This window comes from Ctenopharyngodon idella, chromosome 1 (genome assembly GCF_019924925.1).
Source record: "Ctenopharyngodon idella isolate HZGC_01 chromosome 1, HZGC01, whole genome shotgun sequence".
NCBI lineage: Eukaryota > Metazoa > Chordata > Actinopteri > Cypriniformes > Xenocyprididae > Ctenopharyngodon > Ctenopharyngodon idella.
The window spans coordinates 26,482,290-26,547,720 of record NC_067220.1 but is presented as its reverse complement, the minus strand read 5'-3'; the positions used below and the strand labels follow the sequence as shown (position 1 = coordinate 26,547,720).

Here is a 65,431-nt window from a genome sequence, read left to right as displayed (position 1 = left end):
TATAAAAATTACTTGGCACTTAGCGTACAACCTTAAAAATTGAAACGTTGTAATATTTTTAAGGTTTTTAAAACTGAGACACATATCAGAAGGAATAACGCATAGTCCCTGCGTTCCATTCGAAAGGGCTCATCCATACATCAATAATGTACCAAATCTAACTCGTATAAATATTACAGTAGTATAGAAAAATACTTTTTTTTTTTTTTTTTTTTTTTTTAAATGTTATGGTTTTATTGAACAACACTGTTAAAATACATAATATAATAGATATAATAATCATCTTTTGTACATTACGTATTATAACAAATGCCTGCAGAGGGTGCCAACGGCTTGGTGTTTTTTTTTTATTTTTTTTATTATTATTATTTTTTATTGCAATATTAACAAACAGAACAAGTCGGTACATACAAGAAATATAAACAATCTTTTAAACAAAATAAATTATGGTTCAATAGTAAACAAGAAATATGTAAAAAACTTAATTAAATCTATTGAACAATAATCCTAAAAATTAGAGAAGAGAGAAGAGAAAAAAAAGAAAAAAAAGAAGAGGGCACAAAAATAAAGAAACAAACATATTAAGGAAGAATATTAAACGTGGCACACATTCTGGATGTTTTCATTGCTTTCTTGTTAACAGAAGTTGAAATTGTTTTTAAATACATCTTCAATTCTTGTTTGAAAAAGTTAAAGTGGGGTTTACTTTTCATATATTTACATTTATGGATATAAAACTTTCCAATAAATAAAAGAAGGTTTATACAAAAACATTGCATTAAGTAGATTCTTGTCTTTAACATAAAACCCAAAAAGAATGTGTCTATATGATAAAGAAAAGTTACAAAAAATATTTTGGACAATCAGAGCATCAATATTATTCCAGAAAGACCAAGCAAAAGGACATTCCCAAAACAAATGATCAACAGTTTCAGAAGAGGCTTCACAAAAAGAGCAGGATGTATCAATGTCACTTCTATGTTTCTGTAAAAAGCACTTAACTGGATACAATCTTGCTTCCTTTCTAACCTAAAGAAATAGGCAGAATTCTGCTCACCTTCCTCTAGCCAATTCCGTCGAGACCTGATGAAGGCACCTTCAGCCTTCCGTTTATATATCCTCTAAATTATGTTTCTGATCAACAAGCTGTTGTCTGTAAGATCATCTACATTTTTACATAATAATGCTGAAATTCTGGCCATAGTCTGGTTTTCATTATTTTTTCTTAATTTTGCTTAACGAACTACTGTATTTCCGACAATACTTCCCAATTTCATATTTAAGTCCCCAATTATTGCAAAAAATATTCGCTTTATTAGCTTTACGCCAATAAAAGGAAATTAAGTTATCAATTTTAGTGAGAACCTCGTTGTGTTGAAGAATTAAGCTGTAAAGTTTCCAATATGAGGATCTTTTACTCAGTGAGGCAGAGGATACAAATGGAATGCAGATAGAAATGGCTGTATAGTCAGAAAATGGTGAGGGAAGTATATCAGTATTTATATTTGATAACACTGATGAGGTCTACCAAAAATCAAGTCAGGATTGTCTAGAAAGGGAATTGTTCCATGTGAATACTTTTTGCAAGGGATGGGTTTTGCATAAAGGACAATAAATAGTATAGTAGATTCGTATAGTATAGTAGATTGGTATAGTATTAGTATAGTAGATCTATCCAAGGTACAATTCAAAACAACATTAAAATCACCACCGAATATTAAGGAAGAATTTGGAAATTTAGATAACATATGACGTATATGTGCTTCTAATTTATTAAAAAAACCTTATTATCTTTTGGTGAATTATACCCATAGACATTAGCAATAATACAAGTCATATTTGCAAACTGAAAAGCAAGCATAATGTAGTGACCATTGATGTCACAATCAGTAGCCAGAATCTTTCCACTAAAATGATTTTTTTTAAAACACAAACTCCGGCAGAATATTCATTTCCATGAGACATCCACATTTCTAACCCCCATTGTGACCTCCATAAATTGACATCTTGTAGAGTTGAATGAGATTCTTGTAAAAAACAAAGATCTGTGTTGAAACTTTTAAGATACAGAAAGACGGCTTTATGCTTAAGAATGTTTCGTAGCCTTCTACAATTTTTAGAGAAATAACAGACAAGGACATAGAAGAATAAAGAGAGAGAGAGAAAAAAAAGAACAATAATAGAAGAAAGAACTAGTTCTAAGAACAAGTATAAGGATTAAGTCACCGTGACAGAGAACCTAACTGGTCAGAACAAGCTTAATAGTAAGGGATGAGGTCAACAATCCCTTCATATATCTATCTAGAAAATAAAGATGTACAATTGAGGAGCAACAACTATAATTCCCCCCTTGCCTCGACAGGATGTTTACCCCCACATTCTGATGCCCTGGGATGTAAGCCGCTCTCGGAGAGAGAAGCTTCCCTTGGGCCCATAGGAGGATCTGATGGGCCAGCTTGCACAGGTGACGTGACCTCAGACCCCCCTGATGGTTGATGTAAGAGACCACCGACACGTGATGGCCCCTCAGGTCTGGTTCTCTGAGCTGTAAGAAGTACACTCTTCTTGGCGTTGAGTCTCAGCCCTAACTTTTGCATGTGGGACAGAACGACATCTCGATATTGAACTGCCATGAGCTCGGATTGAGCTAAAATCAACCAATCGTCTATATAATTTAATACGCGAATGCCCTGGAGTATCAGAGGAGCCAGAGCTGCATCCACGCATTTTGTAAAGGTGCGAGGTGAAAGTGCTAGGCCGAATGGAAGTACCCGATACTGATATGCTTCGCCCCCGAAAGCAAATCTGAGGAGCTCCCTGTGTTGAGGATGGATGAATACATGAAAGTAGGCGTCTTTCAGATCTATTGTCACAAACCAGTCCTTGGATCTGATCTGTGGGATGATCTATTTGAGTGTAAGCATTTTGAACTTGAGCATCTGAACTATGCGATTTAGTATACGTAAATCTAGAATTGGACGCAACCCTCCATCCTTTTTTGGAACAATGAAGTAACGGCTGTAATAACATGACAGCTTACTGGGAGGAGGAACCCGTTCTATAGCTCCTTTTCGCAAGACAGTAAAAAACCTCCTGTTCCAATACCAGAGACTGCTCGGGGTCCACCACCGTAGGGAGGACCCTGTTGAACTTGGGTGGGCGAGACCCGAACTGAATTCTGTAACCCTTTTCTATTATATGCAGTCCCCATTGACAAATATTTGGTAGAAGTTTCCATTCTGCCATAAAATTTACTAAGGGAACCAGTCTCTCGAGACTGGGCTCTGGTGTTATTTGAGCATTCAATTCGGCGCCCTGAAGCGGCGAACCGGCAGGGAACAACCGAATCAAATGTTCCCTGACCCTCCTCGGAGGATCGGTGGAGACCGCTGCGCCCCGAAGCACACGAAGTGGTGGGGTTGGCAGAACGGCCCCCTGAGGGTACCGAAGAGGAGCGGATACCATGTAGTGTGATATAGGGCAGTGTGATATCATGTAGTGTGATATCCTCTTCGGAGGGGGCTGCCCTCAGGGGTCTGGCGCTTCTGGCGTCAGGACCTCTTCGAAGCCTTCTTGGCGATAATAACAGTCCTCAGATCTGTCTTATCTCTTGAAGGCTTCGGTTGTGCCGACCGACCCTGTCCCTAAGCTTTCTGTGGGGGAGCATGGCTGTCTCCTGAAACCTCTATGACCGAGGTAACTGAATCGCCGAACAGGCCCTGAGGAGACAGCGGCGCGTCCAGAAGGATGTTCTTATCTCTATCCTTTATATCTGAAAGGTTTAACCAGAGATGTCCCTCCGTGGCCACCAGGGCTGCCATAGACCGGCCGATTGTTTGTCCGTCTCCTTGGTGGCCCGGAGAGATTAATCTGTAGCTCGACGTAGTTCTTGAATTACATCAAAGCTAGCTTCCCCACTCTCATCAGTTTCCCCCAGCAGGTCGGCCTGATATGCTTGAAGGATCGACATTGTGTGAAGGCATGCCGCAGCCTATGGGTAACACACATAGGTAACGCAGCGCTGTTTATCATATTAGATACATTTGACTGTGTTGAAAATGATGTTATGACGTTACTGCGTTTACTCTGCGGCTGATGTGAGACACTTGTTGCACACTGCAGTTAGCTAGATCGATTTAAGAATATCATAATAATAAATGCTGTGTGGCTTGTGTTGATAAATGACATGCAATAGAGAATGAGGAGTTACGTCACAATGTTTTCACTCCGCATTGCATTTCGGGAAGGCATCGCCATGTTAGAAGGATACGCTATCTGTTACCATGGTTACTCCGACAGTGAGACTGAGAGAAATAGCGAAACAGCTTGATATTTGTTTGCATTTTTGCGATACAGCGCAGTTTCTTGGAAAGAAATGGAGAAATGGAGCCAAGCAGCGTTATTTAGAGAAACTGCTTGACATCAACAACATCGAACCGTACGACCTGCCAGCAGCAGAAAGGATGAAAGACCTAGAAGCACTACCACCTGTCACATACCCTGACATTGTCAATTACCTGGTTTATATGGTATTGGTGCCTACACAATGCAAGAGTTCAGACGCTTTAAGTCATTAGAAGCTTATGAACAATTCTGCTGTGGCTGGGTGCAAGACTTACACCGTGTCTACACCAGATGCGACGGTTGCATCGTGTCGCATCGCGCCACAACAGCTAAAAGCTCTCTTCACTGAATGACAAACCAACTATTGCAAAGCACTTGGACTACGTTAGAAATAGAATGGGGAATCTGTTGTGTGGCGTCGCACTGCATCCAGTGTAGACAATAATATATCACTGATTATAATTTACAAACAAATATCACGCTATTTTTCTCGGTCTTACTGTCGAAGTAATCATGGCAACGGATAGTGTATCCTTCTAATATGGCGACGCCTTCCCAAAATGCAACGCAAGTGAAAACACTGTGATGTCACCTTCTCATTCTCTATTAATTTTAAAATGTATTGTATGATGGAGAAAATGCTGTATTAGCTACTTGACAAAATAGTGTTTTTCTCTGAGGCATGGTGAAAGCATGGTACTCTTGGAAATTCAAGAGAACTAGATTTAAATAGTATGACTAAACGTTTTGAGCTGTATAACAATAATTCGATTTCTGTCTATAAATGTAACCAAACAGTTGTTCCCTTGTCTAATAACATGTAATATATTAAAGCATCTTTAGTGTTTCCGTGGTTTCTACAAAATAAAACTGGAAACCGAGGGTAATGCGGATATGACGCCATTGACAGGCGACTCCCATACACGTCCCGTATCCTTGGTTAAAATCGCGATTTTCTTACGATTTGCAAATAGTTGGAAACATTTGGGATATTGTAAGTGCTCAAATGAACAAAATATATAACACTGGCCTAGTGATTTTGGGATATTTTACTGCAAAAAATCATACGTATTGTAGCTTTAATGGAATATCATTTGGATGTTCCAATACTCTCTGTTTGGAAGCATTATGCCATAAATGGGAGGCTCTGTAAACATGTTGTCACGTTTTGTGGTTCACACAGGAAGTAGATTTAAGGGGGTGCTACTGCATGTAGGGGTCTGAAACCAGTTCTAGGTTAAGATCTAAATATAAAAATAACCACAAAACCTCAATATTTGCATCTGTTCTCATCTCATGAATAATATAAGAGGAAACTTGATTAATCTTTCTTTCCATTAAGGAAAGAGCACAACGAACACAGATCATCGTCAGCATCGTGGGTTGGTTTCAGTATTCTGTGAGTTGCCATAGAGATCACAAAGTGCACTGCCTCTGACGTGCACTCAGTTTTAGATTAAAAACAGGAAACATGAAGACTTACTAAATCAGCTTTTTTTTAAGGCATTTTCCCCCACATGTGTATGAATGTGTCACCCTGAGAGTCAAGACAGTCAGAAAATGCTTTGAATGCACTTTAAAAAAATGCATGTAGGCCTTTTCTGATCAAGGGTGTGTATGTTTCTGTCATTTTAACTTTGAAGAGCCCTCTTAGGAGCTGACTTTCTTTTTCTACCTCCCTCTCTCTCTCTCTTTCATTTTCTGCATCTGTTACTCTCAAGTACAAACCCATTTTAACCCTAAATAACCCCCCCTGACAACTACTCAAATAGACAGTTTACTAGAAAACACCCACAGGGGTCTCCTTTACTACCTCCCCTCACTGAGGAAACACCAGCTATGTATGATGCCACGAGAATCTCTACCAAACGCACTATATGAAACCTTAACATGCAAATAACATCAACCACAAAGGGTGCAAGGAGAAAATGGAAACTTCCTGTTTGGCTTGCGATCTGTTCTTCTGTTACAGAATTTCTGTCACGCGCCATACTTACAGAATAGTGCTAAAACGAAAGGCAGTAGATCTGCCGTTTTTAACAGCACTTCCATTGTGTGAAGACTTAGAATACAACAGATGGAGATTTTCAGGACATCTGTGACCCTTTTAAGTATCTGTGTCTTCCATAGCACCCTATCTGAAACACAGAGCATATGCAAAGGTAAGATTCTGATTCTTGTGATAACTTTAAAAATGTGGGTAACATAGACACATATACAAGTTATATGCCATTGTTTTCTTAAGTCTTGTATCTAAAATGAACCTTAAAATGACTTTTGTTTGTGTAGCCTAATGTATTAAGGCTGATTCAGTCATATTAAATCAGTTTTACTTGAATAAAAGCAGTTACTGTAAGATTAGCTGTTACCACATTAAGTACTTTTTAGATTGTTTGACAAAACCCTTGTTTAGGATGGGACGGAATGTGGCCAGGACCAATGAGACCAGTGTCCTGGGGTTTTTTAACTGCCAGCAGCTTTGAGCCGAAAGGCCTGCAATGGCCTGACACCATAAAACAAGGCACTGCAAATGTAAAAGTGAAACAGAATTTAAAATTGAGTGGGAATCAAAATACCTTCAGTTTGTCTGTTTTATCAGCCATTTGACAAATCACATTTGCGAAATATGAGGTTGGAAATTACAACAAACTAAAATATTAAAAAACTAAAGTCTTCATTATGATATGAAGTCTCAGTTAAGAGAAAAGCTCAAAATGTGCATATTTTAAGTAGAAATGATGGAATGTAAAGTCACAATTACAAGATAACATAAAATCTTTTGTGTAAACCCTGACAAAAATGTTTGTAGGGTGACAAGAATGCCCCTATGGTAGTCAAATATAAATAAATAATCATATTTAAGAAGATATATATATATATATATAATAAAAACTCATAGGACATAAATGCATAATATTTATAATGTGTAAATGCACACAAGACAATTTTTATTAGCGGCAAAAGAATTCAAGACATTTTAAATCTTGGTGTTTCCGCTGTTGCTCCATATCTTCTTCCTCAGCAATTTTTCCATATCCCTATAATATCCTTTTGAGTGGATGATGAATATACACAGAGTTTAACAATTATGTTCTACTCTACCTGCTACATTGTCGCTACAATCTGCTGCTGAAGTGATTTTCTACAATATATACAGAAAAGAAATTCAATGAAGTCTTATTTATATAATAAATGAAAACTGGAAAAGCAAATAAAGTTAGTTATGTATGTGTACATTTAATTTTCAGTTTTTAATTTGTTTTTTAATTTTAAATCTCTTTACATGTCAGCCACACTGAAATTTAAGCAACATCATACATTTGCGCCAGTGCTAAATCTCTTAAATATCAAAATGCAATCTAACTGATTGAGTTAGGCTTAGATAAATGAAATATTGTGCAGTCACAGTATATTTACCACAAACATTTAATCTATGAGGCAACATAGTACAATAGATTACATAGAGCTAGAACCCATTTTGCAGATCACACTTTATATTAGGTGAAAATAAAAGTACAATGTACGTATTGTGTTCATGATGTATCACAAAACATTTTGCTGCTATTGAGGTGGGATACGGTTAAGGTTAGGCACAGGTTTGGTGGTATGGGTAGGTTTAAGGGTGGGTTAAGGGGTAGGAAAAGGGTCAACAGTATAATTTTAGATGTAATCAGAAATTAATTATAACTGTAATTACATGCAGGTATTTTTTCAAAATATAAATACAATAAGTGCATAGTATGATTGATTTAAATGTTAGTACATAAGACACTTAATATAAAGTGGGACCTTGCAGCAATATTCTATACATTTTGCAACAAGCTGACATGTTTGCCATTGCCACTGACATTCTGAGAGTAGAAAATGCAATGCTGAGAGAGTTAATCACTCTGCGTGAGGATGATTCAGTCTTTCCTTTTTTGTTTCCAAAGTGAGGTTCAAAGCAGATTGTTCACACAGAAACTGTATCTCTATGACAACATTTCTCCACTCTTACAGGCAAAAGTTCTGATGAAAGAAATTAAATGTGAAATGAAAAAAACAGTCAAAACAGTTCTTCGGTTTTCTTATTCTGGCATATATTCTGTAAGTGCCTGTGCACATTAATCATACATAAAGTTATTCAGGAACCACCAGGAACTGAAAACACAAAAAAATAATTAACTGTTCTTATATCTGTAGTTATATATATATATAAAAAAAACTGCTGCAACATGAGTGACTGTGGTGATTTGTGGGTTCCATAACCACTTCTGCAAAATCAGACATCATCTTCAAGTATAAAATAAATAATGTATTATAAGTATAATAAATTAACAGTTTACCAAACCATTCAGAAATTTCAGGATTTGAAAAATTAACACTTGAATTCTATGTATTAAGCAGATGTGAAATGTTAATGATGGAGCTATGTGACTTTTGTCTCCTCTACACTGCAGGCAATCTCCCATCGGTTAAGCATGTGGCAGTGGACAGCAATGTTACTGTGCCCTGCCCTGTACTCATTGCAACAGAAATGGACTTCAAATTATTTAAAGGCTCAGACCAGGTCACCTCCATTTATATCAAGAAAAATGATACATCCACCAACAAAAATAACAACAGCCCAAATTTCCCTGCCGATCTCGATGTTAATCATATGGATAACAGTACCAGTTTCATCCTGTTCGGTGTGACTACGAATTTTACAGGCCTGTACACCTGTGAGGCCGATATAATCTATCCTCCTCCATTTAAGAAAGTGCCACACACACCACAAACTATTGTGTTTGTTGAAGGTATGTTTACTATGGTTGTTACTGTACAACACAAAGTCAAGCATTATCTAGAGAAAACAACTGCCAATATGACTGAAAATTAGTTTGTAATTTGTAAGTCACATTTTGTGTTGCTCCTTTTGTGTGTGTTTGTCAACAGATAGACCAGTTAAAATGCCTGATCTTTGTCAACATGGAAGTTACACGGTTTTGTGGTTTGTGTTTGGAGCCATGGCCATATATGGGGTGGTAATGACTTGCATCGTTTTCATTTTGCGGGTAAATACTTATATTTACATTTTCAAAAATGCTTATTCAACAGTATATTTAAATACATGAAATCAGTGTATTACAGAGTATTAGAGTAGTTGTCAATTTGCTTGACATCTCATGAAAAAAAATCTCATGTAATCATTATATTATATTATATATAATGGCATACATTTATTATAATGACTTTTTACAGTATAATTTGCTAACAAATATTTATTTATTTATCGATTGATTAAGACTTTGGCAACAGCTCTTTGAAATGTTGGCTAATTTATAATAGCTATTGCTGATATTGCACTTGGTCGATAATTGTATTTTTGTTTTTTGTTTTTCCCATGCCTGCAAATCAGGTCAAGTGCAGTCAAATTAATACTCCCTTCAAGGACAGAGAATGCAGACGGAAATGGCAAGGGGTTCAACATCCAAGGCAGGGTTTTCGCAAAGACACTGTAGTATGAGACTGTCCGACAACATTCTACGAAACCTGCCCAAAACAACATCAGTCAGCTATGTTTTAAAAAGGGCACACAGCATTGGTGACATCCTGAGAAAAATCCAACTACCTTTAATTTTTTTCTCTGTTTTATACTTTCATTTAACCAATATGTAGCCAAAATATTATTAGCCTTGCTGGCATGTGTGTGTGTGTGTGTGTGTGTGTGTGTGTGTGTGTGTGTGTGTGTGTGTGTGTGTGTGTTTTTTAAACATTTATTTCGAAAATAAACATAGTACAACAATCTCTTTCCTTTTCTTCCTGTGTGCACGCACACATGTTTGTCTGTCTAAAAGGAGATGTACTAGAGACGGACTTGTTTTTGTTAAAATTACTAACCCAAAGCTGTACCAGCTACGGCATTAAAACCACTGACGGGTGAAGTGAATAACATTGATTACATTGTTACAATGGCACCTGTCAAGGTTTAGGATATATGTATTAGACAAGTGAACAGTGAATTCTTGAAACAAGGAAATAAGGGCTAGACCATGGGTCAGAGCATCTCCAAAATGGCTTGTCTTGTGGGATGTTCCTGGTATGCAGTGGTTATGGTAAGAGATGGCAGCAGGATGCACTATGGGAAGAAGTTAGGCCTGCGGAAGCTGTGCTATGCTCTGGCAATGTTCTGCTGGAAAACCTTTGGTCCTGGCATTCATGTGGATGTTACTTTGATGGCAGTGGCCCCTTTCAGCAGGATGCACTGCAAAAATTGTTCAGGAATGGTTTAAGGAACATGATGAAGAGTTAAAGGTGTTGCATTGGCCTCCAAATTCCCCAGATCTCAATCTGATTAAGCATCTATGGGATGTGCTGGACCAACAAATCTGATGGAGGCCCCACCCCGCAACTTGCAGGACTTAAAGGGTTAGTTCACCCAAAAATGAAATTTCTGTCATTAAATACTCACCCTCATGTCATCCCAAACACGTAAGACCTTTGTTTGTCTTCAGAGCACAAATTAAATCCTGCTTCAGCATCACACACATGCGTCGGTCAATACTGAGCTGGCGCTCGGACGTAAACAATGAAGCTCTGCAACGAAAACAGCGTAGCAGTATCACGGGACAGATGAATTTGTTGAATAAAGTTGTTATTTTTGTTTTGTTTTTGTGCACAAATGTATTCTCGTTGCTTCATAATACTAAGGTTGAACCACTGTGATCACGTCACCGGTTTTAACGATGTGTTTAGTACTTTTCTGGACCTCAAAAGGTGCAATGTTGTTGCTGCCTATGTGTGGATCAGATACCCTCGGATTTCATCAAAAAATATCGTAATCTGTTTTCTAAAGACAAACAAAATTCTTGCGGGTTTGGGATGACATGAGGGTGAGTACTTAAAGGGTTAGTTCACCCAAAAATTAAAAAAATAATGTCATTTATTACTCACCCTCATGACGTTCCACACCCGTAAGACCTTCGTTCATCTTCGGAACACAAATTAAGATATTTTTGTTGAAATCCGATGGCTCAGTGAGGCCTGCATAGCCAGCAATGACATTTTCTCTCTCAAGATCCATTAATGTACTAAAAACATATTTAAATCAGTTCATGTGAGTACAGTGGTTCAATATTAATATTATAAAGCGACGAGAATATTTTTGAAAAAAATAAATGAAATAACGACTTATATAGTGATGGCCGATTTCAAAACACTGCTTCATTAAGCTTCGGAGCGTTATGAATCTTTTGTGTCAAATCATGATTCGGATCATGTGTCAAACCGCCAAACTGCTGAAATCACGTGACTTTGGCGCGCCGAACCGCTGATTCGAACGCTCCGAAGCTTCATGAAGCAGTGTTTTGAAATCGTTATTTAGTTTTTTTGGCGCACCAAAATATTCTCGTCGCTTTATAATATTAATATTGAACCACTGTACTCACATGAACTGATTTAAATATGTTTTTAGTACATTAATGGATCTTGAGAGAGGAAATGTCATTGCTGGCTATGCAGGCCTCACTGAGCCATCGGATTTCAACAAAAATATCTTAATTTGCGTTCCGAAGATTAACGACGGTCTTACGGCTGTGGAACGACATGAGAGTGAGTAATAAATGACATTATACTCATTTTTGGGTGAACTAACCCTTTAATGACAGAAATTTCATTTTTGGATGAACTAACCCTTTAAAGAGTCTGCTGCTTATGTCTTGGTGCCAGATACCACAGGACAAGTTGTAAACCTCTTTTCTTTTTGAGAAAATCCCCAAAAGGAAGTTTTGAAGCTCTTACTGGTATGCCTGAAGCAGCTTTTGCAATTTTCTCTACCTTCTCATTCCTTTTGATAATCAACAAGCAATAACACAGGACTTCCACTGGAGGGCGACGTAGGATTTACTTTCCATTAGCCAAGATCCTCTAGTCTGAGGCGCACTGTTAACTGTTGACTGAAATTGAGTCTGTTACTCTTGTAATTCTCCCTCCCTTTCTATAATCACCCCACCCTCTGTGCTAACACTCTTAAAGAACAGTCTACCCACGCGGCTCGCTCATCAGAGCTACAGCGCGCTTTCCAGTGACTACAGTTTCACGCGCACAGGGCATTCTCTCACAGAGGCGCGCGCAGATGCGGGCAATGGGTGCGCAGAATATTTCAGCGCGTAGTAATATATAAGCTTTAAGAGCCTTTTAACAATTCATGGCACAATGTATACGTCTTTTTTTAAAACATACATTGAATGCAATATTGTTAATAAATATAGTTTTACAGTGATTTAGAAAGCTATACTCCTACCAGTTCTCGCGGGCCGTTTTGACCACGGATTTACAGAGAATGAATGAAACTCAGATCCCGTTTTGGGAATGCTCAAGAACTCCTGACAATTCCAGCGTGAACAGCTCTGCGTTAAGCGTGGAAGTTAACGCCACCTGTAGCAATGCGTCAATAATTCAGAAATTCAAGCCCACACGACCAAAAGGTGAGGACAAACCAATGCATGTCAACGTTTGTATGTTATTTTCTTGCCTTGTTTTTTTTTTTCTTTCCTTTTCTTTTCTTTTTTTTTTTTTTTTCCCTGTTGCATATATGTTTTATTATTATTATTATCATTACATTTCTGAGTTAAATTACCAGTCGTTTTGACGGTAAAAAAGAGCCAGTTTATGTGAGATAAACAACATGAAACGCCTTTTCCTCAAAAACAAATCATTTATTATTTATAAAGCTATAACAGCATGGCTGAAAATTATGAAATCATACATTTCCAAAGCTACTACGCCCCAGCAACCAGTACTGCACACTGAAGACGCATTGAAGAAAAAAAAAACTTCAGCAGCTTGTTTTTCAGTATGTTTGTGCGTTTATTTTTTTAAATGCTCAATAAAATGTGTTTATTTTCTTTGAATAGTACAGCAGTAGCCTATATTTCATATAATCACTGTATTTTAAATAATAACATAGTCAATATTTTCCTTTACTTATTATAATATTTTATGAACTTGTAATTAAACCCCAAGGATGCTCTTTGCAGTTTTCAGCTCACATTAGCATCATAATACTTTTTGAACATACAAATGTGGTGTTTACTTCATTAGGACATGGACCAATAATAATGGGTAAATATGGTCACTAGGTATTCAAAACCATGACCCCAAGAAGGAGAATGAGAATGATAATCCTATTTATAAATAATGTTTTTTTTGTTTTATTTTGTTTTTTTGTTTTTTGTTTTTTTTAAATGTACCATTTTGTGCAAGGTTATGAATCATAGTGACACAAGTCAGGGGTAGTTAGTTTGGCAGCATTAAACTGTCTGTAAGGACCTTCAGGCTACAAAAAAAAAAAAAAAGTCTGTTAATTTCAAACATCTGTAATTTGATATATCCAACTTGACATTGATGAACCTAATAAACTCCCCCAGCTGGGAATAAATTAATTCCATTCGATTTCATTTTTTATGCATGAACACCCATAGCAGTTTCTTTCCTCTGATTACGAAACTGCAACAGCATTTCACTCACCTTTTTCTATATTATGGATCCGCACGTTAGTGACTCACTCGATCAGGTGGTTCTGCTCTTTGAAAAGGTGGTGAGATCTAGTTTTAGCTTCTCATTTTAGAGAGTTCTGACACGTTAACTTACAGTGTAAATGATGAAAGGTGGTGGCAGTTGGCAAGACAGTGATTCATGCATGAGCATAAATTTGGAGTAGTTTTAGTCGAAAAACATACAGTAGGGTTTCAACAAATTCATAGATTGCTAGCTCCTAAAGCATTAAGTAATCACATTTTATCTAGCATAGGGGCATTTTGATTCACAGATATAAAAAATGAATTGAATTATTTGGAATCTGCAACACATAGAAACATATATTAGACTATCTATATTTAAGTAGTGTCATCTGAACACACATTAGAATGTTCCAGTTCTATAATTGCCATGTCTGATTACTATATATAGCTATGTATATATAGTAATCAGAAATAGTAATTTCAGGATTGTAACTAATTATATATACAGATTCTCTGACTGGAGAAATCCCACTCTGGGTTGTACCCAAGGGTTCAAGGTGTTGCTGCTTAGTATGGCCATGTTTGGTAGATGACGTAACTAAACCATCTGGCGGCAAAGAGCTTCTTTCTCCACTGACAGCGATTCAGAAATATCAGTGTATTCTGACATTTTTTTTTTTGTAAGCAACATTCTTATTGAAGAGTCTTAAAAGTGTAAAAATCAACTTTTTTTTTTAACACAGTATAGCCACTAGCAGATGTAAAAACGATAAACTTGCTCTTTCAATCAATCAATCAATCAATCAATCAATCAATCAATCAATCAGTCACCCCTTTTTAAAATTATAAAATAATACTAAAAATGCTTCCCATACAGTACAACTGGCCATCTATATCAATTAATACGGCTCTCTCTTTCTCGTGTAATGAGATCTCGTGTAATACTTATGGAAAAGAAAACAGCATTCAATTTGGAGAAGGGAGGAGCTGAGAAAGTTAGAAACATCTTAGGAAATAAGACAAATATGGCAATTAATAATGACATCATGTAGCATGTGGGTCGAACAGTAGGTGGGGATATTTGACAACTGCTATTAACGGCCACTTGCAAGCCCAAATACATGACTGTGTTCAGGAAATAAGCCACCCCCCTCCCCCCCAAAAACCCATGACTCCCAAATTTATTAGCAACTTTATGAAAAAACAAGCTGCTTATATAATAAGAGGATATTGTAGTTGCTAGTAAAGGACTTGGGGCTGCATGTGTGCGTTCTTGTGCTGCAATTATCATTGCTATGACGCCATGTCTTTTTCCTGCGGCTCTAGAGTCGTTGGCTCACGTGATTGGCTAAAAACTGATGGGCAGCAAAACCGAACGCATATGAGCCAACATGAGCAAAGTTGATAGATTTCAGATTCTATATTTACAGAGGGTTCTGTGCCAGCAAGGTGCACTGAGATGAATGAGAATGCTAATGGATAGCTTGTTTAGTTAAATGTGATCATTTAAGTTATTTTAATATCACAAATGCCTGTGTTACCTATTTCTATACGGTTGCGATGACGATGCATTAATATGGAGATATGATTTTGTTTTAATTTTTGAACTATTTTGAACTATTTTTTAACTATTTGACTATTCTAGAAGAGGAGGGAGATGTATTACCTCACTTTATATTTTTTCCATATGTAAAAGGAGCGCTTTTCTCTTTTCATGTATTTTTAAATTCCACAGTGAAAGATTTATGGTAAAATTTTTCTGATAATATTTCACAAATCTCTCTTATGCTCCACTGACTAGCTGTCTTCCCCATCTTACTCACTCATCTCCTGTTTCTTTTTCCATTTCTGGTATCCTTGTAGTGACTTCGCCATCTCTTGCTAACTACCTGATAGAGTGTGAATTGCGTATTTTGAGACAAACCTCTCAGTGTCTTAAGGGGGAGCAGTCATTTTAGTGTACTTGCGCAAACTGGCAATTTAAATCACAAAATCATTCGGGAGTTGTTGGTTCTGCTGGGCCCCCTGTCTGTTCAGGGCTTTTAGAATCACCCCAACCATCCTCACCTTTTATGTCGCCCCCTGGCTAATTGGTCCCATCATGCATTGCAGCATGAATAAATTATGTGGTATATATCTATTTAAATGTAAATAGTTGTTGCTTTTTGTCATTAATGTTAGTTATTTGTTGTGGGGTGATGTTAAGAGCTCACCTTTTTTTACTTATCTATGTCAATTGTTGGGGTCCATGTGCATGTATATATGTTCTTCAGAACTATCTGTAGTTGCCTTGATAAGAATGAATTGGCTGAACAGGATATTGTGCATTTAGTGAACAAACAAATCATTCAAAAAGGTTAAATAAAGAATTGTTACTGTGGACAGTTATTTAGTTTTATTGGGTTGACTGGTGTAGAGAAAAAATAGCTCATTCTTTACTAAGTAAGAGACACTTAGCTAACTGCATTGATGTCATGGTTGGATGCTTAAGCTGTTTTTCTGTCTTTGGCACTGAAATTGAACAGAGACTCTTAACATTAGACTTTGGCCCTGTGCCTGAATAAAATGGCTTTAATTTTTAATTGGCTTCAAATTACAGCAAATCCTTTTACCCAGTCTCATTATGTGACATTCTAAAAAGCATAGACTTACAGACTCATTTACTAATTTTAATTTATTTATCAAATTTAGAAGGACAGTTTTCATAAATCTGGTACAGACAATGCCTGTAGATAACTTCTAGAATAACAGAATAAGTAGAATTCATTAAGAAAGCACCTGAACTGGCCAATGAATAAAACAAAAAGATGAATTATTGAAATACATCGGTGTTTGCAAGGTCGAGCATGCCAAAAAAAAAAAATATATATATATATATATCAACAAAAATGACAAGTCAAGAGCACATGGTGTGGGAACAAACACCTAGTAGAACATGACAAGAGCACAAGGCTAAACAACAAGATCAAAAGCTCATCCTCAAACAAAAACAAAACACATACAGTAAGCACATGAACTGTGAAACAGAAGACAAAACATGGATCTGGATGCCGACGAGACAATACACCACATGACTGTCCTGTCAAACGAAGAATCAATGTGACAGGACAATGACATCATAACATGGATACATTTAGTAACTTTGTAGTTCCCATTTAATTTGATCTAATTTATTGATTTAATTTAAGTAATTTATTCTGACATTCAGTGCAGGAGGAGCCTCAGTTGGTTATGGGTACTGTTTACTGTGAGAGCAGGTACTACTCCCAGCAGAGCAAGTGAACAGAGGAACTGTCAGTGTAGGACAGGGGAACATGAAAAGCGAGGAGCTGTCACAACAGTAAAATACACTCAAGCTGACACTGAAAACTAGAATGAGCAATACACTGTGTCATTGGGATGACACCGTATTAACTGTAGTGGTGCCGACACCACTGACTGTGACTGACTGCACTGTAACTGGAGATGCCCACAACTCAAATGTACTCTTCAAATGTAGTAGTAGAAATGTTATTCTTCACAATTGTATGCTCTCCTGAGGTTTCCATTGTACTCCAAATTCCATCTGTTTATGCCCAGGGACAAAAGAGCAATATTTATGAATTCTGTTCTGAAACAGCACCAAAAGAGGGAGTAAACAGCAGAATGACACAATACTGTAAACCAGTCCTTGCTAAACTGTTCTTGATTCTGTGCAACAGAATGTATTTATTAGCTGCCGTTAAATGAGATAAATAATTTAGTTTGAGGTTTTTTTTTTTTTTTTTTGGAAGATATTTCGGTAACACTTTCTATGAAGACCATGCTTATAATGAATTATAGCACCATTTATACTTATTTATAAGTAAGTATTAGTATTTTATAAACATATTTATAAAGACTTATTAAGACCTATAATACATTATGAGAACAGTTATAGATATATTTTTATTATATTTATAATTACTTATAAGTCATGCATTTGCTTTTTCAATGCACATGCTCTTAATCCATTATACACTGATTTATAAGTATTAGTTAGTCGTATGGTTCCATGAATGTATTTAGAAATACGCTGCCTGCATTGCTGTAATGTTATGTTATAGTTACAATGACTTTTTAGTAATTCCGATTTATTTCTGTCAAGTAATTGAATATATTGTTAATAGCCGTTTTGTGTCCTTATAAATACTTATTGTGAGTAATAATATAGTTACTAATCTCTATAAGTGCATCATTGATGGCTTTAAGTAAAGTGAAAACACAGGATGCAATTTTCTTAAAGAAAATGTTAAGAAGTTATGAAGATGTGCTCATTAGACATTTTAAGTTGTTTACTTGTAAGTGTAACTAATGATGAACCATAATTTCTGTAATAAAATAATTGGGGAAAAAACAGAAATCAGTACAAATCTTTTTTTTTAATGTTACATACTATCAAAACACTGCAACAATATATTTTTAAAAGTATAATTCCAAACTGCTATAAATACCATATGGCTGAGGAGATATAGATTTTAACAAAAATTTATCAAAATTTCCATTCATGACCTCTAATGCAAACATTAACTGTTAAAGACATAATTAATAACTAATTGGTACAGCAAACAAGTGTCTCTGGAACTGTTTTATATTTGATCATTTATAAATCAGTGTATAATGGATTATGAGCATGCACATTGAAAAAGCAAATTCATGGCTTATAAGTAATTATAAAAATATTAGTTTAGGTCTTAATGAGTCTTTATAAATATATTTATAGAATAGTAATACTTATAAATAAGTATAAATGGGGCTATAATTCATTATAAGCATGGTCTTCATAGAAAGTGTTAACGATATTTCTAATATAGTTTTAAGGATCTTAAATATTTTAAGAAATACTGAAGAATCCAAGAAAACAGCATTTAGACATAATAGACTAACAGACTAAACCAGATTCCATATTGACAGCTTTGAAATATTATTTCTGCTTCAATGTAAAAACAACAACAACATGTAATTGTGAGATGAAGTTTAAAATAAGAAATATAAAGTCACAATTATGAAAGATAAAAAGTTGCAAACTTCCAAAAATTTAGTAGCAATTACTAAAAATAAAGTTACCGTTATTAAGCTGAAGTTATGAAATTAAAGCTGCAATTATGAGATATACAGTCTGTCACAAGTTGTCTGTAATGAATTGCACAACAATGAGGAAAACAACAAAAACTTTAATTAAATCTTTAATTTTAAATCCAACTCTGAATATATATTATATTATAATATAAGCAAAACAAAGAACAAAGAACTGTGAGAACTGAAGGCTTATACATAGGGAGTAATCAACAGAAACTGAAACAGGTGTGTAATATAATTAGTAACCAAGGAAACTAACAAAGGAAACAGGTGGGCAGGCAGACAGAGAAAACTAAAAATAAAACGCAAACAAACTGAACATACATCTGACAGTCACATTACAAGATATAAAGTCAAAATTATGACAAAAGAACTCAATTGTAGAGCTAGAATCAACCCCTGAAACAGGGAGAATGATTATCAATAACGTCTACACGCTAGGTGGTCAAAAATGCATAGAGAATACTTTGAAGTGTGTGATTGATGGTGAATTGATTGATTCAAACCTGAGGCGAGGAATTCACAGTCAGCCACCTGCCTGGGAGTGTGATTACTTTACGGATTCCTCATCTGAAATCAAAAATATCATTTTCTTTCTCAGTACTGTCTGCATCATTACCGTTCTGATGAGGAGATGATGCCATGTAAACAGACTCCCCTCAATTCGTTTCTCATAACCCATAATCACACAACACATAAACTTCAGCTCATCAGCTTGTGCAATAAAATATATGAAAATATATGTTGCAAAGGATGTATTAAACATTTCCCTTTGAAAAGTTAGCTCGCTTCTTTATTAAAGTTGGCATGAAATGGAAGTTGTGATAGTCTTTTGTGACGTGTATCTGAGTAAAACAGCTTCTTGAACAAGAAAAAAATGTAGGGTGGGACTTGATTTTGTCCATCAATAATTGATTGGATTGTTGGATAGTTGACATTTGCTATTACTGCGATCTCATGTGAGTGACAGGTTGTAAACATGTCATCAGAGAAGAGATGTCACTGCAAGTGGGAGGGGAAGTTATTTTGATTAAAGATTATGAGGGAACATGAATTTAAAAGAAATAAAGATGTTCACGGATAGATCATTTATAATAATTACTGCAATATTCCATAAAAAAGCAAGAAGAAGAATTGATTTTGATTTCATGGTGACATTAAAGGTGTCATGAGAAAATATATTTGTTATTTCTTTTGACCAAAATGGCTTTTCCTCTCTCCTCAGAAATGGACTCGGTGAGGATTATCCTTTACTCACTTGTCTTTCTCCTGAGTGTGTTTGGGAACTTGCTGATCATTGTGGTCCTGATAGTAAACAAGAGAATGCGGACCGTCACCAACTCCTTCCTGCTCTCGCTGGCCATTAGTGATCTCATGATGGCCATCTTCTGCATGCCCTTCAATCTCATCCCCAGCCTGCTGGAGGACTTCATTTTTGGAGCCGCAATGTGCAAGACCGTCGCCTATTTCATGGGTGAGGAGCGTTCAATTAAGCTTTCTCAAGTGGAAGATTCGTGTTCGATTCTTCTTTTTTCTGCCAAAGCATTGTTCAATAATGTATTAAACACTAAAGTGAACGTTCATTACAAAGCCAAACATAATAATCTAAAAAGTCTATAATAGTTACATTTTTAGATTATTAGGGTTGGAACTAAACTCTGCAGGACAGTGGCACTTGAGGGCCAAAGTTGCCTCCTCCTGATCTGTTTTTAGGGTGAACATCTCATTATAATATTTTTGTAATAATTTGTAAACATAATCTGGTGTGCTAATGCCAAGCATGCATTTTAATTACTTTTGGCATTTTGTAATTTATTTAATTATTCCGGAATTTTTTTGGCATAATTACAGGCATATTTCACAAATAAATCTCTATTGTGATTTAGCTGTCATTATATGTGCCCACTTTGCATACCACTGCAAAACAAATTCATTTTTCCTCGCTTATGCAAAACGTTTTGTATAAGGACTAGGTGTTTAGAAATTGTTCAAGTGTTTTTTGTCGCCATGTAATGCTTTAGGAGAAAATAACATCCAAGGAGATCTTATTTAGGTTTGTGAAGTCAAGTCAAGTCAAGTCAAGTTAAGCTCTCAGGGAGCCCCTAAAAGCTCAGCCCATCTATTCTTCCCTGTCATTGCTTCTCAATTATAGCTTCAGTCTAACTTGACTATGTAGACGTTGCACTTCACAACTAATTAGTCATTGACTGTGCTATTTCTCCTGTGATGTCTCTTCCACCTTGAGCAACACCTTTTCTTGTCCCACATCATACTAACTCCAGTCTATATGAGAAATACATTCTTCTGAAACCTGTGGGGCATCAGATTGAAAAGGAATGATTCAAAGAAACTGACATGACATATGATCATTAAGAAGTCTTCTCAAAGAATGCTATGCCTGTAGCAAGAAACTTGATTTTTCAGAGCATTCCATCTCATTCTTATTCTGTTTTTCTTTGCTAGGAATTGATTGTGTTTCATAAAATTTCTTCATGACAGCAGTATTTTTCTTGAAACTGTGGTTACCACATTATATATATTTATTACACAGCTCTCTGGAATACTTGATTCTGATTGGTCGAACGCAGGACTCTGCAGTCAAACTGTTGAGCTGTATACTGTTGTCCCTGGCAACCAATCTCATACACTCTGCTAGTTTCTGTCACATCACTCCGCAGTCCTTTTCTTCTCACATAATGCTAAAATTTCTTCTCAATTCTATATTTTAAGTCCATTTATTTACTAATTTTTTCAAGTAGCAATGTAATAAGTGGAAAAATACACAATCAGGTCATTATTGCAAAATGAACCCCTTTAGGATGATTGTCAAGACCCAAATAAATGAACTGACTGACACATTGTTCATCATCCCTTACATTGTGTTATACATATTTATAAGTGTTCCATAATATAGCTGTAGAAGCTATAAGTCTTCAGGATCTGTGTAACACAGCCATGGTATTAAATCAGCATTTCGTCTCTGAATTTACTTGGCACTGAACTGGACAGCAATAAGTCATTCTCACGCTGCAATGTGTTGGCCTTGAGTCAGAGGAAGAGCTTGCTGCCGCCCCACCCCCACCTGTGAGAACATTCCATCACATTCTACAGCTTCACTGGCATTCTGTGGCATTCTCTTGTATTACCTTGCTCACTTTATTGCATTAATCTGAGAGTGCTTTGGGCTCCTAGTTTTAGTCAGCCAGTGGCAATCAATGCACGGAACCATTATGAGCCATTGATTTCCTACCCTCAATGGTCATATCTGCTAATGTCTACCCACAAGGAAGGAAATTACCTCAGAGCACAAATCACTGTCTGTGCGATTGGTAAATGCAGTTACAATGGCTGCAACATTTGTGTACACCTCCGTTTTAATTGAGTTTTAAATTAGGCATCATTTTCAGCCAGTGTGAATTCTTTTGAGATGAAAATTAGATCTGGAATACTTCTGGGAGCATAAAAAGCAGACAATGTATCTTGATAATGTGAAAAATATCGCTGTTTTGGTTTCCTTTAACCAAAGGAAAAAAAAAAAATCCCAGTAAAACAGCAGTTTTATGTGGAACGTAATAGTTCAGACTGAATAGTCCAACTGTTGACTGTATAACCATCAAAGAGATTCTTTGCAGAAAAGTTCTTAAACATGTCACACTGCACTGAACATTTCCCTGAAGGTCTAATTTGAAAAGCTCAGTGTGTACGGCCTTGGCAAACACAGGCAGAGAGGATTTATCAACCACTGTATATATGAAACAAAGTGGAGCGGATCTAAAACCCAGGGGTAGGCCAATACTTTGCAATAATAAGAACTTGTTGGAAACACTATACACTTAAAAAAAATAAAAACTTTATTTGCTATCTCACCAAGTAAACTGAATTCTCTTTGGTAGTCTTGCATTTCATTTCATATATATATATATATATTTTTTTTACCAAGTTTAAGAAATTCACTTGGGTAATATTACTCGGGTAATTTTACTCAGTTAGAAATCCATCTGCCCAAGTGTTTCCTACTCATTGGATAATAAGAGGTTCTGCAGTAGCAGCCCTGGTTTCTCATTAGCATTAAACCGTGCAACATAATGAAATAAGCACAGCAAAACATTGGCATAGAAAAACATACTTGTTCAGTGAAAAGTAATTCATCACAGGAAGTTTACAATCATTTTTGGGGTGAATCTGATATGTTTTTATGTATGTGTGTTTTTTTTTTTTTTTTTAAATGGGGGGCATACATTAAAATGATTTGTAAAGTATGCCAGAGCAGAATGTAGCAAACACTGCATAAAATACATATTCATGTATGCAAACCCCATTAGCTGCAGCTCTCAATCCAAGAGCTTCCACAGGCCTTAGTGTTTGAATCTGATGAAATTAGGAGGGGTAGGTGCCCTAAGCTGGAATGCTTGGAAGAAAAACTCTAATGCATAGCAACATAATCATAAAATACACAACCCTAAGAAATTAATAGTAAATACATGGAATATGGACTGGTAGGTGGAGAACTGATGAAGGTTAATACCATGCCTACCATTTTATCCAGCAATGACTTTTCTGTAAATAAACAGTATGCAAAGTGAATCTTTTTTTAGCTTTAAGATCATTATATAGATTATGTTATATATTATAATATACACAAATATTTTAGTTTATGAGCATTGCATTATACATGATTACATATTAATTTATATCCTTCTCTTGTCTACACAGGTATATCTGTCAGCATCTCCACCTTCAGTCTAGTGGCCATTGCTATTGAAAGATACAGTGCTATTTGCAACCCGCTGAAGTCAAGGGCATGGCAGACCCGTTCTCATGCCTACAAGGTCATCGCAGCCACATGGGTACTATCTGTGGGTATCATGGTGCCCTATCCTGTGTTCAGTATGTTGGTGCCATTCAACAAGCCGAACAACATCACGGCTCACATGTGCAGGCTTGACTGGCCCAACAGTCAAGTGGAACAGACTTGGTTAGTCTTTTGACTCCATTACTTTTATCTTAACATTGGTGCAATAACATGAATGCTTTAAGTGTCATGCTGTGGTTCAGATGAAGATGATGAAAAAAGGTTCAAACAGGTTTCCACAAACAAAAGGTTCTTTAATGAAACAAACTTAGATAACCATTGCAGGAAGGCAGCGTAACCACGTTCTCAACACACATACACAAAAAATACCAGACAACAACTGAATGAAAAGGAGGAACTTAATCGAACTCAAATGATAAACAGGTGATGATTTCTTAATCAGACACCATAGTAACAAACGAGGAGCAGGAACTGGAACAAAGGAAAACAGGTAACTGATAGAAACAAATAGAAAGTCCATGAAAATGACACTAAAACAGGCAGTTTGTGACATATCGCCTCCAGGATTGGAAACAGGCAGACATGTCAGTCGGAGAGACCCCGGTGGAGTGGATGGTGGAGGCATCCATGGGGGAATGGATGGTGGAAGCGCCCATGGAGGAGTGGATGGTGGTGGAATCCATGGCTGAGTAGATGACTGCCAAGAACCTAGAGAACAGTGGGAGGCAGCTAAGATGAGGGTGACCCACGGCGGAACTGATGGAGGGATGAGCCAAGGTACAAACTTGGCCAACTGAGGTGACGTAGGGAAATGGTGAGTCCCAGGCAAAGTCTGATGGACCGAGAGACCCGGCAACATTGATAAACACGGAGAACAAGGCGGACTCCCGGTGACAAGCGGCCGAGGTGGAGCCTGAGGGCTGGTGGACTGAGGTGACGCAGGCGTGAGCGAGTACTCTGGTAAAGCCTGAAGGATGGAGGAGTCTGACAGAGCAATTGGGGTGGAGGGCTGGAGCGCAGCAGACAGCCCGGAAGTCCGTGGCGATTGTGTGGCAATGACTGACCCAGGTGGAGCCGGTGGGACAAGGGAGCCCAGTGAAGCCCGGTGGAGCTAAAGGGATGATGGTCTCGGGTGGAGCAGAGAGGGCGAAGAGCCAGCGTGGAGCCAATTGGTTGACGGTCTGAGGTGGAGCGGAGGGCTTGGAGGGACAAGGTGGAGCCAGGGAATCCAAATGCCATGGTGGAGCTGGTGACTCAAAGTCCCAAGGTGGATCCATGTTTTAAGGGGAGCCACTGGATAAACCGAAGGGCTGAGGGGAGCCAGCGGAGGCAGGGTCAAAGGAATGGCTGGCTCCGGTGGAATAAAAGGGAGAGGAAGGTTGGGTGCAGAGACAGACTTGGAAAGAGACAGGAATGGTAGCGGCAAAGACAATACTGGATGGGAATTCCAGTAATGAAAATGATGATTCATTTATGGGTAGAATTTTAAACGGCACCAGAGGTTCATAGGTGGGAAACAGGGTGGGAAGCGTTACCTCTGCACTTCAGTCTATAAGCCAATCATTCTCCTCCAGCACTACTAACATTCCCACTGGCACTGATGTGATGGCCAGCTCACACACCCGGTCAGCCGAGTCCTCAGGCTTCTGAGGCGAGTCCTCTTCTCAAACGGACGAAGCTCCTGGCTCAGGCTCCGCAGCGGGCATTGGCTGGGTCTCTCGGCCTGCAATGGGCTCTGGCTTGTAAATAAAAAATTCATTTCAACAGATTTACCATCAACACAGATGCGACCTTGCTGACTCAATGAGCGTTTTGCTGTCCGTTGGTCATACCTTAAATTTCTAGCATTGCATTAGTATTGCATCCTTCTCATGAGCATTTAATAATTTTTGACTTTTCAGTCTGAGTTAAAGGGGTGATCTATTATGATTTCACTTTTTTAACTTTAGTTAGTGTGTAATGTTGCTGTTTGAGCATAAACAACATCTGCAAAGTTACGACGCTCAAAGTTCAGTGCAAAGGGAGATATTTTCTTTTAAAGAAATCTCTGTTAAAGGACTACAACAAATGGATGGTAGGGACTACAACGAGCTTCTTCCTATTTACATAAACCCTGCCCCCGAGAACATGCAACAAGGCGGTGAGACCATGTTATTGCAATACAGTACGTAACAAATGCAATAGCATGTCATAAAAGCAAGATGACAACATAAGTTATAACCGTAATTAAACTAAACTATACCTGTTCTATCTTCATGCAGCATATATTCTCTGGCTCTGTAGGCATCTTACAACAGTTCCCACATGAACGATTTATAGATTATCATCACAGAATATGCTAATTAATGACTTTAAGATAGTTAACTCCATATCAGCTACATAAATTCATCAACTAACCATTCAGAAACGTCCTGTTGCGTTCTACATGTTGTCACTTCTTGAGTCTCTCCATCAGTGTCCGACTCCGGTTTGAACATAAAAGGCTGAACAGTTTCTGAACATTTTCAGTGAGTCTGCATGAGGTAGTCGGCGCTGCTAACATGAGCTCTTGAAACGCTGCCCTATTCTTAGGAGTAGCAGCTCATTTGCATTTAAAGGGACACACACAAAAACAGAGCGTTTTTCCTCACCCTTAAAAAAGTGACAAATTTAACATGCTATAAAAAATGATCTGTGGGGTATTTTGAGCTAAAACTTCACATACATACTTGGGGGACATCAGAGACTTATTTTACGTCTTGTAAAAGTGGCATTATATGACCCCTTTAAATCTCTTTTTTTTTGGCTCATTTTGCCTGTAAAAGAAAACCTGCCTATATAAGGAGTTTTTCATTTCCAGCCTTTATGAATAATTATATATCACTTATAAATGATTAAATACAAAATAGTAATAGTAGTTAATAAAATTGATGTGGTTTGGATTTGGTAAAATGTGCTTGGAAAAAAAAAATATGATCAGAAAATCAACTTGCCTAATAATTCTGCACAGACAGAATATATTGAGGACAAACAGCAGGACCAAAATAGCATTAACCAGCATAAACCAGATGCCCTAGGTAATTTCAAAATGATAACTTATGAGTATTTAGCATATATATATATATATATATATATAAATATATGTGTGTGTGTGTGTGTGTGTCAGAGTTCTGTCACTTCAGTCTGTTTATTCTTTGGTTGGTGACAGAGCTCTTGTCTTTGTGTGAGTGCGCAGGTTTGAGCGTTCTCGAGCCGTGTGCTCTTCTGTCCATGTGGGTATAATCAACAATAAGGCATCTAACAAAAAACAAAACAGGTGCAAAAAAGGAGGAACGTATAACTGCACCAAAGATCACATAACATTTGAATAACATGAATAATGAAATATAGGTGTGCATAGCACATCTTAATCAGGCCATAACATAGTCTTTGTAATGTTAGGACGGCTGACTCTTCCAGATTGAATCACTACTGAATGATTGCCATCTGTGTCAGTGTAACAATCCACTTTAGGGGACTGTGGTTGCTGCATGGTCCTTCAGTACTGGATGGTGTTGTGAGTGCCCCAGCATGAGTCACTACTGGGAAATCCTCCTTAAAATGTGCTGGAGGGGGTTCTGAGACATGGAGGAGATGCCGTCTGTTCCTCATGTACTTGCATTATGTACTTGTGATGTAACAGCGTTGCTATTTGGTTGCTGAGGAGGAGAATTTACAACTGCTATTCTGTCAAAACCTCAAGTTAATGAGCATTTTTATTATAAAAGTCTTTTTCACCTTTGTGCAGACAACACTCTGAAGCATTGCCTTGGTCACTGGGAGGAAAGTCCTCATTTTCCTGGAAAAAAAGCCTTTGTGCAGGGTATGGTAACCCACCTCGGGGTAGATTACGAACATTGAGAATAGCAGCACGGATGTAGGTATGGCTGCGAGAATATTTTTCTAGAAGATGCTTGGCAGATCTGACCACACATTCAGCCAGTCCATTGGATTGGGGAAGGAGAGGGCTGCTGCGAATATGCTTAAAGTTCCATATGTGCAAAATCTGCAAATTTCTTGCACACAGACTGAGTAGCATTATCAGTCATAAGAGTGTACGGGATGCCATGTACTGCAAAGTGTCATTTCAGCTTTGCAATGACTGTGATGCTTTTCATTTCAGGAAGGTAATCCAGCTCAAACCAGCCAGATAATGAATCCACAAGGACTAAATGTGTTTTTCCTTGCGAATCAAACAGGTCAGCAACTGTGATAGACCAGGGAAGATCCAGGATTTCATGCAGGTGCAGTGGTTCTTTCGTTTGATGAGATTTGATTGCATTGCAGGGTGCGCAACGAGAAACATCAGTGTCGATATCAGTGTGCATTAATGGCCAGTATATAATTTCCTTAGCGCTCCGCTTAGTTGCTGTGATGCCAGGATGGCCCTGATGTAGCTGTCCAACATAAAACTTTTGCAGTGTGGGTGGGATAATAAAGCTTTGCCCACGAAGCAGCAAGTCATCCTGAATGGTCAGCTCATCTCTCATTGAAAAGAAGGGATGCAAGGAATATGGAAGTTCTTTCAAGGTAGCTGGCCATTGGCCAACCATTCCAAATAATATCAGAAAGCTGTTGGCATGTGATATCTTTTTGCATGGGAGTCCTGAGTTGATCATACAACGGGAAAAGAGTACTTGTATTATCATGAACCCCAGCAGGTCATAGTGAGTTGTGGCTCAGACGTGGAAAGGTGGGCCCGGGACAATGCATCAGCCACAAACAGCTCCTTACTATGTTTGAAGATCACATCTAAGTGGTAATGATGCAGTTTCATAATCATACCCTGTAAGTGGGATGAGGCCGTATGGAGTGGCTTCTTTAACATGGTTATTAAGGGCTGATGATCAGTTTCTACAGTGACCGGGCAGCCGTAGATACAACCCGAATTCCGGGACATTTTAAAAATTTGAATAAAAAGAAAATTAAAAGATTTTCAAATCACATGAGCCAATATTTTATTTACAATAGAACATAGATAACATAAATGTTTAAATGGGGAAATTTTTACAATTTTATGTACAAAATTAGCTCATTTCAAATTTGATGCCTGCTACAGGTCTCAAAATAGTTGGGACGGGGACATCTTTACCATGGTGTAACATCTCCTCTTCTTTTAAAAATAGTTTGAAGATGTCTGGGCATCAAGGTTATGAGTTTCTGGAGTTTTGGTGTTGGAATTTGGTCCCATTCTTGCCTGATATAGGTTCCAGCTGCTGAAGAGTTTGTGGTCGTCTTTGACGTATTTTTCATTTAATGATGCACCAAATTTTCTCTATAGGTGAAAGATCTGGACTGCAGGCAGGCCAATTCATTCTACGACGAAGCCATGCTTTTGTAATAGCTGCAGTATGTGGTTCCCTTTCATGGGAACTGTCGACGCAACGTCATATGACGTTATGGGAACCCTCTGCGTATTGCGTCGTGAAGCACTCTTGTATCTAACCAATGATGAGACGAGCTGTCAGAGGCGGGTGACGTCACGGACCAGGAAACTATAAAGCATACCGAGAACAAAGAACGCTAGCTTCTGTTGTCTATAGCAAGCGCTCTCTGTATCTTGTGTGTCTTATTTGGTGTTGTTTGTCCTGTTATATCACAGTGATCTCTTCATCTGAGGACAAGAGTTTCAAACACATATATATATATATATATATAAAAGACACGATATATAATGGCGGAAAAAGATCAAAATAAGCAGCAATTCACTAAGTGTGTGCCTCGTTGCACTTGATTTATCTCGGGTGGGGACACACGCGAGATGTGTGTTGTTTGCATGGGAGTTGAGCATGCACAGGCAGCTCTTGAGGGGGCTGTCTGTGTACATTGCGAACGGCTCACTCTCAGAGTGTTAAGATCACGCCGGGCACTCTTTAACAACGAGGGTGCCGCGGCCAGTGTTCCCCGCGGATCAGGTCCCGCTGCTGCCGAGGCACAGCGGAGGCTGCATTCATGGGGATCACAAATGGATCTGACAGAGGGGGGAGAGACGGGCCCAGCCTTATCTCTCTCCTTACCTGCCAGACCCAGTGTCTCTCCTCTGGTGGTGGAAGCACGCGCTGCGGTTTCTTCCCCCCGGAGAGAGACACCGGCGCTCAACATATCTTCCTCCAAGGAGGTTGACGTGGTGAGCGTCGAGACTGGAGATGCCATCCTCGTCTCCAGCCTATGAGGAGCTGCTGGAGGTAGTGACTAGGGCAGTCGACAAGCTAAAAATAGACTGGCCCGCGGAGAGAAGCGAGACGAAGCCAAAAAGCAAACTTGATGAGCGCTTCCTCTCCGCACGGTCACTACCCCAGCGTCGGGGTCTGCCGATATTGTACTGGTAACAGACCAGTACAATATCGTGTGTTCAGCCCCCAAACATTGACATACAGCAACATCATGGGGCTGAAACACTACGGCTATGGGGCGATGCCTCGGGTCGAAGAGACGCTTGCGAGCTATCTCTCGCCCGAGTCTGCATCGTCCCTTAAGACCCCGACACTGCCCACCAAACCTTTAAAGACAACATCGGGCTTGGTGGGCAAGGCTTATTCGGCAGCAGGTCAGGCTGCAGCTTGCCTCCATACAATGTCTATACTGCAAGCTTACTAGGCTGACCTGCTGGGGGAAATAGATGAGAGCGGGGAAGCGACATTTGAGTCCATACAAGAGCTGAGAAAAGCGACAGACCTAGCTCTCCGGGCCACCAAGGAGACAGCCAAGTCAGTTGGCCGCTCTATGGCAGCATTGGTGGCCACGGAGAGGCATTTATGGCTCAATTTGTCAGACATTAAAGAAAAAGACAAGAATGTCCTCATGGATGCGCCGCTGTCTCCTGTGGGCCTATTCGGCGACGCAGTGTCATCTGTCGTCGATAGGTTCCAGGAGACACGTAAACAATCAGCGGCCTTCCAGAGGTTCCTTCCCCGCCGCATTCATCCCCCTGAGGCTGCTGAGCGGGAGCAGCCTCAGCCGACAGCCAGCTCCTTGGCGCACAGAGCGCAGCAGAAAGCCAGTGTGGCCACCCGTGCTCCCCCGCAGAGAGCTTGGGGACTGGGGCGGCCAACACAGGCGAAGCCTTCCAGGGGTAAGGCGGATCTGAGGACCGTCATTATCTCTCGGAAGGCTTCAAAAAAGAAGTCCTGACGCCAGCCGTCCAGGACCCATGAGGGCATTCGTTCCCCTTCGGCGCCCTCAGGGGGCCGTTCTGCCAACCCTACCACCCAGTGTGCGTCATTGCGCAGCGGTCTCCACCGATCCTCCGAGGAGGGTCGGTCGTCACTTGATTCGTTTGTCTGCCGGTGCGCCGTGTCAGACCAACGAGCCAAGTGCTCAAAAAACACCAGAGGCCAGTCTCGAGAGACTGGTTCCCTTAGTAGATTTATGGCAGAATGGAAACTTCTCCCGAACATTTCGAAGTGGGTGCTGCTCATCATAGAACTGGGTTACAGAATACAGTTCGGCTCTCGGGCCGCCCAGGTTCAACGGGGTTCTTCCCACAGTGGTGACCCCAGAGCAGTCTCTGGTTATGGAACAAGAGGTTATGACGCTCTTGCAAAAAGGAGCTATAGAAAGGGTTTCTCCTCCCAGCAAGCTCTCAGGCTTTTACAGCCGCTACTTCATTGTTCCAAAGAAGGATGGAGGGCTGCGTCCCATCATAGATTTACGTGTGTTAAATCGATCTGTACAAAAGCTAAAGTTCAAGATGCTTACACTCAAACAGATTATCCCACAGATCAGGTCTGAGAACTGGTTTGTGGCGATAGACCTGAAAGACGCATACTTTCATGTATCCATCCATCCTCATCACAGGAATTTCCTGAGGTTTGCTTTCGGGGGCGAAGCTTACCAATACAGGGTTCTTCCCTTCGGCCTATCTCTATCATCCCGCACGTTCACGAAGTGCGTGGATGCAGCTCTGGCTCCGCTGAGACTCCAGGGCATCCGCGTACTGAACTATATCGATGACTGGTTGATACTAGCTCAAACAGAACAATTGGCAGTTCAACATCGAGATGTTGTTCTGTTGCACATGAAGAAGCTTGGGCTGAGGCTCAATGCCAAGAAAAGTGTGCTGGTTCCGAGTCAAATTACCAACTACTTAGGGGCAGTTTGGGACTCCACCACGATGCAGGCATATCTATCCCCTGCTCGTGTGAGTTCCACTCGTTTCAGAGACTGTTGGGTCTTATGGCAGCTGCGTCCAACGTGATACTTTTTGGCCTTCTGCACATGAGACGCTTGCAGTGGTGGCTCAGGACCAAGGGGTTTTCTCCGAGGGGAAATCCTTTTCGCATGATCAAAGTCACACGGCGATGCCTTCGTGCTCTGGTCATGTGGAAAATGTCTTGGTTACTGTCCCAGGGACCCGTGTTTGGGACTTCTCGTCGTCGCGTAATGCTTACGACGGATGCTTCTCTCATGGGCTGGGGGGCGATCATGAGTGGTCGCTCAGCTCAGGGTTTATGGGAGGACCATAAGTTCTCCTGGCACATAAATCGGCTGGAGATGATGGCGGTATTTCTTGCACTGAAATATTTCCTCCCAGACCTGAGGGACCATCACGTGTTGGTCCGCACGGACAACACGACGGTGGTCTCATACATCAACCATCAGGGGGGTCTGCGGTCTCGCGGACTTTGCAACTTGGCCCGTCGGATCCTCCTGTGGGCCCAGGGAAAGCTCCTCTCACTGAGAGCAGCTTATATTCCAGGGCATCAAAATGTGGGAGCAGACGCCCTGTCGAGGCAGTGTCCACTGTGGTACTCCCTAACGCACCCAGCACCTCTGGGGCTGGATGCTATGCTACAGACGTGGCCAAGTTCTGGAAAAAGTACGCCAGGAAGGGGTCAGCCCAATACTGGTGGCCCCGTACTGGCCGACCAGGATATGGTTTGCGGACCTAATGTCTCTATTAGACGGCTCTCCAATGGAGCTTCCTCTCAGGCAGGACCTCCTGTCTCAAGCGGGCGGCACGATACTCCATCCCTGCCCAGAGCTATGGAAACTGTGGGCCTGGCCTCTGAGGGGGCAAGGCTCATAGATTCCGGTCTCCCAACCGAGGTTGTGGAGACCATTCTTCATTCCAGAGCTCTCTCCACAAGGAAGCTATATGGCTACATATATAAGCTACAAATGGAAGTTGTTTTCTACTTGGTGTAGTCAACGCAATATGGACCCTGTCCAGTCATCTATTAGCCTTGTGCTTCAGTTCCTCCAAGAAAAGTTCTCGGAAGGGTTATCTCCTTCGACATTGAAGGTTTATGTAGCAGCTATCTCGGCTTATCATGCTCCTTTGGGGGGTTCTTCGGTGGGTCGAGACCCCCTTGTCATACGCTTCCTTCGTGGCACACTGAGGCTGAGGCCTGCAGTGCGTACAAGAACTCCAGCCTGGGACTTGGATATAGTGCTAGAGGGGCTAGCCAAGGCTCCCTTCGAACCACTAGAGGAAGTGTCAGAAAAGTTCCTCACTCTGAAGACGATATTTCTTCTTGCAATCTCATCTCTTAAAAGAATAGGAGATTTACAAGCACTGTCGGTTGCTCCTTCGTGTCTGGAATTTGCGCCTGGCATGGTTAAGGCTTTCCTACACACTAGACCTGGCTACGTGCCAAAGGTCCCCACCAATGTCCCGGGTCCTATCGTACTCCAGGCTTTCTGTCCTCCTCCTTTTGCAAGCTCGGATCAGGAGAAACTCAATTTGCTTTGCCCTGTTAGGGCTTTAGATACATACGCCCACAGAGCTGCCCTGTGGCGAAAAACAGACCAGCTGTTTGTGTGTTACGGGTCCCCTAAGAAGGGGGGCCCAGCATCTAAGCAGAGGATGAGCAAGTGGGTGGTCGAGGCCATCTCACTTGCTTACGAAGCAACTGGACAGCCATGTCCTCTAGCTGTCCGTGCTCATTCCACCAGGGGTATGGCGGCTTCGAAGGCATTAATGTCAGGAGTGTCATTGAATGATATATGTGATGCAGCTGGATGGTCATCCCAGCACACATTTATTAGGTTTTATAACCTGGACGTAAGCTCCACTCCGGGTTCCTCAGTTCTGTCCACTAGATAACAGACAGGTACTTGGTTCTACGGCGTAGTTGGGACAGCATTCCTATAACGTCATATGACGTAGCGTCGACAGTTCCCATGAAAGGGAACGTCTCGGGTTACTTGTGTAACCCTGGTTCCCTGAATAAGGGAACGAGACGCTACGTCGCGTTGCCGTACCCCCGGCATACCTGTGAGCGTCTTGCTTCAGCCATAATCCAGAAGCTAGCGTTCTTTGTTCTGGGTATGCTTTATAGTTTCCTGGTCCGTGACGTCACCCGCCTCTGACGTCTCGTCTCATCATTGGTTAGATACAAGAGTGCTTCACGACGCAATACGCAGAGGGTTCCCATAACGTCATATGACGTAGCGTCTCGTTCCCTTATTCAGGGAACCAGGGTTACACAAGTAACCCGAGACGTTTTGCATAGTCCTGCTGAAATACACAAGGCCTTCCCTGAAATAGACATCATCTGGAAACCTTTATATAGCATTCATAGTGCCTTCCAAAACATGCAAGCTGCCCGTACTGTATACACTGTGTACTTATGCACCCCCATACCATCAGAGATGCTGGCTTTTGAACTGAACGCTGATAAAACGCTGGAAGGTCTCACTCCTCTTTAGCCTGGAGGACATGGCGTCCGTGATGAACAAGAATGTCAAATTTGGACTCGTCTGACCATAGAACAATTTTTTCCACTTTGAAACAGTCCATTTTAAATGAGCATTGGCCCACAGGACACGACGGCGCTTCTGGACCATGTTCACGTATGGCTTCCTTTTTGCATGATAGAGCTTTAGTTGGCATCTGCAGATGGCACGGTGGATTGTGTTTACCGACAGTGGTTTCTGGAAGTATTCCTGGGCCCATTTAATAATGTCATTGACACAATCATGCCGATGAGTGATGTGGTGTCGTCTAAGGGCCCGAAGACCATGGCCATCCAATAAAGGTCTTTGGCCTTCTCCCCTCTTTTCTCCAGTTTCTCTGATTCTTTTGATGATGTTATGCACTGTAGATGATGTGATTTGCAAAGCCTTTGCAATTTGACATTGAGGAACATTGTTTTCCACAATCTTTTTACGCACTCTTTCACAGATTAGAGAGCCTATGCTTCTACTTCTAACGATTCTGCCTCTCTAAGACATCCCTTTTATAGCTAATCATGTTACAGACCTGATATCAATTAACTTAATTAGTTGCTAGATGTTCTCCCAGCTGAATCTTTTCAAAATTTCTTGCTTTTTCAGCCATTTGTTGCCCCCGTGCCAACTTTTTTGAGACCTGTAGCAGGCATCAAATTTGAAATGAGCTCATTTAGTGGATAAAAGTGTAAAATTTCTCCGTTTAAACATTTGTTATGTTATCTATGTTGTAACAAATTACAATGAATGAATTAATTAGCTCAAATTATGGGTGAAATATATATATAATTAAATCATAACACGTTATGATCAATTATAATATAAATCGACCAAAAAGGGAATAATGCACATATATTGTGAATTAATTACAACGGATTATAATTAATTACATATATGGTTCAGGATTAGTTCTAGTTTAATAGTTAATTCAGAAAGACTAGTCTAGTTTGTCCTGCAAACTATCAGTTTTCTTTATCGACTATTATACAAGGAGATTTATTCCTCTGGCCACGAGGAATAATTTCCTATTCTAGCATTAAAGCATAAAGCAGTTTGTAAAATCGAAACGTAGAAGTGACTTGATTTTATGAATGAGCAACAGAAACAATCAAGCATGAATATAATGTATTTAATAGATACGAACTACGAATATATGACTAAAAATACAACAAACGAACATACATAGAATAAAACGAAAGTAAAGTCAAGAAAACAGAGGTGATCAAAGAAATGGCAAAATTACAAACAGTTAAAACCTTTGAGAGCCAGCAAGGAAACTCAACTTACACGTGGAGGTTAAAACGCTTCGAAAATAATGGTTCTATACTTGCATAGGTTTAGGTGCTTAGGCTGCGGTTTCTTCGTCTTTCAACAGGAGTTTCATTGTGTGCAATCTGGAGCGATTGGTCCTTTTCCGAGGAAGGTTTCTTCGGCAGGATTTTCAAACAAGGTTTTAAACTTAAGAGTAAGATAACCGGAAAATAAAGAAGAAAGAGTCTGTCTCCTAGGTGATGAAGAGTGAAGGCGACGGATGAAGAAGACTCAACCGATGAAGGACGTGTGTCGTTGTCTTTTAAAGACAAACAAACCAACACGCCTCCTTGGATGCGCCAGCCAATGGCGAGGGTGAAAGTTTGGCGGGCAAACTTTTTCTTTGTCTCCATTTACGACCTAATTTGCATAGTTTATGAAGTGTCAGATCTGGATACATTTTCTTCGCAATACTATTAAAAATAAAAAAATGCATTTTACAGTAACATACATTGTTAATTAGAACATTCAGAGAGACAACTAACACAACTACAGTCGCAACTAAGCTTATATCGTATGGATACATTTATGCACACTTGAATACAATAACGGGTACACTTTGGCATAGTCATATTTTGAGGATACATGTAAATACAGTCTCCATGTCAGGGAATGAACACAGACAGAGGATCCAAGTGCAAGAATAACAATATTTATTGACAGGAAAATGCTGTACAATAACTTCACTCCAAGGGTCAGTCGAGGCAGAGGCTGTGGCGTGCAGAGTGGCGAGGCACTGGGTGGCGCAGGGCTACAGCGGGTATCAGAGAACAAGGATAATCCAACCCAGAAAACAGGGTACACGACGAAAGTCCAGAATCCAAAAACCAGGAAGAAACACACAGAGAACACGACACCGGGAACAGCCTGCAACGAACTGACAAAGACACATAAAGACATGCACAATATATAACAACCACTAACAAGACACGGCTGGCAACAGATCGCAATCAGACCATAATGGGTGACGCCCACACAATCATTCACTCACACCCAACACACACACACACACACACACACACACACACACACACACACACACACAACAACACACGAGGGTGAGTAAGTGAATCCATGAACCGTGACAGTACCCCCTCTCCTATGAGCGCCTCCTGGCGCTCCCAGGAGAGCCTACCTGTTGATAGTAATCATCAATAAGAGAGTGATCCAGGATGTCCCTGGCAGGAACCCAACTCCTCTCCTCCGGACCGTAACCCTCCCAGTCCACCAAGTACTGGAATCCGCGTCCCCTTCGCCTAGCGTCCAAAATACGACGAACCGAATAAACGGGTTCCCCATCTACGAGACGCGGCGGGGGGGGAACCGGAACCGGCGGATTAATGTTAGCATGAAAAACAGGTTTGATTTTAGATACGTGGAATACGGGGTGAATTCTACGGTACGCTGGGGGGAATTTGAGGCGGACTGTCACCGGACTAAGAATCTTGGTGACAGTAAACGGGCCAATGAATTTAGGTGCCAACTTATTACATACGGAGCGGAGCGGAATGTTCCTGGAAGAAAGCCACACTTTTTGTCCGACGACGTATACGGGAGGCTTCAGCCGGTGGCGATCGGCCTGGGCCTTGGTGCGCGCTCCCACCTGAATAAGAGTCTCTCGGGCTCTTCTCCACGTGTGACGACACCTCTGGACGAAGGCGTGAGCGGAGGGGACCGCGACTTCGGATTCCAGACTAGGAAAGATAGGTGGCTGGTAACCTAGACTACACTGGAAAGGCGACAGGCCCGTAGCCGACACTGGTAACGAGTTGTGCGCGTACTCCACCCAAGGAAGCTGCTGACTCCAGGATGAAGGATTCTGAGCTACCCGACATCGCAACGTTCTCCCCAAATCCTGGTTGGCTCTCTCAGCTTGCCCGTTACTCTGGGGATGGAACCCAGATGACAAACTAACAGTCGCTCCCAGTAATCTGCAAAACTCCTTCCAGAATCTGGAGGTAAACTGGGATCCCCTGTCAGAAACCACGTCTACCGGGAGGCCATGAATACGAAAGACGTGATTAATGACAGTAACCGCTGTCTCCTTGGCAGAGGGTAATTTGGGCAAGGGGATGAAATGTGCCGCCTTCGAGAACCGGTCCACTACGGTCAAAATCACCGTATTGCCCTGTGAAGGAGGGAGGCCTGTTACGAAATCTAGCGCTATGTGGGACCAGGGTCTTGAAGGGACAGACAGCGGTTGAAGAAGCCCATCTGGGGAACGATTAGAAATCTTACCACGAGCGCAGACAGAGCAAGCCAAAACAAAATTGCGAACATCGCGAGCCATGCAGGGCCACCAGAATCGTTGCTTAACCAAAAACATGGTACGACTAACCCCTGGATGACAAGCCAGATTGGAATCATGGCCCCATCGGATAACGTCTGGACGTAACCTCTTAGGTACAAATAATCGACTCGGTGGGCACCCGGGCGGAGGCGTTACCCCTTCTAAGGCCGTGTGGACCTTCGACTCGACCTCCCATGTGAGTGAAGAGACAATGAGTCTCTCAGGTAAAATACACTCGGGAGTGGACGGGCGCTCGGAACGATCAAAAATACGAGATAAAGCATCGGGCTTGATGTTCTTAGACCCGGGACGATATGATAGAGAAAAATCGAAACGACCGAAAAACAGAGCCCACCGAGCCTGCCTAGAGTTTAGTCTTTTAGCGGATCTGATGTATTCTAAATTCTTATGATCGGTCCAGACGATGAAAGGTACCCCCGACCCCTCCAACCAGTGACGCCATTCTTCCAAAGCTAATTTGACCGCCAGCAGCTCCCTGTTACCAATGTCGTAATTCCGTTCGGCGGCGGATAAGCGATGAGAAAAAAACGCGCAAGGATGCATCTTATCGTCCGTGGCGGCGCGCTGGGAAAGAACTGCCCCTACCCCCACCTCTGAAGCATCAACCTCCACCACAAACTGACGTGAAGGATCAGGGGCGACAAGAATGGGAGCCGAAACAAAGCGGCTCTTCAGATTGGAAAATGCAGCCTCAGCTGTATTAGACCACCTGAACGCCGTTGCGGTGGAGGTTAAGGCGGTCAGAGGAGCGGCTAGTTGGCTGAAGTTGCGAATAAAACGCCGGTAAAAATTGGCGAATCCCAAAAACCTCTGCAGGGCCTTACGGGAATCTGGGATTGGCCAATCCACCACAGCCTTAACCTTGTCAGGATCCATGCGCACCCCCTCAGACGACACGATATACCCTAAAAATGGAACTGACTGTGCATGAAAAACGCACTTCTCCGCCTTGACAAAAAGCCCATTCTCTAGCAGCCTCTGGAGCACTCGTCTGACGTGTTGCACATGTTCCTGGAGAGAAGAAGAAAATATCAATATGTCGTCCAGGTAGACATAAATGAACTGATCGATCATGTCTCTCAACACGTCATTAACGAGTGCTTGAAACACGGCGGGCGAGTTGGAAAGGCCGAAAGGCATAACCAAGTATTCAAAGTGCCCTCTAGGGGTGTTAAATGCCGTCTTCCACTCATCCCCCTCCCTAATGCGAACCAAATGATAAGCGTTGCGCAGGTCCAATTTCGTGAAAAGAGACGCGCCCTGCAGCCGTTCAAAGGCAGAAGACATCAACGGCAAAGGATAAGTATTCTTTACCGTGATGTTGTTCAGTCCTCTGTAATCAATGCACGGCCGCAGCGACCCGTCCTTCTTACCCACGAAAAAAAAACCCGCCCCCGCGGGAGACGAGGAAGGGCGGATGATCCCAGCTGCCAGAGAATCAGAAATGTATTTCTCCATGACCTCCCTTTCCGGATTAGAAAGTGAATATAACTTGCCTTTAGGCGGAGAAGACCCTGGTACTAAGTCTATGGCACAGTCGTAGGGACGATGCGGAGGAAGAGAAGCAGCCCGGGACTTACTGAACACTTCCTTCAGGTCAAGGTACTCCTCTGGCACGTTTGACAGATTCACCGACGACTCCTGTAACACAGAACGAGACACAGAAGAACAGGCAGACAACAAACAAGACGCATGACACTGGTTGCTCCATTCTGCCACGGACCCCTGACCCCACTCGATCCTGGGCTTGTGTTTGAGCAACCACGGATGACCCAAGACGACCGGATGAGTAGTAGATCTAGAAATAAAAAATGGCAACTGTTCAGTGTGATTACCGGAAGTGATGACGGTTAAGGGCTCCGTGGCGTGTGTGATGGTGGGTAGCTTCTGTCCATTAAGGGCGATGACAGTTATGGCATGTTCCAAAGGGTGAATGGGTATGTGCAAACGCGTGACCAGATCATAGTCCATGATGCTGCCCTCCGCCCCCGAGTCGACCAGAGCCTGGCAGGTGTGATGCCCCGATACCCACTGTAGTCTCACCGGGAGGAGTGTCGCAGATGAGGATTTATCCAAGGAAAGACCACCCGACAATAACCTCGGTACTACTGTCGGGCTCTGCCTTTTACGGGACACTCCCTAAGAAAATGCCCCGCCCCTCCACAGTACAAACACAGTCCCATCTCTCTCCGGTGTAATCTCTCCTCCCGGGAGAGCCGAGCTCTACCCACCTGCATGGGTTCAGGATCGAACGGGGGACCGACCGTGTTAACTCCGCTGGCACCGCTCTCCTCCATTTCCTCGAAGCGCGCTACGGGCCTCTTACGCGCCGCGCGTTCTTGCAAGCGAGCGTCCACCCGCAGCGCGAGCTCAATGAGACCGTCGAGACTGGTGGGTAGATCCAGCTGGTAAATCTCCTGCTGAACACGGTCGGCCAACCCATGCAGGAACATATCCCACTGCGCCTCCTCGTTCCACTTGCATTCCGCTGCCAGGGTGCGGAATTTGATGGCGTAATCAGACACTGGTTGGATTCCCTGCCGCAGATCCGCGAGTTTGCGCGCGGCCTCCCGTCCTGCCACCGAACGGTCGAAGACCCGTCTCATCTCCTGCGACAGGGTGTGGAATGAGGAGCAGCACTGATGTTTGTTCTCCCACACCGCTGTTCCCCACAACGCTGCGCGTCCCGTCAGAAGCGTCATGACCAACGCGACTTTAGATTCCTCAGAAGAAAACGTGTTAGGTTGCAAAGAGAAATAAATAGAGCACTTCGTTAGAAAGGCTCTACAAACATCTGGTTCTCCAGCATACCTCTCTGGTGCAGGAATACGCGGCTCTTGTTGACTGCTGACGTTGGCGGATGGGTGGGGAACAGACGGTGGAGCTGGCGCAGTGGGAGATGAAAGATGTTGAACCTGGGTAGATAACTCAGCCACCTGCGCCACCAACGCCTGAACGGCACGAGCAGTGGCCACCACTTGCTCGTCCTGATGATCCATCCGTTGAGCACTCCTGCTCAAATACTCCTGAAGATCCGACGACCTTGCTGGATCCATAAGTGGTCAGTTCGTTCTGTCAGGGAATGAACACAGACAGAGGATCCAAGTGCAAGAATAACAATATTTATTGACAGGAAAATGCTGTACAATAACTTCACTCCAAGGGTCAGTCGAGGCAGAGGCTGTGGCGTGCAGAGTGGCGAGGCACTGGGTGGCGCAGGGCTACAGCGGGTATCAGAGAACAAGGATAATCCAACCCAGAAAACAGGGTACACGACGAAAGTCCAGAATCCAAAAACCAGGAAGAAACACACAGAGAACACGACACCGGGAACAGCCTGCAACGAACTGACAAAGACACATAAAGACATGCACAATATATAACAACCACTAACAAGACACGGCTGGCAACAGATCGCAATCAGACCATAATGGGTGACGCCCACACAATCATTCACTCACACCCAACACACACACACACACACACACACACACACACACACACACACACACACACACAACAACACACGAGGGTGAGTAAGTGAATCCATGAACCGTGACACTCCATGCGTGTTTGTGGGTGCCTGCATGTGTGTGTGTGTGATATGTATTGGGGTTTTAGCTGGTGTCTGACCACATGGCCCTTAGCCCCACCAGGGTGACTCTTTGAAGTCCCTGGAGCTGGTGAGGATGTCTTCTGTTTTGCTTCACTGAGGTAACAAGGGTGCCAATGGGTCAATTTGATCTAGACTTGCCGGACCCTATCCATTTTTTACATGCAGAGTTCAAAAAGCATTCTGACAATTCTAGAGTTGGTTGGCTTATCTGATTATGTGCAGACACTACAATGTTCAATTGTGAATAAAATATTGGCTCATATGATTTGAAAGTCTTTAAGTTTTCATTTTATTCAAATTTAAAAAATGTCCCACCTTTTCCAGAATTTGGGTTGTAAAGTCATGGAATTATTTTATTGCAAACAGGAGTGCCAGCATTTCTTTTTCATGCCTAAGAACTGCTGCAGTGCTTGTCTGTCCTATGTTGGCATGTCACATACAGTACCACTTTAATTTTTTTTTGTTTGACACCATCAGCAGTTAGCAAGTGACCAACGTGCTGGAACAAATTGACTCTAAACCTGCATTTGTCAGGGTTGAGTTTCATGTCCATGGTACAAATTTTGTTCAGTACCTGTCGCAAATGATCATGTTCTTTATGCGTCCGGCCCAAGATAAAAATGTTATCAACTACAATTTCACAAGGCTGTCCATTGATCTCTGAAAGACCTCATAGCCTGTTGAGATTCCATATGGCATCCTCAAGAACCTGTAATGGCCAACTGGGGACATAATGTGGTTAATTTGGATGAAGCTTCATCAAGGGGGGTTTGTCAGAAACCACATTTAGCATCCAGAATGGTAAACATTTCAGCACAAGGCATATCTGCAATGATCTGTTCAGTTGTTTTTAGGGGATGTTGTGGCCTGAGGAGGGCTTTGTTAAGATGAACTGGATCTATGCAAACCCATCTTTTTGGCTGATACCCACTCTGTTGCCTTGGTTACAGGTGTTATCACACCCAATTTTCTTTCATGGCTATTTATATTTTCCGGGGTGCACAGACTGCAGGGGTCACTGTGTTATCCAGTCTCATGATGTACAACTAGCAAGCTGCCAATGACATAACAATAAAAAAGATCTCTGTATTCATGTACCTCTGGTGCATCACATTGCAGCATGTGTACACCAGGTCCCAGTTGGATAAGTCCCGTAGCGATGCTAACCTGTAGACTGAGAAGAGGGTTTACATCCTGATCAACTACGTGGAATTTAAATTGCCCAAGGATGCACTGCATTCCCTCAGTGTCAATTGCCTCTCCTCTAATAAGCCACAAGATTGACTTTCTCTGCGTGTTGATAGGGATGTTGTGATCGAAACTATTCAGCATTCGCTTGGATATCACATTACATTTGGCTCCCATATCAACTTTTACTTTCAGTGGGCCATTTCCATTTTTCAATTTTAGAGTTGTGATTGGTGAGCTCAACAGGGTCACAAAAAAAGTGTCCCTCACATTGTCATCAGTTTTTGCATCTAGCTCATGTATTTTATCCCTTTGCTGGTTCTTTGGCTATTAGGATGGTTTAGCACCAGCTGGCTGTGCTGGTATTGACCCCATCATCTCGTGAAGTGGTTTAATTTACCACAATTGTTGCAGCATTTTTTGAATGCATAGCACCGATTTTTTTTTAGCAGTGATGGAAAAATCTGAAGGTTGTCTGTCATTTTGACAGATTACACTGAGGCTGATGTAACTTGTAACTGTAATTCCCACCCCTGTCCAGCTGGTGGTGAGTGGGCTCCAGTGTGGCAGCAGAGTGCGAGTTCAGTCTCCAGAATAAAATGAAAACGATGTATTTGATTACACACAGGCGAGCACCCAATTTAATTCCATTTAATAATAATAAAATTACTATGACTAATAATAAAATACTTATACTTGCATAATTAAGTTTCTAATCCAGTTCATTTTGTTTTAAATTGTGGCTGTCATAAAAACTTGATGGATTCATTCAAACATACTTAAAGAACAGTACAAAAAAAAAAAAAAAGAAAGAAAGATTATAATACAGTGCATATATTTAGCAAAATGCTCCTCTCTTGAGTTATTTTTCTTGCTGACTATCATGTTTATGGTCAACAAATGGCTTTTCTGAGGTATAATGTTACGTGACGGATGTGATACAGATTTTGGTAATCTACTGTATCTTTCAACATATTTTCTGATGTTCACTCATGTTTATTTCGTTCTGTAAAGTAGTAAAGAGGAAGGAAGGATCGCATTCACTTATGATCTGCGACAACTGTTCAAGATGAAAACTTAAAAGTGACGCACAGTCTTTGTTCAGCTTTCTTTTCATAACATAAATAAATGCATAGCCTAGGCCTATTTGCTTATCCTGTAAGTTTGTGAATAAAAATGAAAATGTGAGTGAAAATGGAAGCTATTAAATGTTTTATTATCATTAAAATTTTTACGATCCTGTCCGTCAAAATGACAGTACGAAAGTCTAGGGTGTATGGTGACCGGGAGGGGACATGTTCGGTTCACTTAGTTCTGTCGTGGCCACGACATATAAACTCGTGGGAACGTAATAATATGTCATGGCCACAAGATATTAATTTGTGGGAACGTGATAAGTCGTGGCCACAAGATCATTTTGTCGAGGTAACGACATCCTTATGTCGTGGCCACGTGATGTAAAGTTGTGGCCTCGAGATCATATGGTGAGGGAACGATATATTTTTCTCGTGGCCACGACTTCATTATGTTGAGGGAACAACATCTATTTCTCATGGCCACGACAAAACCACTGGAAGGCAAGCCTGCAACCTTTAACCAAAAAAGCGTAACTGCTAATGCTAATGCTCCGCCTCTGGTGGTACACAGGGAAGGAGACCAGAGGCTGTTTTTTGAATGGATGTCAATGGATGAGAGGCTTCACTATGCTGATTAAACAGCTTTTGTAGGGAAATAGCGAATCATTTAATTAATCGACAGCCTGTTTGCTAATCTTCAGCATGTTTTACACTAAACAATACTTTCGTTGGGAACTATACGTAGATTTTAGCTTGATAAAAATGTATTTTATTAAGAGAAGTCATACTAGGGAATGTTGCAACTGATGTCACTGCCATTACACGATAGGCTGAGAGGTGCCGCACGTGATTAAGTTAGCCGTTACGCTTTCTCCAATGGTAAGAGATACAGACCCTCTCATCTCCCTATAATATACAATCTCTGGCCATGAGTTAAATGTGTAAACAACCTGCGCGACCATAGCAACCTGGAATTATCAGAAATGGATAAGACTATAATAACATTTATTTTAGAAAAAGAATGGAATTAAGAAATTATTATATTAACATAGTGCATATTATATTGCGCGCGATGTTGCTTAGACAGCATTCGAATGAAGTTTATCAATAAATGTTTAAATGTTGTACATTTTAATCCCATCCAACATTCTTTTAAATCCATTCACTGATCGTTTATTTTTTATTTAATATTTTTATATTATTATTTGTTACATTTGTAAATTTATTTGCTTTATTTTCGCCTTCATTTCCCATATATCTTTATCTAATTAACATTCTGTACTTTGTTACTTAAAGTTTGTATTCTGTAGATACTGTAAATGCCCGATCATGCCAATAAAGTTTTGACATTATGACTGTATTTCTGTAGCCTATTTCTGACTACAGTAGCTTAAATGAGCATCTGTTTTCACTTGTAGCCCCTCGTGCCTGTCACAGCATTCCAATTAAGTTAAAAAAATGTGTTACTATTAATAGGCTATAGCCTATGTTAAAAGAATATTTTGTTTATTATTTGTATATAACTATTGAAAGCTTTATTTATGTTATTATTTTATTTCTGTAGGCGCACGGGAATTTTACAGGAAGTTCATTTACGGGAATTTAACATATATATATATATATTTCCCTCACCATATGATCTTGAGGCCATGACATAAGGATGTCGTTACCTCGACAAAACGATCTCGTGGCCACGACTTATTATCACATTCCCACAAATTAATATTTCATGGCCACGACATATTATCACGTTCCCACGAGTTTATATGTTGTGGCCATGACAAAACTAAATGAACCGAACATGTCCCCAAAGCACGTTGGCCATTACAGTTTGAGCAACGTGTTTTTTGTAAAGTATATACCTCTGTGTCTTTTGTGTCTGTGTCTGTATACCTCTGACTGTTCATGCAGCTAACTTATGTTAACAGCCAAGTTCAGGGTGAGAATTTTTCCCTGAGTAACTGTTTGTGAACAGTGCCATTTTCTATGCCACAAACTATGTGGTCTCTATTGAGTTTGTCTTGCAGCGATCCGAACTTTGCCAGGATTTTCAAAGTGGAGACTGCCAAAATATCAGGATGTGTGTTGCAGGCAGACAGATAAACGAAGACTCAGAAGGATAAAATCCAATATGAAGTTAACAGTTAACTAGCAATAATCCTAAACAGGGCAGAGAAACACACTTAACGTGAACATGACCGAACAGGCAAAGGGATGGTGATTGGCGGCAGCGAAGCACTAGGGACAGGCGGACGACGACGGGATCCCGGTGGCAAAGATGTAAATAGTCCACTGACACAGACCAAGAGCCAAACAGTGCCTGACAGCCCACGGCAGAGTCAAGGGAAGGAGGAGCCAAAATGTTGCTGGCGTGGCTGCCGACATCTGGGGGATGACCGACAGAGACGGAGCTGTAGAATCCACAGGCGCAAACCGAGGATCGATGGAACTAAGTGACATCGCTGGTGCTGGAGACCCAGATAATGTCGCAGCAATGAGCGTCGTAGGTGGAGCCAGAGTACCCAAGGACTGGGGCAATGCCGGTGTGACTGAGGACAGAGGTGAAGCCGAAGGGAAGTAGGAACCCGCTGCAGCTAAAGGGGTAGAGAGTCGGAACGCAGCGGACGGCCTGTAAGTCTGTGGTGGAAGTGGTGTGACGACTGACCAAGGGGGAGCCGGTGGGATGAGGGAACCCGAGCCACTAGGCCGAGGGTTTCTGGTGGAGCCGAAGGTGGGAGCCAAGACGGAGCAGACAGGTTGACGGGCCGAGATGGACTGAAGGGATCAGAGACTGGAGGCAGAGCCGCAGGATTCTCTTGCACAGGCGCTGTTGGTGGTTGCACCACCTGTGGCTCGACTTCATAGCAGGGCTTCCCCAGAGACGGTGCAGGGCTGCAAACATCCGGCAGCAGTGGGGCTGGAGGACTGGCAGAGCTCTGTGGAGATGGTAACACAAGACTCACCAAGGCCACAGTCAGAATGACACAGACAATGCAGGTTAATTAAATGAATAATTCCCAGTCAACAGCGGTAATTCTGAAGAAACTGACAGATCATAGTCCAAACAATTCTCATTGTGCAATAAAGATTCAGATACCGGGTGGGATAGGGTGGGAGTCGACAAGTCGTTCAGCCAGTCCTCAGTCTTCGTTCCCTTGGCTGCTCTGGCTTACTCCTCTGGTCAGACACACACTGGGGCTCCACTTCCAGGGTGATGGCAAGCTCTGTCCTCTTGTCCACAGGCTCTGGCTCATTTGTTGAGGTGGGTGGTGCTGCTCGATCTGCAGGGGGCTCACGTGACTTCTCTGCGGTCGTACAGGATGAAACGGGCTCTGGTTCTGGATGTGCTCCGAATCGGGACACGACACTCTCCAGACACCTAATGACGGTTTCCCTCCAGTCCAGTCCTGTGGTGTCTGGGAGGTCGATAGGGTGGTTGAAGGTTGCCCCGATCCAGAACAAGGTCTTCAGGGTCTCATCATCGAGGGAGCTTGTGACGGCCAGGCAACAACAGTCCTTCACAAATTAAAAAAAATAAAAAATAAATCTTGGCTCTTCTGAGCCAGGATGACTAATTTTGCCCTATCGTCCATTTTGGGCAGTTCGGTCATCTGTCACAATATCAGGATGTGCATTGCAGGCAGACAGACAAACGAAGACTCGGAAGGATAAAATCCATTTCGAAGTTTAATCCAAACAGGCAATAATCCAAAACAGGGCAGAGAAACACACTTAACATGAACGTGACCAAACAGGGAATGAATGTGAGGGTACAACTTAAATAGGAACACAAACGAGACAAACGAGACAAACGAGGGGCGGTCGTGATGGATAGAGAGTCGGACTTGTAACCCAAAGGTCATGGGTTCGAGTCTCAGGTCCGGCAGGGATTGTCGGTGAGGGGAGTGATTATCCAGCGCTCTCTCCATCCTCAATACCATGACTGAGGTGAGACCCTTGAGCAAGGCACCGTACCCCCAACTGCTCCCCGGGCGCCGCAGCAATGGCTGCCCACTGCTCCGGGTGTGTGTTCACAGTGTGTGTGTGTTCACTGCTGTGTGTGTACACTTGGATGGGTTAAATGCAGAGCACAAATTCCTAGTATGGGTCACCATACTTGGCCACGTGTCACTTCACTTCACTAATCAAACACGGTTGAAAACAATGAAAACAAATGAGAAGCGGGAAAACTGAACAAAGCAAACAGGACACTAATGAAAACATACTAAAAGTCTGTGAACGAATAAACTAACAAAACATAACTGTGACAGAGACGAAGGCTTGCACAGACTCACCAGGTTTTTGAACAGCGGTATCAAATTTGTGTCTATCCATGATGACGTTTTTTTGTGGGTAAGCACAATTACGATTAGGTTTAACAACATGTAGGCTTGTACTTTATTTGATTTATATTTGAAATATTTTATATTTGAAAGACCCGCATGCCCTCACTTTCCCGGTGACTCACTCTTCTTTATTGTCACCCGCAGTACCTTAGTGTGACTTGAAGAAAAATACCACATAATCCTATACTCTCTGTCTCACTACTGAAGAGATGCTTGTTTTGCTCTGTTTAAATGAGAAACATCACACAGGTATTATTAGACACATTATACATTTGTTTTGCATAAAAAGGTGCTTCCCAATATCACACCCTCATCTCTTACATCTACTTCCTGGTCAGATTAGTATTGCTTTTATTGCCTTTGTGCTGGAGCTCGTAATGAATTTGAAAGCCACACAGGAAACAAGAGGAGAGAAAAGTGTCTTTGATATCATATAAGTGCAGCATGGAAAGGAGCTGCAAGCACAAAGCTGTCTGATAGATGAAAAAGATCAGAGGAACGGGATAGCATAGATGCTTTCAGGGAACACTCCCACGCTGTCATTTGAATATTATAAAATGATGTCGTATTACTGGATACAGCTTTTTAATTTCAATTTTAAAAATTTTGTGACTGAATCTGTTAGATTTGTTGTTCTTTGCAAGTAATTCAAATTGACTGCAAAAGTTAGTTAAACAATATTATAGTACTGTTGTACTGAATATCACCACATCCACAGGTAATCAAAGCTATTCATTACATTCAGAATTCAGTACAACAGCACTTAAGTTTGTGTGACACTTCTGAAATACTCAATTCTGAGTGGCCACTTGTGGTATTCAGTGATCAGATGTTTACTAATATTCTGTAAATGTCTGTAAGAACTATATATCATATTGCTCATCTGGGTAACTGAAACCATCTTGCATCTCAGTTATCATCTGTGTGGACAATAACATCAGAGGACTTCAGTATTAATATTATTGTATCACTTGTTGCTTCAATAGGTTGATTGTTTTGTAATGTTTTTTTTTTCTTCTTAGATTAGGTTTTAAGATAATATTCAGGTAAGATGATAATGAAAATGGATCCAAAAGAAGCCAAAGAATCAAGCTTTTCTTGTCACCAAGAAACACACAGACTGAAAGAGAATTGTGAGTGAAAAGACAGCAATTTCTCTTCCTTGCTCATAGAATTCTGTTTCCTCTCTCTTCCTGCTCTTCCACTCTGTGGAACCTACATTCTCTGAGTTGTTTTTTGATTATAGGACTCTTAATATAAGAGAACTTCAACTGAACCTCAGATCTTCTGGTTTTTACAATCCACTTAAGCTTACAATGCATTTGGAAAATGCAGCACAGTATGGTTTCACCACTCATTCTCAGGTTCTCATACTCACTGTCTTAACTGTATTGATTCACTGCCTTTTCATTTACAGATATTTTGCTCTCTTTCTCTCTGTTAGGTACATCTTGTTGCTCTTCATTCTGTTCTTCGTCCCAGGTGTTGTGATGATAATTGCCTACGGTCTCATATCCAGAGAACTTTACAGAGGGATTCAGTTTGAAATGGAGCAGAAGAAAGACTCTAGTGGTATGAATCTTTTTTTTTTTCTTTTCGTAAAAGCCCTCACACCACAATTTCATTAAGCTCTTGAAGCCCCGAGTAGTCTGTTCACCTTAATAAACCACATGTAAAACTTCTAAAAGATTGCACTTATTTAGCCACCAGGCATTTTCCATTTATGTTTTTCTGCTAGCCCTTGAATCCAATTTGAACTTGTCATTTGGATGATATGTGTGACTTGCATTTCCAGCAGTGAGCCAGTGAAGCCAAAATAGAAATATCTCTAATTTTGTATTGTGGAAGGCCTATGGTTTTCGATTCAATGCTTCCAATGCTTCCTGTGTGCCAAACAGCCAGTCAAAAGTTTTGTCATGCCATCATTTGAGACCTTTCTTTTTAGAAACCTTTTGGAAACTTTTTTTTGCATGATGCAACTGCTGTAAGGTGGCTTGCTTCCTTTGGCATTCTCAAAGGCTCAACAAACTATTGCCTTCTCTCCCCATTTTGTGAGAGAGGCTGCTTGACCCAAATCTCCCATGGAGAGGACTGAATGCACTAAGGTCATGCTGAGTACCTCCCTGGGCGTTAAGGTTATTTGTGCCCTGGTGTGCTGGATGTAAGTTCTTTCAGGGAGAAGCTTTAGACAACTTCAATGAGGTGGAAAGGGGTACTTCTGAGGGCATTGCAGACCTCCACAGGTACCTTTTATTAGAAGTGTGCTGCAAAATGTAATATTTGTACCATTGCTGGGATCAAATAAATGAGGCTGGAGAAAAAAAAAGTGAATGTGAAGAGTGAATAGTGAAGTTAATGTTTTGGAGAACTCAGAGTAGGGACAAGCAGAACATATATACTATACATATTTAAACAGACTACTGGTCATACAGGTTTTTATTTGCACTACTTTGTAAATCCCTTGTGTCAGGTCCACGCTGAGTGTTACAAGATGCTTCCTATATAAATAAGGCTTCTCATCCTCTTAATGTTGTTGTTCCCTGCAAAACCCACATTATGCCATCTACATTAAACAGAGGAATGTGAAATTTCTTATGCACTTCCAGTCTCTATACTGACTTCCATTCATATGAATGGAAATCAATGGAGTGCAAATTCTAGTGTAACTGCAACTAAACAGAAATAACATCAATAACTTTTGTAAAAACAGAATCGATTGACTGTACACCTTCTTTATCTTCACTTCTTCTTTTACAGGCGTAAAGAATGGGTTGAATGGTGCACTGTCTCCTAGCCACGATGAGAGTGATGGATGTTACATCCAGGTCCCAAAGAAGCCCCCTGCTATGGAACTTTCTGCTCTGACCACCTCAGGCACCGTCAAGACAGACCGTCCACGGAGCAACACCTCAGAGGCCAAGCTCATTGCTAAGAAACGAGTGATACGAATGCTGATCATTATAGTTGCCATGTTCTTCATATGCTGGATGCCTCTGTACTCTGCCAACACCTGGAAGGCTTTCGATCAAGAGTCAGCCCAGAATACTCTTTCCGGAGCTCCCATCTCCTTTATTCAGCTGCTGTCCTATACCTCAGCCTGTGTCAACCCCATCATCTACTGCTTCATGAACACCCGCTTCCGCAAGGCTCTCTTGGCCACCTTTGGGTGTTGCAGGCGGCCGTGCCACAACCGGAGGAAGAGGAGGGAAGGTGATGATGAGATCACTGGGTTCACTGGGGCATCCATAACAAAGTTCAGTTATACCACCGTTAGCACGGTAGGACAGTGTTAGCATTAGCATTGCAGGTGTCTCCAGTTTGATCCATAAGCTGTGTGCTTGTGACATGTACTGCTTGTTTAAGAGTTCAGATCACCTGATGTGTTCTTCTTTTTCATGTTGTTAACATGCTTTATTCAGTGTGTCAGTGTTCATTTTTATTTGAAAAAAAAAAAAGAATACCTCATTTGTCTGTTCTTTCTGCCTGAAGTCAACGTGTCTTTCTATGGTTGTGTTTTCAACTTTTAGCATTGTGATACAATCAAAAGGTGCGGTATATGGGATGTGCAAATATGTAGCTTTATTTTGATTGTGTAAAATCTTTAGAGGACTTTTCAGAAGATGATCTTATCATGCATGGGATTTGTTAATAGAGAAATACCATAGAAATATTCTTGTATCTTTGATGTTATGGAACCAAATACTGCATGTTGCATGATCAAACAATAGAGTACTCTGGTAGATAGCTGCTTTCTGGCTACAAAATGGTACAGCTTTTATTGTCTATTTTGAGTGTTGTGATGTCTGTATTTTGTTCTCTGTTTTGTTAGAGTTGCATAATAGAATCGTTGTCTTAATGAGCTTTGCTTAAATGACACCACAGAGAGTACTTCTTTTGCATATTCTGATAGTTACAGCATCAGATGGTCTTGTAGGAGACAATGTTTAATCTGTGCTCCTTCTTTTTTGACGCACATCTCCTACAAGTTATCCTACATGAAGATGTATCAGGTGGGCAAGGCAATTCAGTCATCAACGGACTCAACGGTCTCTTGGAAATCTTCACCCCAGCTGATGTGATGCAGTGGTCAACATGCCGCATTACAGTTTGGATTTTTTGAAAGACTCCACCTAGATGCTCTGGGAAATAATGAAATAAAAGGAAAATAATAAACTGTAGAGGGAAAAAAAAAAAAAAAAAAAATTTATCTTTATCAGTCTTTATCAAATTGGAGTTGCTCTAATTGATTTCTTCCTTATTGCTGAAGCTGATGAGACACCTGGGATATTCCTGGCCCAAACGAAGCCTCTTTGAATATATGAAAGGCGAGCTAAGCTCTTGTTTGTGCTGAAATTAATTTATTCAGCGGTTCATGCTAAACATGAAAGCTGGTGCTGCACAGCAAAACCAAGTGCTTTAAAATTCAAACTCAAAAGGACTGAACGCACATGAGATGTAAATGTGCTTATACTTGGTTTATCTTGTTATCCACTGGATTGTTGAACTGCTTGTATAGCCATATTTTATACGTATAAATTGGAAGTTGTCCCAGGTTAAATTTTGTTTGCTACCAAATCTGTGCTGGAAAAAATATTCAGTTTATAACTCAGTCTATACAGATAAGAGATTTATGATAAAGTTTAGAAATGAATAGAAACAAGTAATTTGTTAAGCCATTAAAAAATAGGGGTAAAACTTCAGAATACTGTTCCTTCATTAATGAATAACTACACAGGAACAAATGAATAATGTATTATTAACACTCTAACTACTATTAACTGACAAGAAACTCTGATTAATTAGTAAGTAATAGTGCTTAGTCAAATGTGGTAGTATAATAATTAACATGAATAATGCACAATGTATAATTAATTCTAAATCGAAGGTCATGGTAACCTACTAGTAATGACTTAAGTATTACCAAATCCTTTAAAAGGAATTACTAATTATTTTGATCAGTATTCTAAAGTGAAAAGCATAATAACTCCTTAGTAATTACTGAAGTCATTGTAACACTTGAGTAATTATTAGTGGGTTACCATGATCTTCACTTTAAAACACTGATCCAAATAATTATTAATTCCTTTAAAAGGATGTAGTAACAGTTGGGTCATTACTATCCAAAACCTTACAAAAACCTCAAAAGCTTACAATGACTTCAGTCAATATTAGTGAGTTATTATGCTTTTCACTTTAGAATACTGATCTAAATAATTAGTAATTCCTTCTGAAGGACAATTAATGGTAACACTTTATTTTACAGTGTCCTTGTTACACGTTACATGTAGTTACTGTAGTAATTACTATAAATTGTGCATAATTATATGTAACTAACCCTAAACCACAACCTAACCCTAACATAACCCTATAGTAAGTACATGTAGTTAATTCTTATTACTCAGTACTTAAATATATAATTACACTGTAACACAGACACCTTAAAATAAAGTGTAACCAAATTAATTATACATTATGCATTATTCACATGAACTTGTATAGTTCTTAGTAGTTCTCTGGGAGGTATGAAAAAAATAGTAGTTATTGATTAGCTAAAAGTGAACTACCACATTCAACTGAGCACTATCACTTACTAATATGTTAATCAGAGTTTCTTGTTAGTTAATTGTAGTTACTAGAATGTTAATAGTGTGTTACTCATTTCCTCATTTCCTGTGTAGTTATTCATTTATGAAAGAGCAGTATTCTAAAGTGTTATCTAAAATAGGCTATTAGAAATGGATTGTGTCTATACAAAGTATTATTTCTGAGAAACAATAGATCAACTCTAGAAAAAAGTATAACACTTTACAAATACAAATTGAACTTTATTTCTATCAATAGATCAGTGAGAATAGATAAAATAAAAATATGACAAAATGCAGCCTGTATAGGCGTATGCTCAGGTGACAAATGAGAGATCCAAAACACAAGCTTTCTCGCAGGCCTATAGAAAATGGTTGTCGTTTTCTGTGCACATATAAATTGTACACAAATATTAGTGAAAGAAGCCATCTCTCTCTCTCATCTTTCTTCCCTCCTCCTCATATAAACAAGGATAACTTTGGGGGTCCAAACCAGAATTTATAGCTTCATAATTTGTTTATGTGCCCCAAGGATATACAGTGAGCAAATACTTCATTGCGTACACACCCTCCTTTCTTACCTCTTCCATTTCCGTCTGCTTCTCTCTCATTATTATCACTCCCTACTTGCAATTTTTTCTTTTCATCGATCAGTTTTCCCTCTCTCTCCATTCCTTCTGAAGGACCACCTGGGTATGTGGCAGACCTATATCAAACAAAGGTCTTGGGGATAAACAGAAAGTGTTATTTCTCACTTTTTCTTTCTTTCTTTTTTTTTTTTTTTTGATACACAGCGTGTCTGCTAAGCAGCTGCTGTTATTTCTCTTGGTGTCAGTGACAAAATCTACAAAGAAAGTTGAACTGGTTCATCTTGCAGGTTTTTGTTTGGGTAGATGACTGATAACGTAAGTCTGGCCATTTATTTCAAACCACTCCAACAGAGGATATGGATCCTGTTTCCAAGACAACCATTCATATATTCAAGAATGGCTTGATTAGGACCGAACGCTACATAAAGTAACAAATAGAAACTGATTGAAATGAAAGCTACCTGAATAAATAAATAACAGCAAAACAAACAATTACATGGGAATAGATTTAGATAAGCAGACAACAAATAACAAAGAACTACATTCAGAAATTCATCTGTTATCCCAGTCAAGCTTGACACAGATATTCGGCAGTTCTAATGAAAGTGCCACTTTTGATGTAGGCTGGTAGGTTCAACAGGAACAGGTTAACCAGTAACACACCTTCTGACCTTGTTCAGATGAAGATTGCTTCTATTTTCTAACATGCTTATGCTGTCTTTTGCTGTTTCTGTGGCAGATGTAAACGAGTACAAACAGATTGATAATTATGCAGTGTGTCAAAGTTTGTCTGTTCTAGATTGTTCTCTTTGAGGAATTATCCTTTGCTAGTTCCCTTATGAAACATAGATTCAGAAATGTGTTGTATTCCTTGTGAGTGCTTTGTGATCTGTATAATTTAACCAAAACATTATGAGATGCTAAATAATATGTACTGTCCTTAGGGTTTATATTTGACATGTAAATACAACAATTCACCTCTATTCTGTACTATTTTTATGATAAATCTCTAAATGTACATTTCTATAAATATCACATGATTTATAAAGCACACTATAAGGTTGTGAAAAAACTGAATGATTTATGGAAAAGTCATTTTTTGTAATTGACATATTATGTTGCCAAATTAACCACGCAGACAAAGATACCAAAAACAAATAAACAAACAAAGAAAATTCAAATCCAATATAAAAAGCAAAATGTACTGGTCCTCTGAGATAGAGAGAATTGTGAGAGTTTGGTTTAGTTCAGTATTCAACACAATTAAGTGATAAGGAAAAGGTTGTTAATATACAGTGTATTGGCTAAAACAACACAATACACCTTGGCCACCATAGCCTTAAATGAGGGAGAAAAAAGTGTATGAGACTCTTTTTGTGTGTGTGTGTGTGTGTGTGTGTGTGTGTGTGTGTGTGTGTGTGTGTTTGTTCTTGTATGGTTTATGAGGACACAGATGTCTATAATGACATTGGTATTAAAACGTAAACATGGTTTATGAGGACACTTTGTGTGTCCTTGTAAACCAAAAGGCTTAAAAAACATACTAAACAGTGTTTTTTGAAATTCAAAAAATGCAGACAGTTTTTTGTGATGGGTAGGTTTAGGGGTAGGGGTAGTGTAGTGGGATAGAATATACAATTTGTACAGTATAAAAAACCATTACGTCTATGGAGAGTCCCCGTAAACCATATATACAAGTGTGTGTGTGTTTGTATAAGCACTTGTGTAACCAGAGATTATATTATTAGGCCATTTTTTGTAGCAAATTGCCCTTTTCTTTAACATTCATCAGTACTCAGTTTGCAATTTTGTACTTTGTAAAAGTTATGTGACAGTCATGCTCTTTTCCATGTCTGAAATTATCCATGTTTTAGGCTGATTTATGTTACTGTGTTTCTACTGTATTTCTTACGTCTTCAAGAAAATACAGACAGCGTCGACAGATTAATCATTTTTTTTTAATTTGTTATTGGGTATTTGTCTGAAGCAAACTATGATTTATAGGGTTGTTTCTAAAAGATTAATAAAGTAATATTTTCTCCCAGTGTTTCCCTCTTCCATCTCCATCTAGTTGCTGCTGTGATGGATGGGTTTCAAAGGGCAAGCTTCTGGGCAGAGTTTTAAGTGGGCGTACACGCTTTGTGCACTGAATGAAAATTCAGTGTTCTGAACTGTAAGAATACATGAGGAGTGAACAGAAATGTTTTACTTTGAAAAAATATTTTTAAAAACCTTTTTGAAAATAATGGTTTAAACTCACATATATTCAGGTCTAAGAAAAATATATTATTTTTTACTTCATGGTTACATGCCACTTTACATTTGTCATTAAACCAGAGGTCTTTAACCCTGCTCTTGGTGACCGACAGTTCTGTAGAGTTAAGCTCCAACCCTAATCAAACACACATGAACCAGCTAATCAAGCTCTTCAGGATTGCTCGGAAATTACAGGCAGGTGTGCTGAAGCAGGTTGGATATAAACTTTGCAGAACAGTGGGTCTCCAGGAGCAGGGTTGAAGACTTTTGATTTAAACTTTTTTTAAAAATGGGATAAAAGTTTTTGTGATGAAACCAACATGAATACTAAGAGTACATTTCTAAGAACATGGACGTTTTTAAATCTTTTCTTCATCATGGACTCTTATATGTCACTTAACCAAATATTTGTCAATGAGCCTTGCAAGCATTTTCCTTTTTGAGACTGTATGACTTGTGAGTTCTCAGAAGACCCTGTACCCTGTATGTTCTGTTTAATATGATTACTCCTTGTCACGCAAGCTGTGAGAAATGTGTATCAGTGTCTTTTTCAAAGCTAGTTTATCTCATTATATGTTTGATATATTTAGAATACCTGTGGCAGCTTGTTTCGCAATGTGCAAATGTCTTTGTCGTGTTCTGGGTTTGTAGTTTGTGGCCAAGGCTAAAATAAAGCTTTCTCTATGCTGCCATGGTAATCTGTCTTCTGTTATTATGTCTTTGAAACTCCCACTTCTTCCTCCTCCATCACAGAATGTTTATTCAGCTACTTAGTTTGCAGGTGTTGTCTCACAGAATTTATTTCTCAGGGAAAGCCAGTGTTGTGACAGCACTGGTACTCAAAAGTGCTTGCATCTTTTTTTGTCTGCATAGCTTTGAGCAACAGAATAAGAGTATACAGTATGTGCTGTGTTTGTGTTGTGGATAGACTGGAGAGTAGAGAGTTTGATGTCGAGATGGTGTGTTAAACCCGCCAGAAAGGTTCTTGTGACACAAAGGAATTAAATCTAGCAACAAACAGTAATTAAATCTAGAGTAAACTGACATTTGAAAATCCAATTAACCTCTTTGGTAACCCCTTCATAACTCAAATAAATTTCAACACACTGTCTCTATTCTCAATAGTACATAAAGGGCATTGCTGCATTGTTTAACATTTGATATGACTAGATAATATCCATAATATCCAAATGTTCACAAGTCATACCTCATACTGAGCTGTTCGATTTCAGCATGTATGTAGCCTAATACATATTTAATGCCACATTTTGTAATGAATTGTCACTTTCTTTAAATCGCTTAATGTCATAAAGAGATAATAATAATAATAACAATAAGGACTGATGACAATCCCAGTCCAAAAAATGCAACATGAAATATTAGATTTGTACTCTCAGTGACACTGACTGAGATCCTTTTAACCCATAATATTAGCCATAGTCTGAACATTCATAAATCTATGGAGTCACACACAATAACAGGTCATTCAGAACTTTCATGATAAAGGTTCATAACATGGCATATTCCATACTGCCTGTCAAAATTTTGCTTTTAACAAAATTAATGTAATTATATTTTCTAAGATATAGTCAAAAAGAGCACTAGCACTGACACTGAGGTTTTTTGAGGAAAGGCAAAAATTGTCTCCTAGGCATGGAAGAGCATTTAATACATCTGGCTGCAAGTCAGGCCTGTGTTAAGATTCACTTTACCCGAACAGTTCTTTTTGTCTTGTTCCCTTGTGGCAGCCATAATTGGGGTCAATGTCCTCTTTTTGCTCATTTCGCAACCTTCTCTGTTCAATTGCCTTATTATCTCTCAGGTTTACGGTTCACACCTGCCTGTCAAGAGGAAATTTCCTTGTGATTATTAATTAGCTGCACATGCGTGCAGGCAAGTAATGAGCTCGAAGGAATATGATGATTTTAAGCACATCCAGATGAAATTGTTAAAAAAAAGTCTTTTTTTTTCCATGTTACATTCATCTGAATGAATGGTAAATCTCATACTGAGATATGACTAATCAAAAACACAAGCAATTACCACTGTGTGAGCCATCAGGGGAAGCTAAGCAATTCTCTCTGCCTGAATGCTATAGTTCTCAAGCATCCAACACTTATTTTCGTTTCATCTCTTAAAAAAAGGCTCCCATTGAAGAAATTCCAGTGGGTAGAGAGAGAAAATTGCGTTAAGGATGGCGAAGATTGCTAGACCGCAAGGGGAGATGGTCTGTTTTTATGAGGGTCAGTCTAAGTCAACAAGTCTCTCCTGGTCACACACACTGTCATTGTACCTGTTATAAGATTCTGTCTCTACACTGCTCATTTCTGTGGCTAGACTGTGTAAGGATTGATCCTGGAGAGACATTAGGTCAAAGTAATGTCTTGTGAGGAATCTCTCTCTCTCTCTCTCTCTCTCTCTCTCTCTCTCTCTGTGTTGTGCAGTATTTCATTTATAAGCCATATCTGGTGCCTATCTCCGAAACTTTGGTCATATCACGGGTGATGTGTGTATGTGTGTGAGCTTATGTGAGAGGCTCCTATCTCAAGGCAGATTACAGTGTCAGGAGACATTAAGCTAGAGATCTCTCATTGGGTCTGTCCAATCTCACAATGTTTTAAGAAGCAATTCTAACAATCTAAAAGAAAACTGCACTCCCCCCCCAAAAAATGTTTGAATTATTGATAGCCTTTCACTCTTACTTTCTGTCACTACCTGTCTTTGAGGATGTTCTAAATAATCGTATTCCTTTTCTGCTGTCTTCTGGCATAAAACTGTTTGCTGTCTTGATTGCAGTGACGCAGTCACACTGGCCTTGATGCTAACAGATGTAAATTTCCATTAGTTGCTTTATTATTCAATGTCAATACAGCAAATGATGACTGCAGCCAAATTTACACACGGAATACATTTGATTGCATGAGAATCCTCTGAAAAGGTTGCTCCTTTTTCAAATAAACAAGTGTATACCTTTTGACTTAACTTCCTCAAAAGTAATAAAAGAAAAATTCAAGGCTCATTCATAAAGCATGTTCACCGGATAAACACCTTGGTTTAGTTCACCTGAATTTACTGCTCAATTTATACCAGGAAATTTGTACCATGCACACACTGGCAGAGAGGCCTTACAACTTTGAGTCGAGATTCAAGCCATCACGATCTTATTACACTTCTGACATAGTGATTCAAATCTTTTTTTTCACATAGTGTGGCTTTAAAAGGTGGAAGAAGAAAAGAAATACGAAAAAAATAAAAAAAAATAAATGCTGAATTTTCACCTGAGACATAAGTGGTAAAAGCAGAGCGACTATATTTCATATGGATGGACACTCCTCTTCGCTTCAGTAATGAGACGATGTTGGAGGATTCACTGTCAGCCAAATAGACTCTTTACACACACTCACAACCATATCCACACACACACACTGCTTCATGATGCACACTGCATACTAACGACTTGGAAAGCTCTGGAGAGCCAGACCCCAGAACAAGCTATTCATCTTCACTGGGCCCTCACATTTCTGTTCTTCTCTCTTCTTCTTCTTCTTCTTCTTCTTCTTTTTATCTGATATTGCAAATCTTGTTGCTTCATTTCATCTCTTTTGTTCTCTATGTGTTTGTAAAATTCACCCTTTGGTCCAGCAATTTGCTATAATGTGGCCAAACATTACATGGTGCTGCTCACAGGCTCACTTTTACATATTGGTCCATGTTACATGATGTTTTTCAAATGGAGAGAGACAGAGGAAATGGGAGGCAGTAACTGTCTATGGATTACACATTAGTGACCGACCCCTGACCCCTGATGCACTTGTAATGGATCAAAGGGCGCACTGGCACAGGTGGCCATTTTTTTAAAAATGTTTAGCCAGCATTGTTTTTGGTGCTTTGGTGGGAGGAATGCAAAAGTGTGTATCTACATAAGCTACATTGGGTTTAGATATGCATTGTGAGCAAGACTGCATGAAATGATCATGCTCCATTCTTGTTTTAATTATATGCTGACAAGAGCTGACGAGTTGACAACTCTGTTCTGATAAATTCATTGTTATCAAATTCACAAAGCTTTAGGAACATTAATTAAAATAAATATTTCATGTTTATTTTAAATAAATCCTTTAGGCCCTAAATATCAGATTATTAATAAATAGTAAGTAAATAAATAGTTAGTTTCTTTAGTTAATTTAATTTAGATAATGATTGTCTTTTGAAACACTTGACTCGAGGACACTAATTTTATAATTATGACAAAGATTGCTGTCCATTCATTGAGCTTATTTCACACAATCAGCCATTTTGCATATTCCCACAATGAAAATAAGGCTGAAAGAAGTGAGTGATTGTGTAACATGTTATTTCATAATAAAAATGCTCTTCAAATTCGTGACTCTAAACACCATGAACAATGTGTACAATTTGACACAAACTGAACACAGCTCTATCAACAATCCCACCATATCAGGTCCGTGCCTATACAATTATTTGCTAGTTGGTTACAATTTTTTTTTTTTTTTTTTAAAGCTGCAGTCTGTAAGTTTTGCCTCTTTGTCACCATCTCTGTTTGAAACCTGCAATTTAAGTTATTTATGGAATTATCATCTTTACGTGGGTTGTGTATTGGCACGGCACCTCAGCGCGGATGAATCTAATGTTTGCTGCCAGGTCACCGCACCAGTGTGGATACTGTACTTCGAAAATCACAGATTCTACATCTTGGAAGTATGACCAAAATAAGAATTTTATTCAAACCTATATAAATCTGTTGTTCAGCTAGTCAAACATAATAGTCGACTTATTATTGGATCATTAGTCAGAAAAATCCTCTATAAACACTGCAAGTGTGGTGGCAGGTGTGGAGGTGCAGCTTTAATTTATATGCTAAAAACTAGATGACTCACAGATCATTACATTTTTCAAGTCATTTCAAGTTCAGTTCAGTTTGTAGTTAGTCCATTTAGTTTCACTTGTTCTCCAATTTGTACACCTGTTATGAACATGACAGGCTTGCATTATGCCATTTACAGCATGACTGAGCAATCAGAGTGACACGTCACACTGTCACATTCATGTCACTTTTTAGAAGCTCAATGAAGGTAGGCAAAAAAGATGCTGCGATTTACATTATTTGGTGCTGTCGATTAATTTATTGTCAAAAAATTCTCATCCAAACTGCCTCTGTTGTCTCCTAATAGAAAATACCTATGCATGAAAGTACCTCATTACCTTTTAAGCTAAAACTAATGTTGAATGGCATGTGAAAAAAGTCAGGTTACACTTTATTTTGATAGTCCACTTTAGACATTCTACTAACTAGTAATTTTGCAACTACATGTGAACTAACTTTCATTAAGTTATTTGTACTGTTCTCTTCATATGTTTTGCTTCCCAAGCGTGTAATATAAACAGCAAGCCAAACTCTGTTCAAGAGCCAGGATATGAGCGCCTTGCTCCTTTAACAATCCAATGTGTGGTTTATATTACGACTATTGAACAGAGTTTGGCTTGCTGTTTATTTATATTAAACGCTTGGAAAACAAAACATATGAAGAGACCAGTACAGTAAAAAGCCATGAATCAGCAGGTGCAAGAAGAACATGCAGATGTAAACATGCAAACTGAAGGGAACGAAGGAAAAGAAAAAGCATCTTCAGAGGTCAGTTCTAAACGCTCATCATCTTCCTCCAAGTCTTCAGTTGCTAGTGCTGCCACTAAAGGTAGAGCCTCAGCAGAAGCAGTATGCGCCAAAATGTCATTCGCAAAAAGATAGCTTGAAATGAAAAATGAGAAAGCCAGGCTGTAACAGGAAAGAGCTACAGTGGAAGCATATTTGGAAGCGTTGGCAGCCGCTCTGGCAGAAGCAGAAGCTTTAGAGACAGCAGCGGCAGCAATGGAACGTGGCCAATAGTTGCAGTTAAATAAGCACACTTTCATCACATGTAATTTCAATGAGAACAGAGGAATATGTAAAACAGCAGACTCAGGTGAGCTCTGACTTTTCCACCCTACCCTGGGAACTGACTCCACATTTGATCGACATGTCTCAGAGCATGTGCGCTGCATATGATGGTGACACAGGTACAGTTCAGAAGCGGAGCAGAATATGTGATAGCGAACATCTGCAGAGCACAAGATATCCAGATTCCCTCTATAATCTGCCTCATTCCATCCTGAATACTGCATCTAAAGCATCTCCACATCAAGACAAGCCGTGCCAATGTTAGATTTTGTTAAATTCTTTGCACGTAGAGAGCTAGTCACCACAGGGCTTGCCAAGTTTGACGATAAACCAGAGAACTTTAGAGCCTGGGAGTCTTCATTTGTTAATGCCACGCAAGATTCAAAGCTCTCAGCTGGCAAAGAGGTAGATTTGTTAGTCAAATGGCTGGGGAAGGAAACTTCAGATCATGTGAGAAGGATTTGAGCTGTGTATATCACTAATCCACAAGCTGCTCTTCAACTGTCTTGGATGAGACTTAGACTTAGAAGTGATAGAAAGTGTCTTATTTAAGCACATGGATAACTTTCCATGTCTATCTCTGAAAGACAGTGTGTGAAACTCAAGGAGCTTGTAGACCTGCTCATGGAGATAATTGCAGCGAAAGGAGATGCGTACTTACCTGGACTAGCCTATCTCGATACCCCCACACGGTATTAATACTATAGTGCTATAAACAAGCACTTATGTGTTTGTTCTTTAAGTGTTATCGTTATTGTTAAGTTTTGGTGTTAAATTTGCATGGGTGTTGAAGTGCAACAAAACAAATAACTATGGAGAAGAAGATCGTGGAAGTATTGCTGTTGCTGGTGCTGATTGCATCAAGTGTTTGTGTGCAACACAATATTGCCGCCGTCGCTGCAACAAGTGGACACAATCAAGTGTTGCGGGCTTGCAGCAGGGAATGGTTACTATTTTTTATGGAAAACAGCAGTAAGAGCCAGGCCTTCTGGATAATGTTGCAGAGGAGTTGCTGCGACGAGACGGAGATCGTCGGCTGCAGAAATGAGGGAAAAGGGGTGGCGTTCAACATAGACTCTGCCGAAAACGCAATAAGCTACCATTGCCATCAATACTATTCAGCAATGCTCACTCCTTGAGGAATAAAATGGAAGAGCTGCATCTGAATGCAAGAGCCTGTAATGAATATCCCGGATTCGCTTGTTCATGTGCAGGGTTTCTCTAACGTTCGCATGGACAGGAATAACAACTCAAGGAAAACGAGAGGAGGTGGCATTTGTGTTTTCATTAAGGACTCTTGCCCCTGGTTTCACAGACAAGGCTTAAGCTAGTCCTAGACTAAAATGCATGTTTGAGTTGTTGTAACTGAAAGCAACTTGCACTGACATATCTTAAAATATGTCAGTGTCATTGTTTTGTCTCAAGATGCACACCAGTAATGTGTTTTTCTAGTGAAAGTTTATAAAAGCTACTTAAACGCCTTAATTGAACTAAAGCCTAATCCTGGCTTAGGCTAAGCCCTGTCTGTGAAACCGGGCCTTAGTGTAGAAATTACTTGGTAAAGGACACTGTATGTACTTCTGATCTTGAACTTATATGTCTAAGACTAAAACCTTTTTTTCTGCCCAGAGACTATGGGAATATCTTCATCTGCGCTGTATACATTTCACCTAGTGGGGATGCATCTAAAGTGGATTCAAGGATAGCTGATTGTGTCCATCAGCAATTACAGAACAAACCTGATGCACCAATATTTGTATTAGGAGTTTTTAAACACTGTAAAATGGACTATGCTCTCCCAGGGTTTCAGCAGTATGTTTGTAGTGGTACACGGAAAAACAAAATATTAGACAAATGGTACTATCAAAGAAGCATATGTGGCTAAGATTAGACCTCCTCTTTCAAATTCAGACCATAATACCATTCAGTTAATCCCCATTTACAGGTCCTCCTTTAGGAAGAGTAAACCAGTTTTAAGAACAGTCAATGTGTGGTGTGATTCTATAAAGGAGGAGTTGAGTGGTTGTTATTTGGCTACAAATTGGGAAGTTTTTTATCAAGATGATAATATTGCGGAAGTGATTACAGGGTATATTCATTTTTGCTTTGATACTGTGGTCCCAAAAAAGACCATTAAGATTTATCCAAATAACAAGGAATATATAACTCCTGAGATTAAGCATTGTATTAGGAGGAGAAATCAAGCTTTTAAGAATAATAATACAATGGAGTTTAAAGAAATTCAAAAAGAACTGAGGATAAAATTGAGGGAAGCGAGAGAGCAACATAACTGCGTGTTAGAGAAGTGGTTTCAACTAAGAATTCTAAAAAGTTGTGGGATGTTGTTAAAGGAATGATTCATTTAAATTCAAACAAGAAAGAAATGCAGGTTTTAAATGAATTTGATAAGGCAAATTAATTCAATATTTTTTATAAACGGTTTGATTTGGCTGTGAGTGGTAATATTGGTAAATGTAGAGGCCTGCTTAGTTCAGTAACATGTGATTCTACACAGGACAGAATTGAAGTGGACCCAAGTGTTATCACTAAAATTTTTAAAAGGCTGCATACCAAAAAGGCTAGTGGGCCAGATGGTATTACAGCTCTTTTACTTAAAACATTTGCTGATGAATTAACCCCAGCGTGGAGTCCCTTATTTCAATTATCGGTTGATACGGGCAATATTCCCACAATATGGAAAAAAGCTGTCATTATCCCTGTTCCCCCCCCCCCCCCCCCCCCCCCCCCCAAAAAAAAAACAGGAAAATAAT

At 40.2% G+C, this 65,431-nt stretch overlaps 2 protein-coding genes across 3 annotated transcripts; both read left to right on the top strand.

Moving 5' to 3' along the window:
• Positions 1 to 6,163: 6,163 nt before the first annotated feature.
• Positions 6,164 to 10,111, top strand: si:dkey-1h24.6 (uncharacterized). The gene is made up of 4 exons (XM_051887890.1): positions 6,164 to 6,506; positions 8,784 to 9,122; positions 9,262 to 9,380; positions 9,725 to 10,111. Exons 1-4 carry the CDS (start codon positions 6,422 to 6,424, stop codon positions 9,830 to 9,832), a joined length of 651 nt encoding a protein of 216 aa, XP_051743850.1. The 5' UTR covers positions 6,164 to 6,421; the 3' UTR covers positions 9,833 to 10,111.
• A 2,019-nt stretch (positions 10,112 to 12,130) lies between these two features.
• cckbra (cholecystokinin B receptor a) lies at positions 12,131 to 57,394 on the top strand. Of its 2 annotated transcripts, XM_051887828.1 has the most exons (6): positions 12,131 to 12,791; positions 20,149 to 20,397; positions 23,637 to 23,898; positions 49,721 to 49,848; positions 51,034 to 51,554; positions 52,263 to 57,394. In XM_051887828.1, the coding sequence occupies exons 1-6, from the start codon at positions 12,647 to 12,649 to the stop codon at positions 52,353 to 52,355; spliced, it is 1,398 nt and encodes a 465-aa protein (XP_051743788.1). In that variant the 5' UTR covers positions 12,131 to 12,646; the 3' UTR covers positions 52,356 to 57,394. The 2 variants fall into 2 exon arrangements, with proteins under 2 accessions (XP_051743788.1, XP_051743790.1); XM_051887830.1 differs by having other exon boundaries at positions 12,132 to 12,791; positions 51,034 to 57,394.
• Positions 57,395 to 65,431: the final 8,037 nt, after the last annotated feature.

What these genes read in the sequence shown, in the direction of transcription:
- si:dkey-1h24.6 (XM_051887890.1), top strand. Translation starts at nt 6,422, where the DNA reads ATGGAGATTTTCAGGACATCTGTGACCCTTTTAAGTATCTGTGTCTTC. An exon ending in AACTATTGTGTTTGTTGAAG is followed by an intron (nt 9,123 to 9,261) that starts GTATGTTTACTA and finishes GTTTGTCAACAG; the next exon opens with ATAGACCAGTTAAAATGCCT. An exon ending in GCATCGTTTTCATTTTGCGG is followed by an intron (nt 9,381 to 9,724) that starts GTAAATACTTAT and finishes CCTGCAAATCAG; the next exon opens with GTCAAGTGCAGTCAAATTAA.
- cckbra (XM_051887828.1), top strand. Translation starts at nt 12,647, where the DNA reads ATGAATGAAACTCAGATCCCGTTTTGGGAATGCTCAAGAACTCCTGAC. An exon ending in CAAGCCCACACGACCAAAAG is followed by an intron (nt 12,792 to 20,148) that starts GTGAGGACAAAC and finishes CTCTCTCCTCAG; the next exon opens with AAATGGACTCGGTGAGGATT. An exon ending in GACCGTCGCCTATTTCATGG is followed by an intron (nt 20,398 to 23,636) that starts GTGAGGAGCGTT and finishes TTGTCTACACAG; the next exon opens with GTATATCTGTCAGCATCTCC.